Below are 72,089 nucleotides of genomic sequence, written 5' to 3' on the forward strand. Positions count from 1 at the left end.
GATAAATTCATGTGGAGGTACCTTCTGCTTTAGATAAGATGACTCTACCAGGAACATACAGGGAGTGACACGGATAAATTCATGTGGAGCTACCTTCTGGTTTAGATAAGATGACTCTACCAGGAACAAACAGGGAGTGACACAGATAAATTCATGTGGAGGTACCTTCTGCTTTAGATAAGATGACTCTACCAGGAACATACAGGGAGTGACATGGATAAATTCATGTGGAGCTACCTTCTGCTTTAGATAAGATGACTCTACCAGGAACATACAGGGAGTGACACAGATAAATTCATGTGGAGGTACCTTCTGCTTTAGCTAAGATGAGTCTACCAGGAACAATAAGATCTCTGGTCAGCTATGTGACTGGGACATTTCTTCATATCAGTTATGCGATCAGATACATTAACGTCTTCTCTTCTAATGACATTTTTATTATTCCTAGATGTTTAACTTCAGACTCAACTCTAACTGAAGCATTTTGGGAATCTGTGCATGGATGAATGGGAAGAAACACACATTTTTTTAATATTAGGGATGATCCTGATGCCTTAGAGAATAATGACACTGTGATTTGTACGGCACAAATAAAACAACAAATAATCCAAAGTGTAACACCAGCCTATGACGTCTGAGTATGTTAGTGTACTGTGTATCTGTGTACTGTTTATTGTGCCATGTAATTTTAATGGTAAGCATCAGTGTGAAGTTGGGACGTTGTGTAAAACGTAAATAAAAACAGAATACAATGATTCGCAAATCCTTTTCGACCTATATTCAATTGAGTACACTACAAAGACAAGATATTTAATGTTCAAACTGATAAACTTTATTGGTTTTTTTGCAAATATTCACTCATTCTGAATTTGATGCCTGCAACACGTTCCAAAGAAGCTGGGACAGGGGCATGTTCACCACTGTTCACCACATCACCTTTCCTTTTAACAACACTCAATAAGCGTCTGGGAACTGAGGACACTACTTGTTGAAGCTTTGTAGGTGGAATTCTTTCCCATTCTTGCTTGATGTACGACTTCAGTTGCTCAGCAGTCCGGGGTCTCCGTTGTCGTATTGTGCGCTTCATGATGCACCACACATGTTCAATGGGAGACAGGTCTGGACTGCAGGCAGGCCAGTCTACTACCCGCACTCTTTTACTACGAAGCCCCGCTGTTGTAACACGTGCAGAATGTGGCTTGGCATTGTCTTGCTGAAATAAGCTGGGACGTCCCTGAAAAAGACGTCGCTTGGATGGCAGCATATGTTGCTCCAAAACCTGTATGTACCTTTCAGCATTAATGGTACCTTCACAGATGTGCAAGTTACCCATGATGCCATGGGCCCTAACACACCCCCATACCATCACAGATGCTGGCTTTTGGACTCTGCGCTGATAACAGTCTGGATGGTCCTTTTCCTCTTTAGCCCGGAGGACACCACGTCCATGATTTCCAAAAACAATTTGTAATGTGGACTCGTCAGACCACAGCACACTTGTCCACTTTGCGTCAGTCCATCTCAGATGAGGTCGGGCCAGAGAAGCCGGCGGTGTTTCTGGGTGGTGTTGATATCTGGCTTTGGCTTTGCATGGTAGTTTTAACTTGCACTTGTAGATGTAGCGACCAACTGTGTTAACTGACGATGGTTTTCCCAAGTGCTCCTCAGCCCACGTGGTCATATCCTTTACAGAATGATGTCGGTTTTTAATGCAGTGCCACCTGAGGGGTCGAAGGTCACGGGCATTCAGTGTTGGTTTTGGGCCTTGCCGCTTACGTGCAGAGATTTCTCCGGATTCTCTGAATCTTGTGATGATATTATGGACTGGAGATGATGAAATCCCTAAATTCCTTGCAGTTGTATGTTGAGAAACGTTGTTCTTAAACTGTTGGGACTATTTGCTCACACAGTTGTTCACAAAGTGGTGAACCTCGCCCCATCCTTGCTTGTGAACGACTGAGCCTTTCGGGGATGCTCCTTTTATACCCAATCATGACACTCACCTGTTCCCAGTTAACCTGTTCACCTGTGGAACGTTCCAGACAGGTGTTTTTAGAGCATTCCTCAACTTTCCCAGTCTTTTGTTGCCCCTGTCCCAGCTTCTTTGGAACGTGTTGCAGGCATCACATTCACAATGAGTGAATATTTGCAAAAAACAATGAAGTTTATCAGTTTGAACATTAAATATCTTGTCTTTGTAGTGTATTCAACTGAATATAGGTGGAGAAGTATCTGCAAATCACTGTGTTCTGTTTGTCTTCACCTTTTACACAACGTCCCAACTTCCCTGGGACTGGGGTGTGTAGCCCGTTAGAAGACACTGTAATAACTCTGATTTCTAGTTTGTACTTTACACTTTATTACTTATAACAACAACAGCCATTATTATAGTACGTGAGTTTCAGTTTTGACCTCCGAGTTAATATAATGACAAAAGAGCCAGTCGTAACAAATATAAATGATAGTATTTCTTGTGTACCTTGGGGTTGAAGAAGGGCCGTCAGGGTCCTCCGCTGCCGGACGTTCTCCTCCCGCAGACGACACACGTCCTCCTCGTACTCCGCTATCGTTCTTTCAAACGCACCGAATATCTCCTCCACCGCCTCCGCCAGTCGCTGGCTGACGAACGCTCTCAGGGTCCGTCCTCTGGACGCGCTCGGGGTCCGTCCTCTGGACATTCTCACATCTTCTTTCAGCCACTTACGAGGAGAGCTCATTCGCTCGCGCTGCGGCTGAAAGGCACCTTGTTTACTTCCGGGTTACCCGGAAGTAAACAAAGCATTTGCCGCCCTCTGCTGGTTCCCGATATTCTTCTTTAAAACTCAACATTTATATACTCTCGACTAGGAACGTCCCAGAATAGGAGGACAGTACCGTCAGTACAGTGAGGCTGACTGGTTCAGGACTGTTGAGGTTCCAGGTAGAACTGGTTTAGTCTCATTCAAAACCAAACTCAATTACGACTCCGCTGGACTTCACAGAGTCCCAGGGTCCTTACAGAACTCAGCTCATGGAGTACCGCGCATCTTGGTGGTAGGATTTTCCAGTCAGGTGGAGTCCATGTATGAAAGAATTATCACTGAAAACAGAGCAGCAACTGAACAAGCTTTGTGGGGTTCTTTGTGGGCTATTCAACAAGAAAACAACATGCTAATTAACATATAGTAAGGAAACATGGAATATAATGTTCAGTCAGCATACCTGCAGAAATCATGATGGGGAAGAGAGTCTGAATTTCTCTCATTGCAGAGGTCATGTGGTGGCTTGGCCATGGTTTAGCAAGTGACCGACGCAACAAGACATTAATGAGAAATGAAGCACTGCTGCATCATCCAGGGCTCAGTACTTGGCCCTCTACTTTTCTCTCTTTACATTACACCTCTTGGCCTTGGTGGTACGTTTGATCCCAGCCTTTCCTTTGATAAGCACATTAAAGAAATCACCAAGACTGCCTTTTTTCACTTACATAACAGCTAAAATTCGGTCTATGCATTTGTTTCATCCAGACTTGATTATGGAAAGATACTTCCAAGTGAAACACATTAGCTTGAAAGTCATGCTGTGCGTCGAAAGAAAAATGGAAAATGTGTCCATGTACACGACTCCATAGATGAAATTTCGTGACTATTTCATGAACTGATGTGATATTGTGTGTGTGTGTGTGTGTGTGTGTCTGTGGTGTGTTTTAGAAGTAACAGAAGAGATTGTGTGATGTTTAAATCCATCTTTATTTATGACAGTCAAATCTGTTTAGGCATACAACATCAAATCTCATATTAACAGACATAACTTTAAAAGCTTCCTTTGATGAAAATGAAAAAGGTTTTTCACAGTCCAACTCCCTTCAGCAGTCATTCTTCTTCTCATCATCTTTCCATCCCTTATTCTTTCAGTCTTTGTCAGCCATGTATAGTTCTGTCAGCAGGTCAAAGTGACTCAGCGAAGACTAGTTCAGTATTTCTCAAGAGATTCAATTCAAAATCAGAAGTCTACCATTTGAGTTACACAGACTTCCCCTTTGCTTCAAGTGAAGATTCAGGCTACCTGATTGAGATCCTACAGGATGATCAGAGATCTTAAGATAGAGCCGTGTGTGCTGCTGAAATACTGACGTTATAGTGGGCTTCTCCTTGTTGTGAAACAGCTCATATGATCTATTCAGGAAAGTCAATCATTCAATAGGCGTAAAACCAGTGAGTCCATGTTGTAAATCTTCTCATTTCAGTGGTGTTTACGTTGTACTCTCAGTCATTTAGAAGAAGGAGCCAGGGCATTTCCAGACTAATGACATTTCAGTTTGGATCCAAACTGCATGTGATCGGAACACAAAACAGGAAGTGACGTGAGCAGAGGGGAGTGAAGCCATTTACTTCTCATGCCTCTTGACTCACCAAACCAGCTAACAAGATAAATCTTGTACTGTTGATTTACAAACAAACAATCTACGTATACAGGTGATCGGTATGATGCCTGTTTAGAGGACATCATCAACATTTCACAGTTGAAATGTTTCTTCAAAACAGAAAAAAATCTGTCTCTGGGCAAATGTTTCTTACTTTAAAAAGATGTCGCCTTCAAATGCTGTTTTGATGAATGGATTCTACACAGACTTTTCAACAGTGTTTTGAAGGATGTAATCCTAAATCTTTGACGTTAACATTTACTTTAATAAGCTGAATACTTTTCCCCTTGATGAATTAAGACTTGTTATCTTCACATACCTGTGGAGGCATGGAGGTGTTTAGGAGAGATGGCAGTGGGGTTTTTAACTAGATTGTTTAACACAATCCTGGAAAGTGAGAGGATGCCTGAGGAGTGGAGAAGAAGCATACTGGTACCGACTTTCAAGAACAAGGGTGATGTGCAGAACTGTAGCAACTACAGAGGTATAAAGTTGATCAGCCACAGCATGAAGATATGGGAAAGAGCAATAGAAGCTGGGTTAAGAGGAGAGGTGACGATCAGCGAGCAGCAGTATGGTTTCATGCCAGGAAAGAGCACCACAGATGTGATGTTTGCTTTGAGAATGTTGATTGAGAAGTATAGAGAAGGCCAGAAGGAGTTACATTGTGTCTTTGTAGATTTAGAGAAAGCTTATGACAGGGTGCTGAGAGAGGAGGTGTGGTATTGTATGAGGAAGTCAGGAGTAGCAGAGAAGTATGTAGGAGTGGTGCAGGATATGTATGAGGGCAGTGTGACAGTGGTGATATGTGTGGTAGGAATGACAGATGGGTTCAAGGTGGAGGTCGGATTACATCAAGGATCGGCTCTGAGCCCTTTCTTGTTTGCAATGGTGATGGACAGGTTGACAGACGAGATCAGGCAGGAGTCTCTGTGGACTATGATGTTTGTGGATGACATTGTGATGTGTAGTGAGAGTAGGGTGCAGGTGGAGGAGAGCCTGGAGAGGTGGAGGTATGCACTGCAGAGAAGAGGAATGAAAGTCAGTAGGAGCAAGATGGAATACCTATGTGTGAATGAGAGGGAGGACAGTGGAATGGTGAGGATGCAAGGAGTGGAGGTGATGGAGGCGTATGAGTTTAAATACTTGGGGTCAACTGTCCAAAGTAACGGGGAGTGCAGAAGAGAGGTGAAGAAGAGAGTGTAGGCAGGGTGGAGTGGGTGGAGAAGAGTGTCAGGAGTGATGTGTGACAGAAGGGTACCAGCAAGAGTTAAAGGGAAGGTTTACAAGATGGTAGTGAGACCAGCTATGTTGTATGGTTTGGAGACAGTGGCACTGATGAAAAGACAGGAGGTGGAGCTGGAGGTGGCAGAGATGAAGATGATAAGATTTTCATTGGGAGTGATGAAGAAGGACAGGATTAGGAACGAGTATATTAGAGGGACAGCTCAGGTTGGACGGTGTGGAGACAAAGCAAGAGAGACAAGACTGAGATGGCTTGGACATGTGTGGAGGAGAGATGCTGGGTATATTGGGAGAAGGATGCTGAATATGGAGCTGCCAGGGAAGAGGAGAAGAGGAAGGCCAAAGAGGAGGTTTATGGAGGTGGTGAGGGAGGACATACAGGTGGCTGGTGTGACAGAGGAAGATGCAGAGGACAGGAAGAGATGGAAACGGATGATCCACTGTTGTGACCCCTAACGGGAACAACCGAAAGTAGTAGTAGTAGTAGTAGTAGTGGTAGTATCTTTAAAAATCAGCCACCACAAAGAAAAAGAAAAAAAAATGAACACAAACAGCAATTTGCTGACTTTCTGTTTCCCTTGCCATTGTTATTTACATCTTTAGCCCTGATACAAACCTGTTTGAAATGAGGAAACCACATTTTAGAGTCTTCAAGAAAATAAGACATATCTCCTCCTGAACAGCAGGCCATCATAATATATATTGCTCCATTAACAGGGATTTTGCGAGTGCAAGCAGCTGTTTTGACTGCAGAAATTGGATTTCCACAGCTGGACATTTCCTCACCTCTTCCAGGTGAACTCCAATAACACGTTGCTCATGAATAAAAAGCTTATGGTTTGATTCTCCATTAGAAACTGCCGGTGAAGTGAGCGCCCTCTAAAGGAGGCTGACAGTCAAACTCTAGACCAATGGATGAGACACCGTTCTGTTCTGTCAGCTATTCTCCAGCTAATCAGCAGAGGGATCTTCAGTCAGCTGTCATTCAATCCAGCTGTCCCACAATCACATAAAATTTTTTTTAAGTGTCTGCATTTCTGCCATGGCTTTTTCTTTTCCGGCTGATCTGAGGACAGTTTCAGCTCTTGCCAACCCTCAGGTCTCGCTAACATGCAGTGGCAAACTGATCTGATGTCAGTTTAGCAGTCTCCTGGGCTATAGAAGAAACACAACCGGTTTCATTTGTACTGATCCAGGAGTAACCGAGAAACGTTCTCATAGACCAGGAAGGTGATGCAGCAGGCTGGGAGGACTCGCAACAAGTTAGGAACCATGCCCTTGTAGAAGCCTGTGGCTCCCTCATTACTGAGAGTGAGAGAGAGAGAGAGAGAGATTGATTTTTATTTTTACAAGTAATCATTCAACAAGCCATTTGAAGAAAAATACAACCATCTTCAAGACACAAATAAATAAATACTCAAAAATAAATCACATCAACTCCACAGAAAAAACAAGTTGGTTTCCTTCTACAGAGCACAACACATCACCATGAGCCCAGATGATGCTGAACTGATCTACGTCCTTTATTTCTTGGTAATAATGAAAATCAATCATTATCCTGGCTTTCCCCATCCTAGTAAACAACAAGTTTACATCAGTGTCTACTGAGTCATCACTCTTCCTCTTTCTGCTTACATAAATAGCCATTTTTGCTTGTCTCAAGATAAAATCAGATGCCCAAACCACTTCAACTGGCTCCTTTCGACACGAAGGAGCAGCAGCTCTACTCCGAGCTCCCTCCGAATGCCCGAGCCCCTCGCCCCATCTCTAAGGCTGAGCCCAGCACCCTACAGAGGAAACTAATTTCAGCTGCTTGTGTGTACTGTGCGATCTCACCCTTTCGGTCACTACCCAAAGCTCATGACCCTAGGTGAGGGTTGGAACGAAGATTGACTGCTAAATTGAGAGCTTTGCCTTCCGGCATCTGATTAGTTGATCAGATTGATTCAGGCATCTGATTAGGATGCCTCCTGGGTGCCTTCCTTTGGAGGTTTTCCGGGCACGGCCAACTGGGAGGAGACTCTGGGGTAGACCCAGAACTCACTGGAGGGACTACATGTCCAATCTGGCCTGGGAACGCCTTGGGATCCCCCAGGAGGAGGAGCTGGAGGGCGTTGCTGGGGAGAGGTACGTCTGGAGTGCCCTACTTAGCTTGCTGCCACCGCGACCCTACCCCAGAAAAGCGGCTGAGGATGAATGAATGGATGAATCAAGATAAAATTCACGAGTTCATATTTGTCTCTTTCAGACTGTATTTAAACCCAAGAAGGAACATCTGCTTGGAGAACACCTCCCTTACCTTTCATCACAGAAAGGTGAACCAGTTAAACTGGATAGTGTTTACTGACAAACGTTTCATCGCTACCATGATGTGTGCTGACACCACAGCTTCCACACCTCCTGTGGCTAGCAGGTGGCTTGCCGCTTTACTGCAAAGCCACATCATCGGCCCTCATCCCAGTCAATTACTTCCCGTCGTAGGACTCTGAGAGAGGCCGTGCTCAGAAATGGAAGTCTTCCTTTCCCGAGTCAGCAGGGTATCCCTCTCGCAGATCTGTTGTTGCTGTCTCGTCACCGTAGTTGCCAGCCCAGACACCCCTTCAGCCAGTGACATGAACACAGCCTGCAGAAACAGATGATACGCTCTCCAGCCCTGAGAACCCACAGCCATCAGCTCCTCGTCCCGCGCTTCTCTCCAACTACATTAATAGTGGGTGACTCCATAATAGGGGAACATCCGTTTCTTTAACGCAGCTACACACCGTTTCCCTGGAGCCACGATCCCCGTCATCCTGGCTAAGCTCCTGGGGCTTCTTAGCTCACTCCCATCCTCTACCAACCAAGTGATAGTGCATGTGGGGACTAATGATGCAGCTTGTCAGCAGTCTGAACTAAAAAAAGTCTAACCAAAAATTACTTTAACAACCTTTTAACCTTTTTAAGTTCTTCTGGAAAATTTTTGTAGGGTGCTTCAGCAGAATCCTCAGCCTCCACACTTGGCTCCAGTCCGCCTGCAGAGCTCATAATTTGGGCATTACTGATATTGATCCTTCTTTAGAAGAGGCGGTACCCACTCCAACAAGCTGGGTAGCTGCATGTTAGCAGCCAATTTTGATTACGCTGTTTGGTCCGGTATTCGTGAAAGACTATTTACCCTCCACACAGTCCCCCCAGGTTAGTTCCATAGATATAGATATAAAATACCTTTGTTACATAAAACATGTCGTCTCCAGTTCATTATCACCTGTTGCCCTGTGTAATCCTGCTCTTCTAAAGGTGGGTCCTCTCTCATCCCATGGCTCTTAACAATATTCCTGTTAGGATTAGGCCACGATGTAATACCCACTACCCTTTGCACTATGTGTCTCCAACTGTCAGGCCAGATCATTTGATAAGTCTGCTGTAGTGATTCCAGTCCAACTAAGCCCCTTGTTCCAATTGTTTTTGCTCTTTATAAGTGCCCAGTCCATGTCAAATAAGTCTGTTATTCTCAATGATTTAATTACTTCCCTCAACCTTGACTTTCTATTTCTTACTGAGACGTGGCTTAAACCTGGGGAGTGCTGCCCTCTAGTGGAGCTCTGCCCAACCAGCTATAATGTTCTGAAAGCATCCGGGTTAACAGGTCGTGGTGGGGGTATAGTTAGCTGCCTTTAAGAACCATTACACTTGTGTTACTTTTACTTCTGATTTTTCTATTGTTTTGAAGTATTAACTTTTAAAATTGTGTGCGACAACCCAATTTGCTGTATAATTATTTATCGACCCCCCAATTCATCTACAGGTTTTCTTAATGAATTCTCTGAGCTATTGTCGTCTCTTGTTCTTACATTTGATAGGGCCATTATAGTTGGTGATTTTAACATCTATATTGATAATCCTTTTAACTCATTTGTCATCGATTTTTTAAACATTTCTAAATCTTTTAATCTTGTGCAGCATGCCACTGGTCCCACACAGAACCGTGGGCACAGCCTTGATTTAGTTTTCACCCTGAACATGTCTCTTAATTCCCTGAATAAGATCGATTTTGTCTCTGTCCATAAATGTATTACCTTTGATGCTTCTTTACCACCTACGACACTACCCCAGAAATGTATACTTAACTCTCGCGTCATTAATAAGCAGTCAGCAGCCATGTTTTCTAGTTATTTTTCCAGTCTGGCTAGCTGCCCTCCTCTCTTTGCCAACATTAATAACCAGGTTAGTTGGTTTAATGATTTGTGTACATCTGCCCTTGATTTTTTTGGCTCCATATACTTCCAGGGATGTCCCAGTTATTAATACAACCCCTTGGATCAATGAAAACATCCGTCAAAAAAGAAGGGAATATAGGAAGGCCAAACGCAGAGGGAAAAAAATCTGCTCTTGAAGTTCATCAACTCCATATGAAGGAGTTATTATCCAAATTGAATCAAACTATTAAAGATTCGAGAGCTGCTTACTTCTCTGACTTGATTGAGAGAAATAAACATAACCCTAGGATGGAATCCATATTGTTCCTCCTGGATCCGAGGTTCGACAATTTGTCAGAGCCTCCTTTCCAGCACCGTAAAGTAGACTTTCCTAGGGAGGCTGAGCAGTGTGATGCCCCGATAATTGGAGCACACCCTCCAGTCCCCCTTTTTTAAATATGGGAACCACCACCCCAGTCTGCCACTCCACAGGTACTGTTCCCAACCTCCAAGTGACACTGAAGAGGCATGTCAGCCAAGACAGCCCAACGATGTCCACAGCCTTCGGCATCTCAGGGCGAGTCTCATCCAAACCCGGCACCTTGCCATCGAGGAGCTTCTTAACTACCTCAGAAACCTCTGCCAGGGATATGGGTGGGGCTTCCCCCAAGTCTTCAGGCTCCCCCACTGAGGATGTGTTAGCCGGGTTCGGGAGCACCTCAAAGGGTTCTTTCCACCGCCCGACAACATCCCAAGTCCGGGTCAACAGTTCCCTTCCCGGCTGAACACAGCCTGAGTCAAGCCCTGCTTCCCCTTCTTGAGTCGCCAGATGGTTTGCCAGAACTTCCTTGAGGCCAACCGAAAGTCCTCCTCCATAACCTCACTGAACTCCTCCCACACCCGAGTTTTTGCTTCCACGACCGCTGACGTTGCAGCCCTTCTGGCCTCCCGGTACCTGTCTGCTGCTTCAGGAGCTGGGCCAACCATACCCCAAAGGCCTCCTTCTTCAGCCCTGACGGCTTCCCTCCCCTGGTTCTTAGGGTGCCACCTCGACAGGCACCGATGACTTTATGACCACAGCTCCTACCGGCCGCATCTGCAATAGAGGCTTTGAACATGGCCCACTCAGACTCCATGTCCCCAGCCTCCCTCAGGATACATGAGAACTTCTTCCGGAGGTGGAAGTTGAAGACCTCACGGACAGGGGCTGCCGCCAGACGTTCCCAGTTCACCCTCACTACACGTTTGGGTTTGCCAGGTTTGTCCGGCAGCCTTCCCCGCCATCTGATCCAACTCACCACCAGGTGGTGATCAGTTGACATCTTTGTTCCTCTCTTCACCTGAGTGTCCAAAACATACAGCCACAGATCTGATGATACGACCACAAAGTCTATCATCGATCTTCGGCATAAGGTGTTCTGGTACCAAGTACACTTATGAACTACCTTGTTTGAACATGGTGTTTGTTATGGCCAATCCATGACTCACAAAGAAGTCCAATAACAAGGCACCGCTCGGGTTCAGACCGGGGAGGCTGTTCCTCTCAATCACGCCCCTCCAGGTTTCTTCATCATTGCCCACGTGAGCGTTGAAGTCCCCCAGCAAAACTATAGAGTCCCCAGGTGAAACCCTATCCAGGGCACCACCCAGAGACTCCAAGAAGTCCGGATACTCCAAACTGCTATTCGGTACATAAGTACACACAACAGTCAGAGCCTTCCCCCCAGCAACTCACAGTCATGTAGAGGTGACCCTCTACATCCCTGGGGACAACTCCAACACAGCGGCGCTCGAACGGGGACTTGTGAGTATCCCACACCCGCCCGGCTCCTGTCACCTTGGCCAACTCCAGAAAAGTGAAGAGTCAAGGCCCTCTCCAGGTGTTTGGTACCAGAGCCCATGCTATGTGTGGAGGTGAGCCCAACTATATCTAGTTGGTACCGCTCCACCTCCCACACCAGCTCAGGCTCCTTCCCTGCCAGAGAGGTGACATTCCATGTCCCGAGGACCGGTCTGTGATGCCAGCAGTCAGCATGCCCTGGTCCCCGCCTTTGCCTGCCACCTAGCCTGCATTGCACCCTACGCCAATGCTCATCCCTGTGTGTGGTGGGTCCACGGGGTGGTGGCTCCATGTTGTTTTTTTTGGGCTGGCTCCAACTGGGCCCCATGGGCTAAGGGCCGGGCACCAGATGCTCGCCGGTGAGCTCCCGCCCCAGGTCTGGCTCCAGGAATAGGCCCTGGTTTCCCTTTTCCTGGAGAGGTGCTTTAGCTCTGCTGTTGTAATTTTGCTGGGTTTCTTGGGAATCGCTCTTAGTCTGGCCACTCCCCTTGGACCAATTTGCTTTGGGAGACCCTACCAGGAGCTACTGCCCCCAACAACAAATCTCCCAGGATCACTGGGACACCAAAACCCCTCCGCCACGTTAAGGTGGCCATTCTTGGAGGAGACAGCTGCCTAATTATTGAAATTTTAGATTAGGAAGCTAGAAAAGACACACACACACCTCCATGTTCGTGTGACAACGTCCATCAATCCACTGTAGTTGTTGTGCTGGTCTTGCAGACGTGTGCGTACCACCTGATAGGGATATGTTGCTGCCACGGCACACATCTTAGACATGGCTGCCATGGTGATGTACTCCCACGGACACTGAGAGAGACGATACAGACACATCTTCACCTCAATATCACTATCATCACCCTTCCTGTTATAACTACTGTCACGTTTGTGTGTGCGTGTGTGTGTGTGTGTGCGTGCGTGTGTGTGCATTACCAGTAGAGTGTCGGATGGATTGTGTTTGTAGGAGTTAAATTCTCTCTTCAGTGCCTCGTAGGTCGTAAACTGCAGCGCAGCCTGAGATGTTCCCAAAAGCCCAGGCAAAAAACCCTGACAGTTTTTTTCAAATTAAAACACACACACGTGCGCGCGCACACACACACACACACACACACACACACACACACACACACACACACACACACACACACACACAGAAAAATCGTTTGTTGTGCTGCAAAGTGACATTAAAATACATTCAAATAGGCCATTTCTTTTTCTGTGAAAGTATTTATCTACATTGTTTTTTTTGGGGGGGGGTTCCCTCTTTTTTCTTCCAATTGTATCCTCGCAATTACGCAATTACCCCACTCTTCCGAGCCGTCCCGGTCTCTGCTCCACCCACTCTGCTGCTCCACCCCCTCTGCTGATCCGGGGAGGGCTGCAGACTACCACATGCCTCCTCCCATACATGTGGAGTCACCAGCTGCTTCTTTTCACCTGACAGTGAGGAGTTTCACCAGGGGGACGTAGCACGTGGGAGGATCACGCTATTCCCCCCAGTCCCCCCTCCCCCTGAACAGGTGCCCCAACCGACCAGAGGAGGCGCTAGTGCAGCAACCAGGACACATACCCACATCTGTCTTCCCAGCCACAGACACGGCCAATTGTGTCTGTAGGGACGCTCAACCAAGCCAAAGGTAACACGGGGATTCAAACCAGCGATCCCCATGTTGGTAGGCAACGGAATAGACCGCTACGCTACCCGGACGCCAATTATCTACAATTTCCAACTGAACTAAAGAATTTGGAGGTCTTCAGAGCTAAAAGAGAAATAAAACCTGGGAATGATGTGATTGTTAAGTTCCCCCGTGAATGAACAAGTTAAACTGGACAGATGTGTGGTACTCTGTTGAGGTGTCGTTAATAAGGGTCTGAGACCTCACCAGTAAAGTAGACCAGACCACGTCAAACCCTGACTGAGACCTCACCAGTAAAGTAGACCAGACCACGTCAAACCCTGACTGAGACCTCACCAGTAAAGTAGACCAGACCACATCAAACCCTGACTGAGACCTCACCATTAAAGTAGACCAGACCACATCAAACCCTGACTGAGACCTCACCAGTAAAGTAGAACAGACCACATCAAACCCTGACTGAGACCTCACCAGTAAAGTAGACCAGACCACATCAAACCCTGACTGAGACCTCACCAGTAAAGTAGACCAGACCACATCAAACCCTAACTGAGACCTCACCAGTAAAGTAGACCAGACCACATCAAACCCTGACTGAGACCTCACCAGTAAAGTAGACCAGACCACATCAAACCCTGACTGAGACCTCACCATTAAAGTAGACCAGACCACGTCAAACCCTGACTGAGACCTCACCATTAAAGTAGACCAGACCACATCAAACCCTGACTGAGACCTCACCAGTAAAGTAGACCAGACCACATCAAACCCTGACTGAGACCTCACCAGTAAAGTAGACCAGACCACATCAAACCCTGACTGAGACCTCACCAGTAAAGTAGACCAGACCACATCAAACCCTGACTGAGACCTCACCAGTAAAGTAGACCAGACCACATCAAACCCTGACTGAGACCTCACCATTAAAGTAGACCAGACCACATCAATCCCTGACTGAGACCTCACCATTAAAGTAGACCAGACCACATCAAACCCTGACTGAGACCTCACCAGTAAAGTAGACCAGACCACATCAAACTCTGACTGAGACCTCACCAATACAGTAGACCAGATCACATCAAACTCTGACTGAGACCTCACCAGTAAAGTAGATCAGACCACATCAAACCCTGACTGAGACCTCACCAGTAAAGTAGACCAGACCACATCAAACCCTGACTGAGACCTCACCAGTAACGTAGACCAGACCACATCAAACTCTGACTGAGACCTCACCAATACAGTAGACCAGATCACATCAAACTCTGACTGAGACCTCACCAGTAAAGTAGACCAGATCACATCAAACTCTGACTGAGACCTCACCAGTAACGTAGACCAGACCACATCAAACCCTGACTGAGACCTCACCAGTAAAGTAGACCAGACCACATCAAACCAGACCTGTTGTTTGGAGGAACGTCCTAACTTGAGAACCCCATAAAAAGAGCTGCCGATCTCTGAAGCTGACCACGTGCACTGTAACGTACTAGATGCTCCAGTGATCAGGAGGGCACCACAGTCCCGTTTCAGAGAATACAATCACATGAACCAAATCACACAGTCACACATATCCTTTCCTGTGTCTACAGCTGGTCACCTATTCATTTCTACTCTTCAAGGTCGACAAATCGAGTTTGCACATACGCACGTGTGCACATGCATGTGTGTGTGTGTGTGTGTGTGTGTGTGTGTGTGTGTGTGTGTGTGTGTGTGTGTGTGTGTGTGTGTGTGTGTGTGTGTGTTTGTGTGTTTACCCTGTAGAGTCCTGGTAGGCCTTCAGACTGATAGATCTTGATCAGGGCGTCCATCATGCCTTTATACTGCTTCCTGTCTGGATCTGTGTTGTACTGAAGAACCAAGCGGGTCTTTGTCACCCACAACGGGTTAGTCAAACACAATGTCAGGATACCTAACACATACACACACACACACACACACACAAAGACACACAAACAGACACAGAAAAAGACACAAACACACACACACACACACGCACACGCACACACAGTATGTGGAGAAACCAGCAGGAGGTGTAGAAGCAGTCGGAGCTTCAGACTGTGGGAAGACTACTATCTGGTCTTTAAGACTGTGGGAAGACTATCTGGTCTTTCAGAGTGTGGGAAGACTATATCTGATCTTTCGGACTGTGGGAAGACTATCTGGTCTTTCAGACTGTGGGAAGCCTATATCTGGTCTTTCAGACTGTGGGAAGCCTATATCTGGTCTTTCAGACAGTGGGAAGACTATTTCTGGTCTTTCAGACTGTGGGAAGCCTATATCTGGTCTTTCGGACTGTGGGAAGACTATCTGGTCTTTCAGACTGTGGTAAGACTATCTGGTCTGTCAGACTATGGGGAAGCCTATCTGGACGTTCAGACAGTGGGAAGACTATATCTGGTCTTTCAGACTGTGGGAAGACTATCTGGTCTTTAAGACTGTGGGAAGCCTATCTGGTCTTTCAGACTGTGGGAAGCCTATCTGGTCTTTCAGACTGTGGGAAGCCTATATCTGGTCTTTCAGACAGTGGGAAGACTATTTCTGGTCTTTCAGACTGTGGGAAGCCTATATCTGGTCTTTCGGACTGTGGGAAGACTATCTGGTCTTTAAGACTGTGGGAAGACTATCTGGTCTTTCAGAGTGTGGGAAGACTATATCTGATCTTTCGGACTGTGGGAAGACTATCTGGTCTTTCAGACTGTGGGAAGCCTATATCTGGTCTTTCGGACTGTGGGAAGCCTATCTGGTCTTTCAGACTGTGGGAAGCCTATCTGGTCTTTCAGACTGTGGGAAGCCTATATCTGGTCTTTCAGACAGTGGGAAGACTATTTCTGGTCTTTCAGACTGTGGGAAGCCTATATCTGGTCTTTCGGACTGTGGGAAGACTATCTGGTCTTTCAGACTGTGGTAAGACTATCTGGTCTGTCAGACTATGGGGAAGCCTATCTGGACGTTCAGACAGTGGGAAGACTATATCTGGTCTTTCAGACTGTGGGAAGACTATCTGGTCTTTAAGACTGTGGGAAGCCTATCTGGTCTTTCAGACTGTGGGAAGCCTATCTGGTCTTTCAGACTGTGGGAAGCCTATATCTGGTCTTTCAGACAGTGGGAAGACTATATCTGGTCTTTCAGACTGTGGGAAGCCTATATCTGGTCTTTCGGACTGTGGGAAGACTATCTGGTCTTTAAGACTGTGGAAAGACTATCTGGTCTTTCAGAGTGTGGGAAGACTATATCTGATCTTTCGGACTGTGGGAAGACTATCTGGTCTTTCAGACTGTGGGAAGCCTATATCTGGTCTTTCGGACTGTGGGAAGCCTATATCTGGTCTTTCGGACTGTGGGAAGCCCATCTGGTCTTTCAGACTGTGGGACGACTATCTGGTCATTCATACTGTGGTGAGACTATCTGGTTTTTCAAAATGTGGGAAGACTCTAGCTGGTCTTTGAGACTGTAGGAAGACATTCTCTGGTCTCTCAGGCTTTGTGAACACTATCTGGTATTTCAGACTGTGGGAAGTCTCTATATGGTCGTTCATACTGTGGGGAATACTATCTGGTATTTCAGACTGTGTGAAGACTGTATGTGGTCTGTCAGACTGTGGAAAGACTCTAGGTGGTCTTTCAGACTGTGGGAAGACTATCTGGTCTTTAAGACTGTGGGAATACTCTATCTGGTCGTTCAGACTGTGGGGAAGACCATCTGGTCTTTCAGACTGTTGGAAGACTATCTGGTCTTTCAGGCTGTCTGGTCTTTAAGACTGTGGGAAGACTATCTGCTATTTCAGACCGTGGGAAGACTCTACCTGGTCTTTCAAACTGTGGGAAGACTATCTGGTATTTCAGACCGTGGGAAGACTATCTGGTATTTCAGACATTGGGAAGACTATCTGCTTTTTCAGACTGTGAGAAGACTATCTGGTATTTCAGACTGTGGGAAGACTCTGTCTGGTCTTTCAGACTGTAGGATGACTATCTGGTCTTTCAGACTGTTGGAAGCCTATCTGATCTTTCTGATTGTGGTAAGACAATCTGGTCTTTCAGACTGTGCGACGAATAGCTGGTCTTTGAGACTGTGGGAAGACTCTATCTGGTCTTTCAGGCTGTGGGAAGACAATCTGGTCTTTCAGACCGTGGGAAGAGTCTATCTGGTCTTTCAAACTGTGGGAGGACTGTAGCTGGTCTTTGAGATTGTAGGAAGAACCTATCTGGTTTTTCAGACTGTGGGACGACTATCTGGTCTTTCAGACTGTGAAGACACTATATGGTCTGTAAGAGTATGGGAAGACTATCTGGTCTGTCAGACTGCGGGAGGACTGTTTGGTCTTTCAGATTGTGGGAAGACTCTAGCTGGTCTTTCAGATTGTGGGAAGACTATTTGGTCTTTCAGATTGACAGAAGACTCTATCTGGTCTTTCACACTGTGAGAAGAATCTATCTGGTCTTCCAGACTGCGGGAACAACCTATCTGGTCTTCCAGACTGCGGGAACAACCTATCTGGTCTTTCAGACTGTGGGACGACTATCTGGTCTTTCAGACTGTTCGGACACTATATGGTCTGTAAGACTGTGGGAAGACTATCTGGTCTGTAAGACTGTGGGATGACTATATGGTCTGTAAGACTGTGGGAAGACTATCTGGTCTGTAAGACTGTGGGAAGACTATCTGCTCTTTCAGTCTATGGGGATACTCTATCTGGTCTTTCAGACTGTGGGGAAGACTATCTGGTCTGTCAGACTATGGGAAGACTATCTGCTCTTTCAGACTGCAGGAAGACTCTAGCTGGTCTTTCAGACTGTGGGAAGAATCTATCTGGTCTTTCAGACTGTGGGAAGACTCTATCTGGTCTTTCAGATGGTGGGGCGACTCTAGCTGGTCTTTCAGGCAGTGGGAAGACTATCTGGTCTTTTAGACTGTGGGAAGAATCTATTTGGTCTTTCAGACTGTGGGAAGACTATCTGCTCTTTCAGACAGTGGGAAGACTCTATCTGGTCTTTCAGACAGTGGGAAGACTATATGATCTTTCACTGTTGGAAGACTATCTGGTCTTTCAGACTGTGGGAAGAGTATCTGCTCTTTTGGACTGTGGGAAGACTCTATCTGGTCTTTCAGACTTTGGGAAGACTATCTGCTCTTTCAGACTGTGGGAATACTCCATCTGGTCTTTCAGACTGTGGGGAAGACTATCTGGTCTTTCAGACTGTGGGAAGACTATCTGGTCTGTCAGACTATGGGAAGACTATCTGCTCTTTCAGACTGCAGGAAGACTCTAGCTGGTCTTTCAGACTGTGGGAAGAATCTATCTGGTCTTTCAGACTGTGGGAACACTATCTGGTCTTTCAGACTGTGGGAAGACTGTATGGTGTTTCACTGTGGGAAGACTATCTGGTCTTTCAGACTGTGGGAAGAATGTCTGCTCTTTCAGACTGTGGGAAGACTTTCTTTTCTTTTAGGCTGTGGGAAGAATATATGGTCTTTCAGACTGTGGGACGACTATCTGGTCATTCAGACTGTGGTGAGACTATCTGGTTTTTCAAAATGTGGGAAGACTCTAGCTGGTCTTTGAGACTGTAGGAAGACATTCTCTGGTCTCTCAGGCTTTGTGAACACTATCTGGTATTTCAGACTGTGTGAAGACTGTATGTGGTCTGTCAGACTGTGGAAAGACTCTAGGTGGTCTTTCAGACTGTGGGAAGACTATTTGTTCTTTCAGGCTGTGGGAAGACTGTCTGGTATTTCAGACTGTGGGAAGTCTCTAGGTGGTCTTTCAGACTGTGGGAGGACTATCTGGTCTTTAAGACTGTGGGAATACTCTATCTGGTCGATCAGACTGTGGGGAAGACTATCTGGTCTTTCAGACTGTCTGGTCTTTCAGACTGTGGTACGACTATGTGGTCTTTAAGACTGTGGGAAGACTATCTGCTATTTCAGACTGTGGGAAGACTCTACCTGGTCTTTCAAACTGTGGGAAGACTATCTGGTATTTCAGACATTGGGAAAGCTATCTGCTTTTTCAGACTGTGGGAAGACTATCTGGTATTTCAGACTGTGGGAAGACTCTGTCTGGACTTTCAGACTGTAGGACGACTGTCTGGTCTTTCAGACTGTTGGAAGCCTATCTGATCTTTCAGATTGTGGAAAGACTATCTGGTCTTTCAGATTGTGGGAAGACTCTATCTGGTCTTTAAAAGTGTGGAAAGACAATCTGGTCTTTCAAACTGTGCGATGAATAGCTGGTCTTTGAGACTGTGGGAAGACTCTATCTGGTCTTTCAGGCTGTGGGAAGACAATCTGGTCTTTCAGACCGTGGGAAGAGTCTATCTGGTCTTTCAAACTGTGGGAGGACTGTAGCTGGTCTTTGAGATTGTAGGAAGAACCTATCTGGTTTTTCAGACTGTGGGACGACTATCTGGCCTTTCAGACTGTGAAGACACTATATGGTCTGTAAGACTATGGGAAGACTATCTGGTCTGTCAGACTGCGGGAGGACTATCTGGTCTTTCAGACTGTGGGAAGACTCTATCTAGTGTTTCAGGCTGTGGGAAGAAAATCTTGTCTTTCAGATTGTGGGAAGACTCTAGCTGGTCTTTCAGATTGTGGAAAGACTATTTGGTCTTTCAGATTGACAGAAGACTCTATCTGGTCTTTCACACTGTGAGAAGAACCTATCCGGTCTTCCAGACTGTGGCAACAACCTATCTGGTCTTTCAGACTGTGGGACGACTATCTGGTCTTTCAGACTGTTCGGACACTATACTGTCTGTAAGACTGTGGGAAGACTACCTGCTCTTTCAGATTGTGGGAAGACTATCTGGTCTTCCAGATGGTGGGAAGACTATAGCTGGTCTTTCAGACTGTGGGAAGCCTCTATCTGGTCTTTCAGATGGTGGGACGACTCTAGCTGGTCTTTCAGGCAGTGGGAAGACTATCTGGTCTTTTAGTTTGTGGGAAGACTCTATTTGGTCTTTCAGACAGTGGGAAGACTACCTGCTCTTTCAGACCGTGGGAAGACTCTATCTGGTCTTTCAGACTTTGGGAAGACTATCTGCTCTTTCAGACTGTGGGAAGACTCTGTCTGGTCTTTCAGACTGTGGTAAGACTATCTGGTCTTTCAGACTGTCTGGTGAGACTATTTTGTCTTTCAGAGTGTGGGACGATTATCTGGTCTTTCACACTGTGGGAAGACTATCTGGTCTTTCAGATGGTGGGATGACTCTAGCTGGTCTTTCAGGCAGTGGGAAGACTATCTGGTCTTTCAGACTGTAGGAAGACTCTATTTGGTCTTTCAGACTGTGAGAAGACTATCTGCTCTTTCAGACAGTGGGAATACTATCTGCTCTTTCAGACTGGGGAAGACTAGCTGATCTTTCAGATTGTGGGAAGACTGTCTTGTCTTTTAGACCGTGGGAAGACTCTATTTGGTCTTTCAGACTGTGGGAAGACTATCTGGTCTTTCAGACTGTGGGAAGACTATCTGCTCTTTCAGACAGTGGGAAGACTCTATCTGGTGTTTCAGACTGTGGGGGGACTATCTGCTCTTTCACACTGTGGGAAGACACTGTCTGGTCTTTCAGACTGTGGTATGACTATCTGGTCTTTCAGACTGTGGTGAGACCATTTGGTATTTCAGACTGTGGGACGACTATCTGGTCTTTCAGACTGTGGGACGACTATCTGGTCTTTCAGACTGTGGGAAGACTATCTGGTCTTTCAGATGGTGGGATGACTCTAGCTGGTCTTTCAGGCAGTGAGAAGACTATCTGGTATTTCAGACTGTGGGTAGACTATCTGGTCTGTCAGACTATGGGAAGACTATCTGGTCTTTCAGACTGTGGGACGACTATCTGGTCTTTCAGACTGTGGGAAGACTCTATTTGGTCTTTCAGACTGTGGGAAGACTATCTGCTCTTTCAGACTGTGGGAAGACTATCTGGTCTTTCAGACTGTGGGAAGACTATTCGGTCTTTCAGACTGTCTGGTAGATACAGTCTGTGGGAAGACTGTATCTGGTCTTTCAGACTGTGGGAAGACTCTATCTGGTCTTTCATTAGACACACAACTTTGGTTCTTTATCAATTTTGAGCCAAACCAGGGTCAGGGTCCTCGTTTCTATGACCTGCTAAAGGTTTGATGACTTCTAAATGTTTCCTACATGTTACTGTGCTGTTGTTTCAAATTTTTTGTTTTTACCAACTGAACAGCTAATAAGACTGTGTTTAATATTTAAGCTACATAGATCGTGTGCATCTATGTTGGTGGTACCATGTAAAGCTCTATATCTGTATTTTTTTGTAAAGTTCGACAGTGTTTTTATGTTGCCACTGTTACATTGCAATTTCCCTCAGGAGATCAAGAAAGCGGTTATCTATCCATCTACTATATCAATAACTGAATCCATGCAGTTCATTTTGACAGACAAATCAATGTTCTCCTGCCAAAAGAGCTTCTTCTACACTGCCCACATGTACCAACATGCATTACAGGACAGCTTCTCTTTGGTGGAGATTAAAAAAACCAATCAGCCAATCAGATTTATGGTTCATCCATCATCCACTGACATCAGCGGATGACTGAAGTAATCCAGTTCTCTGTAGTAAGATACAGTAACACACAATGCTGACAAGTATTGTGTGTTTTATAGAGATGAAATAAGGTTGAGAATTTCCCTTTAACAAACTTAGATTGTTGGGAAGTTGCTGACTGGTGTTATGGATCTGAGCTCATCAAGCTACAGCTAAAGCTAGCTAATGTAGCTAACGCTAGCTAACATAGCTCATGCTAGCTAAAGCCCTCCTGTTTAGCTGCAGCTGCGCTGAACTAATGATTGAACTGCAGAAAAATTACTGTTTCCACCTTTTTAAAAACGAAATCTGTTAGCAGGCTCTTCTTTCTATTGCTATCATTTATCCATCAGCTATCATAAATCTATCTGTCAGTCACTCTATAATGGCTGACCATTTCTCTTTTTTATTTTTTAGCATTAAGAATTAGGTAAAGGACTGCAAAATGTAAAATGACATGTAACATGACAATGAACAGTCACATTTGCATTAAACGCAAATGGATGATGTTGACTATAGCCTCCATTTAAAGCTTTCTTCTGCTGTCCTGCTGGGTGTGGGTATCTGACCAGTTAACTGAGGAGAAGGTCCAGAGGTCCAAATAGAGAAACCAGGGCAGCACTTCATCCTGGTTTGGCTCAGTATTAAAATGAAAGTAAGCCGTGTGCCAGGAGGATCAAGTTACTGTGTCCTTACTGTGAAACATGTTCCTGGATCTGGAAAGCCTGCTGGTGGCTTTACTGCTGTGTCCAACCTCCTAGACAGAGGCCACGCTTTTATCAGTCTGTTCCTGAATGACTGGAGAAGAGCCCACAAACAGTCTGAATGCTCCCTGTGAATGTCTGCCTGCCTGCCTGCCTGCCTGCCTGCCTGCCTGTCTGTCTGCCTGCCTGCCTGTCTGTCTGTCTGTCTGTCTGTGGTTAAACACACACCCGTCAAATCTAATAGGTTATAGGTTTCATAATAAGCCTATACCATTAAAGTACAAGCAAAAGGAGCAAGACATGTTCTTGCACCTCCCACACAGAGAGGGGGTGGGGGGGGCAAATTTACATATGCATCTATAATAATAACAATTATAATAATAGTTACTATATATAATATAGCTCGATAGACATGTATTACAAATGACAGCTGTAGGTATAGTGTTAATATATCATGTTGTATTGTAGTTGTACTGGCGGTTTCTATATGAAGGAACAGCAAGTTGACATACTGGCTTCAGCAGCAGACATCAGATGTTCCAGAGCACCGAGTTCTGTCGCTCTGCCCTCCTGAGTGTAGGCCTTGATGGCATTGTAACTACAGAGAGAGAGAGCAAGCAATCCCAAATTCATGAGACGTTGACTAAACTGGCGCTAGCTATAAAAGACAATTAGAATCCATTAGACTCCCCGGTTATGAGCAGGAACTCCTTAAGAGACTGCAGGCTCTCAAATCTAAAAAAGTTTGTGGACCTGATGGCATCTTGAATAAAATGTTAAAAAATATGAACAAGAAATTCCAATTGGCTATATTAAAACTATTCAATTTGGTTCTGAGTGTAGGCTATTTTCCTTACATCTAGAATCATGGACTTATAACCCCAATCTATAAAAGCGGAGACAAATTCGACCCTAATAATTACCGAGGCATCTGTGTGAACAGTGATCTGGGGGAGGTTTTCTGTAGTATTATAAATGCCAGACTTCTGAACTTCCTTACCAAGCACCATGTCCTGAGCAAAAGCTAAACTTAATTTATACCAAAACACCGCACAACTGATCATATTTACACCCTACATACCCTAATTGATAAACATATAACACAAAATAAAACAAAAATGTATGTCTGTTTTACTGACTTCCAAAAAGCTTTTGATTGCATTTGGCATGCAGAACTGTTCTACAAAGTTAGAGAGTGGTGTAGAGGTAAAACATATGATAGTATTAAATCAGTGTATTCTGGCAATATGTGCAGCATAAAAATTGGCAAAAAAAAAAAGAAAAAGAGAACAGAATTCTTTACCTAAGGGTGAGGTGTCCCTCAGGGCTGTAACCTCAGCCCTGCACTCTTCAATATCTACATCAATGAACTGGCTATTATACCAGAAAAGTCCTCTGTCCCCGGGGTCAGTCTCCACAACCAGGAGGTGAAATGCCTACTCTTTGCAGATGATCTGGTTCTGATGTCCCCCACAGCAGATGGCCTACAGTAGAGCTTGGATCTGCTACAACATTACTGCCAGACCTGGGCCCTGACAGTAAACCCCAAAAAGACCAAAATAATGATGTTCCAAAGATCCAGATCTCAGGACGCTCTACCTAAATTCTCAACTGGTACAAAACGTAGAGTACTGCACACACTACACCTGTCTAGGATTAAAACTAAGTTCAACTGGACATTTTCATGAAGCAGTTCATGAGATGAGAGGGACAGCATGCCGAGTTTTCTACGCCATAAAAAAATATATACAAACAGAAATACCAGTTAGAATTTGGTTAAAAACAATTGAGTGTGTTACTGAACCAATTGCACTCTATGGCAGTGAGGTGTGGGGTCCATTTATAACACAAGACTTTACTCAGTGGGATAAACACCCTACTGAGACCCCGCATGCAGATTTCTGTAAGATCCTCCTACATGTCCAGAGGAAAACTACAAACAATGCATGCAGGGCAGAATGAGGCCAATACCCACTAACACTAAACATACAAACAAGAGCAATGAACTTTTGGACACATGTAAATCTAAGTGACCCGCTCTTGTACCATCACCAAGTTCTGCAATGCCAAGAGCTGAATACTAATAGGAACCCCCTTACTCAACTGGCCCTGAGGCTGAGAGCACAAACCTGCTCTATTAACACACCTCAGCGACACAACACATCACCAACCAGACCCAATCACATTAGCAAACAGTTAAAACAAAACTACATCAAACATTGTAAACACAAACACAGAGCAACATGCAGTGCTGACTGGCTCTAAATGGACAGTCCAACATAGCCGATTATTTGAGCATGGTGACTGATCAACAACTGCAAAGAACCGTGACTGTGTGCAGACTGAGTGAGCACAGCCTTGCTATTGAAAAGGGAGACACAGAAAAACCTGCCCCCTGCAGGGCAAAGGCTGTGCTGTCACTGCAGCCTCAGTGACCCTGAAAAAGAGCTACACTTCCTCACCACATATGAACATATAAACATGTTAGGGAAACACATTTTAAACAATTCCAACTAATAACAAAAAGGTTTTCTGCCCCTGAGATGGGACAACCCTGCCTTCACAGTCAGCATTGTAAGATGGTGACAGATCTGTCACCATCTTACAATGCTGTGACTGCAACATTCCCCAATCCTCTGTGAGTAGCACACATGGCCATTGTAACTCTAGTTAATGGTCACACCAATATTTGCATATGAAACTGGTCGTTGATTTGGGTCGTTATGCCACTGTATTGTTTATAAGGGCAGCATACCTGCAGTCAGTTGAGACTGAAGAGCTCACTTAGATGATGATGAAACGTTTCTGTCAATAAATATTGTGTCCACATGAACTGATTCAACCTTGTGTGGTTGGAATGAAGGGTTCTCAGGTATGGTTTAGGTTGAATGAAGGGTTCTCAGGTATGGTTTAAGTTGAATGAAGGGTTCTCAGGTATGGTTTAGGTTGAATGAAGGGTTCTCGGGTATGGTTTAGGTTGAATGAAGGGTTCTCAGGTGTGGTTTAGGTTGAATGAAGGGTTCTCGGGTATGGTTTAGGTTGAATGAAGGGTTCTCAGGTGTGGTTTAGGTTGAATGAAGGGTTCTCAGGTATGGTTTAGGTTGAATGAAGGGTTCTCAGGTGTGGTTCTGGTTGAATGAAGGGTTCTCAGGTGTGGTTCAGGTTGAATGAAGGGTTCTCAGGTATGGTTTAGGTTGAATGAAGGGTTCTCAGGTGTGGTTTTGGTTGAATGAAGGGTTCTCAGGTGTGGTTCAGGTTGAATGAAGGGTTCTGAGGTGTGGTTCAGGTTGAATGAAGGGTTCTCGGGTATGGTTTAGGTTGAATGAAGGGTTCTCAGGTATGGTTTAGGTTGAATGAAGGGTTCTCAGGTATGGTTTAGGTTGAATGAAGGGTTCTCAGGTGTGGTTTAGGTTGAATGAAGGGTTCTCAGGTGTGGTTTAGGTTGAATGAAGGGTTCTCAGGTATGGTTTAGGTTGAATGAAGGGTTCTCAGGTGTGGTTTAGGTTGAATGAAGGGTTCTCAGGTATGGTTTAGGTTGAATGAAGGGTTCTCAGGTGTGGTTCTGGTTGAATGAAGGGTTCTCAGGTGTGGTTCAGGTTGAATGAAGGGTTCTCAGGTGTGGTTCAGGTTGAATGAAGGGTTCTCAGGTATGGTTTAGGTTGAATGAAGGGTTCTCAGGTGTGGTTCTGGTTGAATGAAGGGTTCTCAGGTGTGGTTCAGGTTGAATGAAGGGTTCTGAGGTGTGGTTCAGGTTGAATGAAGGGTTCTCGGGTATGGTTTAGGTTGAATGAAGGGTTCTCAGGTATGGTTTAGGTTGAATGAAGGGTTCTCAGGTGTGGTTTAGGTTGAATGAAGGGTTCTCAGGTATGGTTTAGGTTGAATGAAGGGTTCTCAGGTATGGTTTAGGTTGAATGAAGGGTTCTCAGGTGTGGTTTAGGTTGAATGAAGGGTTCTCAGGTGTGGTTTAGGTTGAATGAAGGGTTCTCAGGTATGGTTTAGGTTGAATGAAGGGTTCTCAGGTATGGTTTAGGTTGAATGAAGGGTTCTCAGGTGTGGTTCTGGTTGAATGAAGGGTTCTCAGGTGTGATTCAGGTTGAATGAAGGGTTCTCAGGTATGGTTTAGGTTGAATGAAGGGTTCTCAGGTGTGGTTTTGGTTGAATGAAGGGTTCTCAGGTGTGGTTCAGGTTGAATGAAGGGTTCTCAGGTATGGTTTAGGTTGAATGAAGGGTTCTCAGGTGTGGTTTAGGTTGAATGAAGGGTTCTCAGGTATGGTTTAGGTTGAATGAAGGGTTCTCAGGTATGGTTTAGGTTGAATGAAGGGTTCTCAGGTATGGTTTAGGTTGAATGAAGGGTTCTCAGGTATGGTTTAGGGTGAGTTTGTTGAAACATCTTAAACAGTTTCTCCTGTTCACTCCTCACCGTTTCTCAGGCATAATGGAAAGCAATTGAACTCACAACAGGAAGTAGAGTCCCCAAGAGGTTCCTGCTCCCCACATGTTTGGCGTGACGCCTTGATAGAGTCCCCGCATGCCCTCCAGCCGCCAGATAGACCGCATGCAGTCCACCAAGCCGTCATACTGAGGACGCATGTGAAGACCGTCACTCACTGAGGACACACACGCGTACACACACACACACACACACACACACACACACACACACAGAGGATGTAAACCAGAGACAGACAGGATGGGTTCATGTGCATCATGACATATCTACTGTAGAAGTTCCTTCAACAGATGCCCACCTGTCAGCTGGAGGTCCAATTCTATTCTGAACATCTAGCTGGCTGTGAAATAATTACAGTGATTGGTGCAATGTTCACACACACACACACACACACACACACACACACACACACACACACACACACACACAGAAGATCCAGCTGACGCTGACTATGCCCCCCCCCCCATGGTAATGACAGATATATTCTGTTCTGTGTGTGTGTGTGTGTGTGTGTGTGTGTGTGTTATCTGTTCCACTGCCCTGAGCCATGCCAACATAAAACCTCAGCCTTTAACATGTCCTCTATGTTCTGAACCTCACCATGCAGTTAAATCTACGTTACAGTACCCAATTTCCCCCTGGGGATGAATAAAGCATTCTGATTCTGATTCTGATCAAACATGTAGAAACATACAACAGCACAATAAATCCTAAACTAGCAGTACAAAGTATTAATGAAAGATACAAGCTGGCGGTGAATGGTGAGACTTGAGTTTACTTCATGTGACATGTGTCATCAGCAGGAGCACCACACAATGTCACATTGCTGGAATCGTTCGTTTGTCCTTCATGTCCGTCTCCTCAGCACCATGTCTTCCCTCATGTCCATCAGTTCCCTGTCCTATATGAGAAGCTGCCCTGCCCTGCATCTGACCAGGACCTGAACCTGACAAGGACCTGAACCTGACCAGGACCTGAACCCTGACCAGGACCTGCATCTGACCAGGACCTGAACCTGACAAGGACCTGAACCTGACCAGGACCTGAACCCTGACCAGGACCTGCATCTGACCAGGACCTGAACCTGACCAGGACCTGAACCTGACAAGGACCTGAACCTGACCAGGACCTGCATCTGACCAGGACCTGAACCTGACAAGGACCTGAACCTGACCAGGACCTGCATCTGAGCAGGACCTGAACCTGACCAGGACCTGCATCTGAGCAGGAGCTGAACCTGACCAGGACCTGCATCTGACCAGGACCTGAACCTGACCAGGACCTGCATCTGAGCAGGACCTGAACCTGACCAGGACCTGCATCTGAGCAGGAGCTGAACCTGACAAGGACCTGCATCTGACCAGGACCTGAACCTGACCAGGACCTGCATCTGAGCAGGAGCTGAACCTGACCAGGACCTGCATCTGACCAGGACCTGAACCTGACCAGGACCTGCATCTGACCAGGACCTGAACCTGACCAGGACCTGCATCTGACCAGGACCTAAAGCTGACAAGGACCTGAACCTGACCAGGACCTGAACCTGACCAGGACCTGAACCTGACAAGGACCCGCATCTGAGCAGGAGCTGAACCTGACCAGGACCTGCATCTGACCAGGACCTGAACCTGTCCAGGTCCTGCATCTGAACAGGACCGGACCCTCCTCTGACTGGAACCTGGTTCCTGCTGGATTAGGGGACTCTGACGTGACACAGTTGAGTTGGATGGAAACAGTTGTTGAAGGAAATTGGGTCAAAATATTTCAGCCTGACTCAGCCTGCAGGGACTCACGCACGCGCTGGCGCACTAGGGGCGTGCACACGCACCACAGCACCGCTGCTGAGGCGCTGTAATGACGACGTACCTGCGAAGCGGATCCGGAGCAAGTCCAGCGGGTGCAGGACTAGAGTGGAGATGACTCCTCCGCTCAGGCCGGCCGCCAGGTCCTGGTACCGGACGTGACCCAGTAGACACCTGAGCTTGTCCGCCGTCCTCCAGCCTGCAGCGAACTCCGTTACCGACAGCTGCTGCTTGGCGGCTCCTCCGGCCATGATGGCGTCCCTGTACGGAGCTGGTGTCGCGGACGGCGGCGTGTTTCCGAACCAGCACCGCTGAAGCAGCAGGTCAGCCTGACGCGGCACGTCTTCAGTTCTGCAGGCCTGACAGCGACATGACCTCCACGACGCACGAACACGGATCTGCTGCGCGTCAAGCTGCTGATAAACACGCTGCAGCACCCCTGCGCATGCGCATCGAGTACAACTCAGACTGGCAAAAGATGCGTGCAGTAAAACAAACAGGAGCACACGATCTAGATCAGCTCTAGATCACATGCAAACAGAAGCACATGAAGTGGACTCACAAGAGTTAAAAGCAGCCACACAACCAGCGCAGCACTGCCAGTGAGCATCGCTGTTCCAGTCGGTGGCTTTCATGACGGAAGCGACAGACGTGTTTAACCTGTAGCCCGCGTGGCGCTTCATATGTGCTAGCGGACTATCCGGGCGGGACCACACGCGCAACCCCCGACATGACACGCGAGTCGTGGCCACGTGAGCATGGACGGTGGACCACTCCTCATGTTGGCAGAACGCAGCCATGAAAGATGCGGGTGGGTGAAGCAGCAGAGAATTCAGTGTATATAGTACACAGCACCAAGCATTCAGTCCTGAATCTGCTGCACCAGTCCTGTGTAGCTGGTACCGGACCAATGTGTGACCTGTGTAGGTGGTACTGGACCAGTGTGTGTCTGTGTAACTGGTACCGGACCAGTGTGTGTCCTGTGTAGGTGGTACTGGACCAGTGTGTGTCTGTGTAACTGGTACCGGACCAATGTGTGTCCTGTGTAGGTGGTACTGGACCAGTGTGTGTCTGTGTAACTGGTACCGGACCAGTGTGTGTCCTGTGTAGGTGGTATTGGACCAATGTGTGTCCTGTGTAGGTGGTACCGGACCAGTGTGTGTCCTGTGTAGGTGTTACTGGACCAGTGTGTGTCCTGTGTAGGTGGTACTGGACCAGTGTGTGTCCTGTGTAGGTGTTACTGGACCAGTGTGTGTCTATGTTGGCGATACTGGACCAGTGTGTGTCTATGTAGGTGATACTGGATCAGTATGTGTCCTGTGTAGGCGATACTGGACCAGTGTGTGTCTATGTTGGCGATACTGGACCAGTGTGTGTCTGTGTAACTGGTACCGGACCAGTGTGTGTCCTGTGTAGGTGGTATTGGACCAATGTGTGTCCTGTGTAGGTGGTACCGGACCAGTGTGTGTCCTGTGTAGGTGTTACTGGACCAGTGTGTGTCCTGTGTAGGTGGTACTGGACCAGTGTGTGTCCTGTGTAGGTGTTACTGGACCAGTGTGTGTCTATGTAGGCGATACTGGACCAGTGTGTGTCTATGTTGTCGATACTGGATCAGTATGTGTCCTGTGTAGGCGATACTGGACCAGTGTGTGTCTGTGTAGGCGATACTGGACCAGTGTGTGTCTATGTAGGCGATACTGGATCAGTGTGTGTCCTGTGTAGGTGTTACTGGACCAGCGTGTAGGTGTTGGTGGACCGGTGTGTGTCTGTGTAGGTGGTGGTGAGGTGAGTGCTGAGCTCCATTCAGAGTGAATGAGAATCAGTGGGGCTATTGGGTCAGAACCCACCATAAGACCTGGTAGAACCCGAGTTGTACTTATTGATGTAGGACTCTGTGTTGGTGAAGGTCTTCTACCAGCTGGTTCTGTCATGTCTGATGTGACACAACACCTTCACTCCTTCAAACTCATCACTACCTGCCGCCTTCTTCTTCTTCTTCCTCCTCCTCTTCTTCCTCATTAGACACACGAGGGCAACTTCCGCACAATTCCGCCTCCACCCGCGACCAGCTGATCTGTTGGCCGTAACAGGCGCTCTGGCCCCGCCCTCTGTAGCCTATGGAGGATTTCTCTCTTATTGGGTCCGTTTCTGTGCGTTCAGGGTGTAAGCGGGAGCGGAGCCCGTCAGCCCGCCGGGGGCAGCACGATGGGAGACGGCGTGAGAAGCTGCGGCACCGGCAGCACCGGCGGCTCAGCCTGACAAGCGGACATGGCTGCGGTATAAGAGGCAAGAAGTTGCTCCGGCTTGTGTGCATGCAAGGTGCATGATGTTGGGTGTGGAGATGGATGGATGGATGGATGGAGGAAGACGAGGAGTGCTGTGTAGGGGAGCAGGAGTTGAACATGGAGCAGAGCTCCCATGATAGCGTCGCAGCTCCTCCGCTTCCTCCGTCCAGGGGGGCTCAGAGGGACGCCGCTCATATGAATGGTTGCGTTCGTGTCGGTGAGAACCTGGTGGTGTTGTGTGGTGTGTGTGTGTGTGTGTGTGTGTGTGTGGATGTGGTGGCGGCGGCGGGCGGAGTGTGTGCAGACATGGTGCAGTTGCGCTGCAGCGAGAGCGCCGTATGAACCGCTGGTCTGAACACATGGTCAGGCAACAGCGCTGCAGGCGCAGCGGAGCAGCCGGGCTCCGTATCGTGTGCAGCGGCTTTGCTCATGCTCCTTGTAGCCTGATATTACAGCCCACCCAACGTGGCCTCGCGTTGGCTTGCACATCATGTGTGGTGACAGACAGACAGGCGGACAGACAGGCAGGCAGGCAGGCAGGCAGACAGACAGGCGGACAGACAGGCAGACGGACAGACAGGCAGGCAGACAGACAGGCAGACAGACAGACAGGCAGGCAGGCGGACAGACAGGCAGACAGACAGGCAGGCAGACAGACAGACAGGCAGACAGGCGGACAGACAGGCAGACAGACAGGCAGGCAGACAGACAGACAGGCAGACAGACAGGCAGGCAGACAGACAGGCAGGCAGGCAGGCAGGCAGGCAGACAGGCAGGCCCACAAGCCGCTCGTCACCCCGGCGAGAGAAAACTGAAACCGCCCTTTCTTGTTTTCGACTTTGTATCGACCCAGACTTCCCCCGTGTGTCCCCCAGATTGGATTTCGCGACCCGGTGTGAAGATGTCAGGACCGGGCGGGCCTGCTCCGGGCCCCGGTCGCGGCCAGATGGACCTGCCGGACCTGAGCCACCTCACCGAGGAGGAACGGGAGATCATCCTGTCCGTCATGCAGCGCCAGAAGAGGGAGGAGGAGAAGGAGCAGACTATGCTGAGGTAAGCGGCAGCCGGTGGGAGGTGAGTGTGGTACAGTCCGCCAGCATGGCTTGCTGGGAACACGTCTCTCCGGGGCAGACCGCCACCACCACCACGCAGGCTGGTGGATTGGGACGTCAGATTAAGGCTGGACATGGGCGGAGTTTGACACTCGAGCCGGGGGGGGGGGGGGGACAAAAAAAACCAAAACCTCATTGTAACAGCTGAGACCTGGCCTACCACCCTGGGAACGCAGCACGAGCATATATGGACAAAACAAACATGTTAAATAAACATATACTATGTTTATTTTTAAAGCAGATTTGAAAAGACATCGTAACAATTTAACAATTCGCCTTTATGAAATCCAGTCACGGCGCGGCTGTCTTGCAACGCGATAGACACAAGGTGGCGGAATGCCCCGACACTGAGACTTAAACTAAACGCAGCAGCCCCAACGTAACTCAAGTCCTAAACCAAGGGGGCGTCTCTAGCAACTAAGGAAGTGTTCGACTTAAGTGGAAAACGATCGTTTTGTACTTCCAAAACATTTTGAGGGGAATTGGGGCAGAGTGGGTTGCTTAGGACGGCCGTGTTTTCTCCAGGATCATCTGTGGTACCTAGTTGGGCTAGCTAGTGCAGCTGCGGTACCTAGTTGGGCTAGCTAGTGCATCTGTGGTACCTAGTTGGGCTAGCTAGTGCAGCTGCGGTACCTAGTTGGGCTAGCTAGTGCATCTGTGGTACCTAGTTGGGCTAGCTAGTGCATCTGTGGTACCTAGTTGGGCTAGCTAGTGCAGCTGCAGTACCTAGTTGGGCTAGCTAGTGCATCTGTGGTACCTAGTTGGGCTAGCTAGTGCATCTGCGGTACCTAGTTGGGCTAGCTAGTAGCAGCTGCGGCACCTAGTTGGGCTAGCTAGTGCATCTGTGGTACCTGGTTGGGCTAGCTAGTGCAGCTGCGGTACCTAGTTGTGCTAGCTAGTGCATCTGCGGTACCTAGTTGGGCTAGCTAGTGCAGCTGCGGTACCTAGTTGGGCTAGCTAGTGCATCTGTGTTAGTTGGCTAGCTAGTGCATCTGCGGTACCTAGTTGGGCTAGCTAGTGCATCTGTGTTACCTAGTTGGGCTAGCTAGTGCATCTGTGGTACCTAGTTGGGCTAGCTAGTGCATCTGCGGTACCTAGTTGGGCTAGCTAGTGCAGCTGCGGTACCAAGTTGCTGCTAATCCAGAGCTGCTCCAAGTTTCCTCCAAGTTCACAGCAGCATCGTTTTGCCCATCGTCTTCATCGGTTATTGATGTTTGTGTTGTATCCTTGTTAGATCCCGATGGCTGACCATGTGTGTCGTCTGGAGCTCGACGTTTTAAAAATCTCCTCATGTCCATATTTTCGTGCCGACTAGATAACTACAACGTTATTACCCATGTATGCTAGCTGAGAATCGCTGGTTCGATTTACGTTAGCGTACGTGTCACTCGTCACATGACCCAGAGCCCTGAACATTTTTTTTTTACTAAAGCAGTATATTGTAGCGAATTCGGGGGGCAGTCCGAGATACCGTCGCCACAGCCGGGACGCGAACCCGTATCTCCTGCACCGCAAGCGACAACGTTAACCAGTCGACTAAAGGGTCCGACCCGTTAGTCAAGGACCAACGTGTCTACTTATCCATGCACGTTACAATATGAACTCAGATGTATTACCTAGTACCATTTAGTTGTTTTGTGTTATTGAAAATATTGATAAAATATCTGGTCATGCCAAACGTAATTATTCCACTCTTTTTTGAAACAATGCAATTACCCGTTTCAGCCACCAGGGGGAGCAGTCCTGCCCCCCCCCACCCGCCCCCGCAAACTCCGCGCACGAGGCTGGATAGAACGTTTTTTATATAAACAGGACGGCCGGCGTGCTCACGCAGCCGCGCCGCGCCGTTGTGGGCGGAGCCAGCAAGGCGCCGTCTGCGCACCGCCAGAAGGCCTTTTTACGCATGACATGACTTTCAGACGGGCGCACTGATGGTGCTGGTGTGTGAAATAGTTCCTAAACGTTTCTAATGACGCTTTCCCCGTTAGATCCTGCTTCGTTTGTCGGTTCGTTTGAGGTTTCGGCACCGAGAGCTGTTCCGCTCGGAAGGCACGAGCACAACAACACAAACAAACAAGCAAATCCCATCGCATTCGCTGTCTTCCGAAGAATGTAGGATTTGGGCACAGTAACGGGATGTATAATGAGGTGTTGGGCCCATCTCTTTGCTACACGGTTCTTTTCTCTGCTCAGGCAGCCTACTGCAGCATCCTACTGGACCTGTCTGAATGACGGCACTTTGATGTCACCACATCACATATCACCACAATATAATCACAGTCAGACCACATAACATTCACACCAAGATGTCACCACATCACATTTCACCACAATATAATCACAGTCACACCACATAACAGTCACACCAAGATGTCACCACAATATAATCACAGTCAGACCACATAAGTCAGACCAAGATGTCACCACATCACATGTCACCACAATATAATCAGTCACACCACATAACAGTCACACCAAGATGTCACTACATCACATGTCATCACAATATAATCACAGTCAGACGACCTAACAGTCAGACCAAGATGTCACCACATCACATGTCATCACAATATAATCACAGTCAGACCACATAACATTCACACCAAGATGTCACCACATCACATGTCACCACAGTATAATCACAGTCAGACCACATAAGTCAGACCAAGATGTCACCACATCACATGTCACCACAATACAACCACAGTTGCATCACATATCACCACAATATAATCACAGTCAGACCACATAACAGTCACACCAAGATGTCACCACAGTATAATCACAGCCAGACCACATAAGTCAGACCAAGATGTCACCACATCACGTCACCACAATCACAGTCACATCACATATCACCACAGTATAATCACAGTCAGACCACATAGCAGTCACACCAACATGTCACCAAATCACATCACCACAGTATAATCACTGTCAGACCACATAACATCTTTAGGCGTCTTTAGAAGGCATCTGTTGGAGCAATATAATGGCAGGAATGGAAAAAGAACACAGAAGTTTTTGGTGAAATTGTTATGAATATAACAAAGAAATACCTTGTGGAGGTGTGTGACAGACAGACGGGCAGATGGACGGACAGACAGAAACGCAAAATGACAAATGGATGGACAGCCAGAAACACAGACAGACAGATGGGCAGACAGACGACAGACAGAAACAGATAGACGGACAGACAGAAACACAAAATGACAGACGGATGGACAGACAGAAACACAAGACAGACAGATGGACAGACAGACAGATGGGCGGACAGACAGAAACAGATAGACGGACAGACAGAAACACAGACGAACATATGGACAGACAGACCGATGCCAGTGAAGAGCCGGATGTTTCACCTCATATCAGTGATTGTTTAAGATGGCCCATGAAGAGCCAGATGTTTCACCTCATATCAGTGATTGTTTAAGATGGCCAGTGAAGAGCCAGATGTTTCATATCAGTGATTGTTTAAGATGGCCAGTGAAGAGCCAGATGTTTCACCTCATATCAGTGATTGTTTAAGATGGCCAGTGAAGAGCCAGATGTTTCACCTCATATCAGTGATTGTTTAAGATGGCCAGTGAAGAGCCAGATGTTTCACCTCATATCAGTGATTAAGATGGCCCATGAAGAGCCAGATGTTTCACCTCATCAGTGATGGTTTAAGATGGCCAGTGAAGAGCCAGATGTTTCACCTCATATCAGTGATTGTTTAAGATGGCCAGTGAAGAGCCAGATGTTTCACCTCATATCAGTGATTGTTTAAGATGGCCAGTGAAGAGCCAGATGTTTCACCTCATATCAGTGATTGTTTAAGATGGCCAGTGAAGAGCCAGATGTTTCACCTCATATCAGTGATTGTTTAAGATGGCCAGTGAAGAGCCAGATGTTTCACCTCATATCAGTGATTGTTTAAGATGGCCAGTGAAGAGCCAGATGTTGCACTTCATATCAGTGATTGTTTAAGATGGCCAGTGAAGAGCCAGATGTTTCACCTCATATCAGTGATTGTTTAAGATGGTGAAGAGCCAGATGTTTCACCTCATATCAGTGACTGATTAAGATGGTTAGTGAAGACCCAGATGTTTCACCTCATATCAGTGATTGTTTAAGATGGCCAGTGAAGAGCCAGATGTTTCACCTCATATCAGTGATTGTTTAAGATGGGCAGTGAATAGCCAGATGTTGCACCTCATATCAGTGATTAAGATGGCCAGTGAAGAGCCAGATGTTTCACCTCATATCAGTGATTAAGATGGCCAGTGAAGAGCCAGATGTTTCACCTCATATCAGTGATTGTTTAAGATGGCCAGTGAAGAGCCAGATGTTTCACCTCATATCAGCGATTAAGATTGCCAGTGAAGAGCCAGATGTTTCACCTCATAGCAGTGATTAATATGGCAGTGAAGAGCCAGAAGTTTCACCTCATATCAGTGATTGTTTAAGATGGCCAGTGAAGAGTCAGATGTTGCACTTCATATCAGTGATTGTTTAAGATGGCCAGTGAAGAGCCAGATGTTTCACCTTATATCAGTGATTGTTTAAGATGGTGAAGAGCCAGATGTTTCACCTCATATCAGTGATTGTTTAAGATGGCCAGTGAAGAGCCAGATGTTTCACCTCATATCAGTGATTGTTTAAGATGGCCAGTGAAGAGCCAGATGTTTCACCTCATATCAGTGATTGTTTAAGATGGCCAGTGAAGAGCCAGATGTTTCACCTCATATCAGCGATTGTTTAAGATGGCCAGTGAAGAGCCAGATGTTGCACTTCATATCAGTGATTGTTTAAGATGGCCAGTGAAGAGCCAGATGTTTCACCTCATATCAGTGATTGTTTAAGATGGTGAAGAGCCAGATGTTTCACCTCATATCAGTGACTGATTAAGATGGTTAGTGAAGACCCAGATGTTTCACCTCATATCAGTGATTGTTTAAGATGGCCAGTGAAGAGCCAGATGTTTCACCTCATATCAGTGATTGTTTAATATGGGCAGTGAATAGTCAGATGTTGCACCTCATATCAGTGATTAAGATTGCCAGTGAAGAGCCAGATGTTTCACCTCATAGCAGTGATTAATATGGCAGTGAAGAGCCAGAAGTTTCACCTCATATCAGTGATTGTTTAAGATGGCCAGTGAAGAGTCAGATGTTGCACTTCATATCAGTGATTGTTTAAGATGGCCAGTGAAGAGCCAGATGTTTCACCTTATATCAGTGATTGTTTAAGATGGTGAAGAGCCAGATGTTTCACCTCATATCAGTGATTGTTTAAGATGGCCAGTGAAGAGCCAGAAGTTTCACCTCATATCAGTGATTATTTAAGATAGTTAGTGAAGAGCCAGATGTTTCACCTCATATCAGTGATTGTTTAAGATGGCCAGTGAAGAGCCAGATGTTTCACCTCATATCAGTGATTGTTTAAGATGGTGAAGAGCCAGATGTTTCACCTCATATCAGTGATTAAGATGGCCCATGAAGAGCCAGAAGTTTCACCTCATATCAGTGATTGTTTAAGATGGCCAGTGAAGAGCTAGAAGTTTCACCTCATATCAGTGATTATTTAAGATAGTTAGTGGAGAGCCAGATGTTTCACCTCATATCAGTGATTAATTAAGATGGCCAGTGAAGAGCCAGATGTTTCACCTCATATCAGTGATTGTTTAAGATGGCCAGTGAAGAGCCAGATGTTTACCTCATATCAGTGATTGTTTAAGATGAAGAGCCAGATGTTTCACCTCATATCAGTGATTAAGATGGCCCATGAAGAGCCAGAAGTTTCACCTCATATCAGTGATTGTTTAAGATAGCCAGTGAAGAGTCAGATGTTTCACCTCATATCAGTGATTAAGATGGCCAGTGAAGAGCCAGATGTTTCACCTCATATCAGTGATTGTTTAAGATGGCCAGTGAAGAGTCAGATGTTTCACATCATATCAGTGATTAAGATTGCCAGTGAAGAGCCAGATGTTTCACCTCATATCAGTGATTAAGATGGCCCATGAAGAGCCAGATGTTTCACCTCATATCAGTGATTGTTTAAGATGGGCAGTGAAGAGCCAGATGTTTCACCTCATATCAGTGATTAAGATGGCCAGTGAAGAGCCAGATGTTTCACCTCATATCAGTGATTGTTTAAGATGGGCAGTGAAGAGCCAAATGTTTCACATCATATCAGTGATTAAGATTGCCAGTGAAGAGCCAGATGTTTCACCTCATATCAGTGATTAAGATGGTCAGTGAAGAGCCAGATGTTTCACCTCATAGCATTGATTAATATGGCCAGTGAAGAGCCAGAAGTTTCACCTCATATCAGTGATTGTTTAAGATAGCCAGTGAAGAGTCAGATGTTGCACTTCATATCAGTGATTGTTTAAGATGGCCAGTGAAGAGCCAGATGTTTCACCTCATATCAGTGATTGTTTAAGATGGTGAAGAGCCAGATGTTTCACCTCATATCAGTGATTGATTAAGATGGTTAGTGAAGACCCAGATGTTTCACCTCATATCAGTGATTGTTTAAGATGGCCAGTGAAGAGCCAGAAGTTTCACCTCACAGTGATTATTTAAGATGGTTAGTGAAGAGCCAGATGTTTCACCTCATATCAGTGATTATTTAAGATAGTTAGTGGAGAGCCAGATGTTTCACCTCATATCAGTGATTAATTAAGATGGCCAGTGAAGAGCCAGATGTTTCACCTCATATCAGTGATTGTTTAAGATGGCCAGTGAAGAGCCAGATGTTTACCTCATATCAGTGATTGTTTAAGATGGTGAAGAGCCAGATGTTTCACCTCATATCAGTGATTCTTTAAGATGGCCAGTGAAGAGCCAGATGTTTACCTCATATCAGTGATTGTTTAAGATGGTGAGGAGCCAGATGTTTACCTCATATCAGTGACTGTTTAAGATGGCCAGTGAAGAGCCAGACGTTTCACCTCATATCAGTGATTGTTTAAGATGGCCAGTAAAGAGCCAGATGTTTCACCTCATATCAGTGATTAAGATGGCCAGTGAAGAGCCAGAAGTTTCACCTCATATCAGTGATTGTTTAAGATAGCCAGTGAAGAGTCAGATGTTGCACTTCATATCAGTGATTGTTTAAGATGGCCAGTGAAGAGCCAGAAGTTTCACCTCATATCAGTGATTATTTAAGATAGTTAGTGGAGAGCCAGATGTTTCACCTCATATCAGTGACTAATTAAGATGGCCAGTGAAGAGCCAGATGTTTCACCTCATATCAGTGATTGTTTAAGATGGCCAGTGAAGAGCCAGATGTTTACCTCATATCAGTGATTGTTTAAGATGAAGAGCCAGATATTTCACCTCATATCAGTGATTAAGATGGCCCATGAAGAGCCAGAAGTTTCACCTCATATCAGTGATTGATTAAGATGGCCAGTGAAGAGCCAGATGTTTCACCTCATATCAGTGATTATTTAAGATAGTTAGTGGAGAGCCAGATGTTTCACCTCATATCAGTGACTAATTAAGATGGCCAGTGAAGAGCCAGATGTTTCACCTCATATCAGTGATTGTTTAAGATGGCCAGTGAAGAGCCAGATGTTTACCTCATATCAGTGATTGTTTAAGATGGCCAGTGAAGAGCCAGATGTTTACCTCATATCAGTGATTGTTTAAGATGAAGAGCCAGATGTTTCACGTCATATCAGTGATTAAGATGGCCCATGAAGAGCCAGAAGTTTCACCTCATATCAGTGATTGTTTAAGATAGCCAGTGAAGAGTCAGATGTTTCACCTCATATCAGTGATTAAGATGGCCAGTGAAGAGCCAGATGTTTCACCTCATATCAGTGATTGTTTAAGATGGCCAGTGAAGAGCCAGATGTTTACCTCATATCAGTGATGGTTTAAGATGAAGAGCCAGATGTTTCACCTCATATCAGTGATTAAGATGGCCCATGAAGAGCCAGATGTTTCACCTCATATCAGTGATTGTTTAAGATGGGCAGTGAAGAGCCAGATGTTTCACCTCATATCAGTGATTAAGATGGCCAGTGAAGAGCCAGATGTTTCACCTCATATCAGTGATTGTTTAAGATGGGCAGTGAAGAGCCAGATGTTTCACCTCATATCAGTGATTAAGATTGCCAGTGAAGAGCCAGATGTTTCACCTCATATCAGTGATTAAGATGGTCAGTGAAGAGCCAGATGTTTCACCTCATAGCATTGATTAATATCGCCAGTGAAGAGCCAGAAGTTTCACCTCATATCAGTGATTGTTTAAGATAGCCAGTGAAGAGTCAGATGTTGCACTTCATATCAGTGATTGTTTAAGATGGCCAGTGAAGAGCCAGATGTTTCACCTCATATCAGTGATTGTTTAAGATGGTGAAGAGCCAGATGTTTCACCTCATCTCAGTGATTGATTAAGATGGTTAGTGAAGACCCAGATGTTTCACCTCATATCAGTGATTGTTTAAGATGGCCAGTGAAGAGCCAGAAGTTTCACCTCACAGTGATTATTTAAGATGGTTAGTGAAGAGCCAGATGTTTCACCTCATATCAGTGATTATTTAAGATAGTTAGTGGAGAGCCAGATGTTTCACCTCATATCAGTGACTAATTAAGATGGCCAGTGAAGAGCCAGATGTTTCACCTCATATCAGTGATTGTTTAAGATGGCCAGTGAAGAGCCAGATGTTTACCTCATATCAGTGATTGTTTAAGATGGTGAAGAGCCAGATGTTTCACCTCATATCAGTGATTCTTTAAGATGGCCAGTGAAGAGCCAGATGTTTACCTCATATCAGTGATTGTTTAAGATGGTGAAGAGCCAGATGTTTACCTCATATCAGTGACTGTTTAAGATGGCCAGTGAAGAGCCAGACGTTTCACCTCATATCAGTGATTGTTTAAGATGGCCAGTAAAGAGCCAGATGTTTCACCTCATATCAGTGATTAAGATGGCCAGTGAAGAGCCAGAAGTTTCACCTCATATCAGTGATTGTTTAAGATGGCCAGTGAAGAGCCAGATGTTGCACTTCATATCAGTGATTGTTTAAGATGGCCAGTGAAGAGCCAGATGTTTCACCTCATATCAGTGATTGTTTAAGATGGTGAAGAGCCAGATGTTTCACCTCATATCAGTGACTGATTAAGATGGTTAGTGAAGACCCAGATGTTTCACCTCATATCAGTGATTGTTTAAGATGGCCAGTGAAGAGCCAGATGTTTCACCTCATATCAGTGATTGTTTAAGATGGGCAGCGAATAGCCAGATGTTGCACCTCATATCAGTGATTAAGATGGCCAGTGAAGAGCCAGATGTTTCACCTCATATCAGTGATTAAGATGGCCAGTGAAGAGCCAGATGTTTCACCTCATATCAGTGATTGTTTAAGATGGCCAGTGAAGAGCCAGATGTTTCACCTCATATCAGCGATTAAGATTGCCAGTGAAGAGCCAGATGTTTCACCTCATAGCAGTGATTAATATGGCAGTGAAGAGCCAGAAGTTTCACCTCATATCAGTGATTGTTTAAGATGGCCAGTGAAGAGTCAGATGTTGCACTTCATATCAGTGATTGTTTAAGATGGCCAGTGAAGAGCCAGATGTTTCACCTTATATCAGTGATTGTTTAAGATGGTGAAGAGCCAGATGTTTCACCTCATATCAGTGATTGTTTAAGATGGCCAGTGAAGAGCCAGATGTTTCACCTCATATCAGTGATTGTTTAAGATGGCCAGTGAAGAGCCAGATGTTTCACCTCATATCAGTGATTGTTTAAGATGGCCAGTGAAGAGCCAGATGTTTCACCTCATATCAGCGATTGTTTAAGATGGCCAGTGAAGAGCCAGATGTTGCACTTCATATCAGTGATTGTTTAAGATGGCCAGTGAATAGCCAGATGTTTCACCTCATATCAGTGATTGTTTAAGATGGTGAAGAGCCAGATGTTTCACCTCATATCAGTGACTGATTAAGATGGTTAGTGAAGACCCAGATGTTTCACCTCATATCAGTGATTGTTTAAGATGGCCAGTGAAGAGCCAGATGTTTCACCTCATATCAGTGATTGTTTAATATGGGCAGTGAATAGTCAGATGTTGCACCTCATATCAGTGATTAAGATTGCCAGTGAAGAGCCAGATGTTTCACCTCATAGCAGTGATTAATATGGCAGTGAAGAGCCAGAAGTTTCACCTCATATCAGTGATTGTTTAAGATGGCCAGTGAAGAGTCAGATGTTGCACTTCATATCAGTGATTGTTTAAGATGGCCAGTGAAGAGCCAGATGTTTCACCTTATATCAGTGATTGTTTAAGATGGTGAAGAGCCAGATGTTTCACCTCATATCAGTGATTGTTTAAGATGGCCAGTGAAGAGCCAGAAGTTTCACCTCATATCAGTGATTATTTAAGATAGTTAGTGAAGAGCCAGATGTTTCACCTCATATCAGTGATTGTTTAAGATGGCCAGTGAAGAGCCAGATGTTTCACCTCATATCAGTGATTGTTTAAGATGGTGAAGAGCCAGATGTTTCACCTCATATCAGTGATTAAGATGGCCCATGAAGAGCCAGAAGTTTCACCTCATATCAGTGATTGTTTAAGATGGCCAGTGAAGAGCTAGAAGTTTCACCTCATATCAGTGATTATTTAAGATAGTTAGTGGAGAGCCAGATGTTTCACCTCATATCAGTGATTAATTAAGATGGCCAGTGAAGAGCCAGATGTTTCACCTCATATCAGTGATTGTTTAAGATGGCCAGTGAAGAGCCAGATGTTTACCTCATATCAGTGATTGTTTAAGATGAAGAGCCAGATGTTTCACCTCATATCAGTGATTAAGATGGCCCATGAAGAGCCAGAAGTTTCACCTCATATCAGTGATTGTTTAAGATAGCCAGTGAAGAGTCAGATGTTTCACCTCATATCAGTGATTAAGATGGCCAGTGAAGAGCCAGATGTTTCACCTCATATCAGTGATTGATTAAGATGGGCAGTGAAGAGCCAGATGTTTCACCTCATATCAGTGATCGTTTAAGATTGCCAGTGAAGAGCCAGATGTTTCACCTCATATCAGTGATTAAGATGGCCCATGAAGAGCCAGATGTTTCACCTCATATCAGTGATTGTTTAAGATGGGCAGTGAAGAGCCAGATGTTTCACCTCATATCAGTGATTAAGATGGCCAGTGAAGAGCCAGATGTTTCACCTCATATCAGTGATTGTTTAAGATGGGCAGTGAAGAGCCAAATGTTTCACATCATATCAGTGATTAATATCGCCAGTGAAGAGCCAGAAGTTTCACCTCATATCAGTGATTGTTTAAGATAGCCAGTGAAGAGTCAGATGTTGCACTTCATATCAGTGATTGTTTAAGATGGCCAGTGAAGAGCCAGAAGTTTCACCTCATATCAGTGATTGTTTAAGATAGCCAGTGAAGAGTCAGATGTTGCACTTCATATCAGTGATTGTTTAAGATGGCCAGTGAAGAGCCAGATGTTTCACCTCATATCAGTGATTGTTTAAGATGGTGAAGAGCCAGATGTTTCACCTCATATCAGTGATTGATTAAGATGGTTAGTGAAGACCCAGATGTTTCACCTCATATCAGTGATTGTTTAAGATGGCCAGTGAAGAGCCAGAAGTTTCACCTCACAGTGATTATTTAAGATGGTTAGTGAAGAGCCAGATGTTTCACCTCATATCAGTGATTATTTAAGATAGTTAGTGGAGAGCCAGATGTTTCACCTCATATCAGTGATTAATTAAGATGGCCAGTGAAGAGCCAGATGTTTCACCTCATATCAGTGATTGTTTAAGATGGCCAGTGAAGAGCCAGATGTTTACCTCATATCAGTGATTGTTTAAGATGGTGAAGAGCCAGATGTTTCACCTCATATCAGTGATTCTTTAAGATGGCCAGTGAAGAGCCAGATGTTTACCTCATATCAGTGATTGTTTAAGATGGTGAAGAGCCAGATGTTTACCTCATATCAGTGACTGTTTAAGATGGCCAGTGAAGAGCCAGACGTTTCACCTCATATCAGTGATTGTTTAAGATGGCCAGTAAAGAGCCAGATGTTTCACCTCATATCAGTGATTAAGATGGCCAGTGAAGAGCCAGAAGTTTCACCTCATATCAGTGATTGTTTAAGATAGCCAGTGAAGAGTCAGATGTTGCACTTCATATCAGTGATTGTTTAAGATGGCCAGTGAAGAGCCAGAAGTTTCACCTCATATCAGTGATTATTTAAGATAGTTAGTGGAGAGCCAGATGTTTCACCTCATATCAGTGACTAATTAAGATGGCCAGTGAAGAGCCAGATGTTTCACCTCATATCAGTGATTGTTTAAGATGGCCAGTGAAGAGCCAGATGTTTACCTCATATCAGTGATTGTTTAAGATGAAGAGCCAGATGTTTCACCTCATATCAGTGATTAAGATGGCCCATGAAGAGCCAGAAGTTTCACCTCATATCAGTGATTGATTAAGATGGCCAGTGAAGAGCCAGATGTTTCACCTCATATCAGTGATTATTTAAGATAGTTAGTGGAGAGCCAGATGTTTCACCTCATATCAGTGACTAATTAAGATGGCCAGTGAAGAGCCAGATGTTTCACCTCATATCAGTGATTGTTTAAGATGGCCAGTGAAGAGCCAGATGTTTACCTCATATCAGTGATTGTTTAAGATGGCCAGTGAAGAGCCAGATGTTTACCTCATATCAGTGATTGTTTAAGATGAAGAGCCAGATGTTTCACCTCATATCAGTGATTAAGATGGCCCATGAAGAGCCAGAAGTTTCACCTCATATCAGTGATTGTTTAAGATAGCCAGTGAAGAGTCAGATGTTTCACCTCATATCAGTGATTAAGATGGCCAGTGAAGAGCCAGATGTTTCACCTCATATCAGTGATTGTTTAAGATGGCCAGTGAAGAGCCAGATGTTTACCTCATATCAGTGATGGTTTAAGATGAAGAGCCAGATGTTTCACCTCATATCAGTGATTAAGATGGCCCATGAAGAGCCAGATGTTTCACCTCATATCAGTGATTGTTTAAGATGGGCAGTGAAGAGCCAGATGTTTCACCTCATATCAGTGATTAAGATGGCCAGTGAAGAGCCAGATGTTTCACCTCATATCAGTGATTGTTTAAGATGGGCAGTGAAGAGCCAGATGTTTCACCTCATATCAGTGATTAAGATTGCCAGTGAAGAGCCAGATGTTTCACCTCATCAGTGATTAAGATGGTCAGTGAAGAGCCAGATGTTTCACCTCATAGCATTGATTAATATCGCCAGTGAAGAGCCAGAAGTTTCACCTCATATCAGTGATTGTTTAAGATAGCCAGTGAAGAGTCAGATGTTGCACTTCATATCAGTGATTGTTTAAGATGGCCAGTGAAGAGCCAGATGTTTCACCTCATATCAGTGATTGTTTAAGATGGTGAAGAGCCAGATGTTTCACCTCATCTCAGTGATTGATTAAGATGGTTAGTGAAGACCCAGATGTTTCACCTCATATCAGTGATTGTTTAAGATGGCCAGTGAAGAGCCAGAAGTTTCACCTCACAGTGATTATTTAAGATGGTTAGTGAAGAGCCAGATGTTTCACCTCATATCAGTGATTATTTAAGATAGTTAGTGGAGAGCCAGATGTTTCACCTCATATCAGTGACTAATTAAGATGGCCAGTGAAGAGCCAGATGTTTCACCTCATATCAGTGATTGTTTAAGATGGCCAGTGAAGAGCCAGATGTTTACCTCATATCAGTGATTGTTTAAGATGGTGAAGAGCCAGATGTTTCACCTCATATCAGTGATTCTTTAAGATGGCCAGTGAAGAGCCAGATGTTTACCTCATATCAGTGATTGTTTAAGATGGTGAAGAGCCAGATGTTTACCTCATATCAGTGACTGTTTAAGATGGCCAGTGAAGAGCCAGACGTTTCACCTCATATCAGTGATTGTTTAAGATGGCCAGTAAAGAGCCAGATGTTTCACCTCATATCAGTGATTAAGATGGCCAGTGAAGAGCCAGAAGTTTCACCTCATATCAGTGATTGTTTAAGATAGCCAGTGAAGAGTCAGATGTTGCACTTCATATCAGTGATTGTTTAAGATGGCCAGTGAAGAGCCAGAAGTTTCACCTCATATCAGTGATTGTTTAAGATAGCCAGTGAAGAGTCAGATGTTGCACTTCATATCAGTGATTGTTTAAGATGGCCAGTGAAGAGCCAGAAGTTTCACCTCATATCAGTGATTGTTTAAGATGGTGAAGAGCCAGATGTTTCACCTCATATCAGTGATTATTTAAGATAGTTAGTGGCGAGCCAGATGTTTCACCTCATATCAGTGACTAATTAAGATGGCCAGTGAAGAGCCAGATGTTTCACCTCATATCAGTGATTGTTTAAGATGGCCAGTGAAGAGCCAGATGTTTACCTCATATCAGTGATTGTTTAAGATGAAGAGCCAGATGTTTCACCTCATATCAGTGATTAAGATGGCCCATGAAGAGCCAGAAGTTTCACCTCATATCAGTGATTGTTTAAGATAGCCAGTGAAGAGTCAGATGTTTCACCTCATATCAGTGATTAAGATGGCCAGTGAAGAGCCAGATGTTTCACCTCATATCAGTGATTGTTTAAGATGGCCAGTGAAGAGCCAGATGTTTACCTCATATCAGTGATGGTTTAAGATGAAGAGCCAGATGTTTCACCTCATATCAGTGATTAAGATGGCCCATGAAGAGCCAGATGTTTCACCTCATATCAGTGATTGTTTAAGATGGGCAGTGAAGAGCCAGATGTTTCACCTCATATCAGTGATTAAGATGGCCAGTGAAGAGCCAGATGTTTCACCTCATATCAGTGATTGTTTAAGATGGGCAGTGAAGAGCCAGATGTTTCACCTCATATCAGTGATTAAGATTGCCAGTGAAGAGCCAGATGTTTCACCTCATCAGTGATTAAGATGGTCAGTGAAGAGCCAGATGTTTCACCTCATAGCATTGATTAATATCGCCAGTGAAGAGCCAGAAGTTTCACCTCATATCAGTGATTGTTTAAGATAGCCAGTGAAGAGTCAGATGTTGCACTTCATATCAGTGATTGTTTAAGATGGCCAGTGAAGAGCCAGATGTTTCACCTCATCTCAGTGATTGATTAAGATGGTTAGTGAAGACCCAGATGTTTCACCTCATATCAGTGATTGTTTAAGATGGCCAGTGAAGAGCCAGAAGTTTCACCTCACAGTGATTATTTAAGATGGTTAGTGAAGAGCCAGATGTTTCACCTCATATCAGTGATTATTTAAGATAGTTAGTGGAGAGCCAGATGTTTCACCTCATATCAGTGACTAATTAAGATGGCCAGTGAAGAGCCAGATGTTTCACCTCATATCAGTGATTGTTTAAGATGGCCAGTGAAGAGCCAGATGTTTACCTCATATCAGTGATTGTTTAAGATGGTGAAGAGCCAGATGTTTACCTCATATCAGTGACTGTTTAAGATGGCCAGTGAAGAGCCAGACGTTTCACCTCATATCAGTGATTGTTTAAGATGGCCAGTAAAGAGCCAGATGTTTCACCTCATATCAGTGATTAAGATGGCCAGTGAAGAGCCAGAAGTTTCACCTCATGTCAGTGATTGTTTAAGATAGCCAGTGAAGAGTCAGATGTTGCACTTCATATCAGTGATTGTTTAAGATGGCCAGTGAAGAGCCAGAAGTTTCACCTCATATCAGTGATTGTTTAAGATAGCCAGTGAAGAGTCAGATGTTGCACTTCATATCAGTGATTGTTTAAGATGGCCAGTGAAGAGCCAGAAGTTTCACCTCATATCAGTGATTGTTTAAGATGGTGAAGAGCCAGATGTTTCACCTCATATCAGTGATTATTTAAGATAGTTAGTGGCGAGCCAGATGTTTCACCTCATATCAGTGACTAATTAAGATGGCCAGTGAAGAGCCAGATGTTTCACCTCATATCAGTGATTGTTTAAGATGGCCAGTGAAGAGCCAGATGTTTACCTCATATCAGTGATTGTTTAAGATGAAGAGCCAGATGTTTCACCTCATATCAGTGATTAAGATGGCCCATGAAGAGCCAGAAGTTTCACCTCATATCAGTGATTGATTAAGATGGCCAGTGAAGAGCCAGATGTTTCACCTCATATCAGTGATTATTTAAGATAGTTAGTGGAGAGCCAGATGTTTCACCTCATATCAGTGACTAATTAAGATGACCAGTGAAGAGCCAGATGTTTCACCTCATATCAGTGATTGTTTAAGATGGCCAGTGAAGAGCCAGATGTTTACCTCATATCAGTGATTGTTTAAGATGGTGAAGAGCCAGATGTTTCACCTCATATCAGTGATTAAGATGGCCCATGAAGAGCCAGAAGTTTCACCTCATATCAGTGATTATTTAAGATAGTTAGTGGAGAGCCAGATGTTTCACCTCATATCAGTGACTAATTAAGATGGCCAGTGAAGAGCCAGATGTTTCACCTCATATCAGTGATTGATTAAGATGGGCAGTGAAGAGCCAGATGTTTCACCTCATATCAGTGATCGTTTAAGATGGGCAGTGAATAGCCAGATGTTTCACCTCATATCAGTGATTATTTAAGATAGTTAGTGAAGAGCCAGACGTTTCACCTCATATCAGTGATTATTTCAGATGGCCAGTGAAGAGCCAGATGAAGAGCCAGTGATTGGTTTAGAAATAAATAGAGATAGGGTTGACAAGAAAACGCTCTTTTTATTTCATTTTTATTTTTACCACTGAGGCTAAATTAACTCCTAAATCTACTAAATTCTGCACCCTTGAAAGGATGAAGTGACAGGACAAATGATATAAGAGCAGACTGTACAGCTTGTGGCTGACATGAGCAGAGCTGCAGCTCCTGGTCGCTTTACTTCAGAGCTGCAGCTCCTGGTCACTGGCCTCCTGGTTGCTTTACTTCAGAGCTGTAGCTCTCGGTCGCTTTACTTCAGAGCTGCAGCTCCTGGTTGCTTTACTTCATAGCTGCAACTCCTGGTCACTGGCCTCCTGGTCGCTTTAATTCAGAGCTGTAGCTCTCAGTCGCTTGACTTCAGAGCTGCAGCTCCTGGTTGCTTTACTTCATAGCTGCAACTCCTGGTCACTGGCCTTCTGGTCGCTTTAATTCAGAGCTGTAGCTCTCAGTCGCTTGACTTCAGAGCTGCAGCTCCTGGTCGCTTTACTTCAGAGCTGCAACTCCTGGTCACTGGCCTCCTGGTTGCTTTACTTCAGAGCTGTAGCTCTTGGTCGCTTTACTTCAGAGCTGCGGCTCCTGATCGCTTTACTTCAGAGCTGTGGCTCTTGGTCGCTTTACTTCATAGCTGCAGCTCCTGGTCGTTTTACTTAAGGGCTGCGGCTCCTGGTTGCTTTGCTTCAGAGCTGCGGCTCCTGGTCGCTGGCCTCCTGATCGCTTTACTTCAGAGCTGCAGCTCCTGGTCGCTTTACTTCAGAGCTGCAGCTCCTGGTCGCTTTACTTCAGAGCTGCAGCTCCTGGTCACTGGCCTCCTGGTTGCTTTACTTCAGAGCTGTAGCTCCTGGTCGCTTTACTTCATAGCTGCAACTCCTGGTCACTGGCCTCCTGGTCGCTTTAATTCAGAGCTGTAGCTCTCGGTCGCTTTACTTCAGAGCTGCGGCTCCTGGTCGCTTGACTTCAGAGCTGCAGCTCCTGGTCACTGGCCTCCTGTTTGCTTTACTTCAGAGCTGTAGCTCTTGGTCGCTTTACTTCAGAGCTGCGGCTCTTGGTCGCTTTACTTCAGGGCTGCAGCTCCTGGTCGTTTTACTTCAGGGCTGCGGCTCCTGGTTGCTTTGCTTCAGAGCTGCGGCTCCTGGTCGCTGGCCTCCTGATCGCTTTACTTCAGAGCTGTGGCTCTTGGTCGCTTTACTTCATAGCTGCAGCTCCTGGTCGTTTTACTTCAGGGCTGCGGCTCCTGGTTGCTTTGCTTCAGAGCTGCGGCTCCTGGTTGCTTTGCTTCAGAGCCAGATGTTTCACCTCATATCAGTGATTGTTTAAGATGGCCAGTGAAGAGCCAGATGTTTCACCTCATATCAGTGATTGTTTAAGATGGCCAGTGAAGAGCCAGATGTTTCACCTTATATCAGTGATTAAGATGGCCAGTGAAGAGCCAGATGTTTCACCTCATATCAGTGATTGTTTAAGATGGCCAGTGAAGAGCCAGATGTTTCACCTCATATCAGTGATTGTTTAAGATGGCCAGTGAAGAGCCAGACGTTGCACTTCATATCAGTGATTGTTTAAGATGGCCAGTGAAGAGCCAGATGTTTCACCTCATATCAGTGACTGATTAAGATGGTTAGTGAAGACCCAGATGTTTCACCTCATATCAGTGATTGTTTAAGATGGCCAGTGAAGAGTCAGATGTTTCACCTCATATCAGTGATTTTTTAAGATGGCCAGTGAAGAGCCAGATGTTTCACCTCATATCAGTGATTAAGATGGCCAGTGAAGAGCCAGATGTTTCACCTCATATCGGTGATTAAGATGGCCAGTGAAGAGCCAGAAGTTTCACCTCATATCAGTGATTATTTAAGATAGTTAGTGGGGAGCCAGATGTTTCACCTCATATCAGTGACTAATTAAGATGGTTAGTGAAGACCCAGATGTTTCACCTCATATCAGTGATTGTTTAAGATGGCCAGTGAAGAGCCAGATGTTTCACCTCATATCAGTGACTGATTAAGATGGTTAGTGAAGACCCAGATGTTTCACCTCATATCAGTGATTGTTTAAGATGGCCAGTGAAGAGTCAGATGTTTCACCTCATATCAGTGATTTTTTAAGATGGCCAGTGAAGAGCCAGATGTTTCACCTCATATCAGTGATTAAGATGGCCAGTGAAGAGCCAGATGTTTCACCTCATATCGGTGATTAAGATGGCCAGTGAAGAGCCAGAAGTTTCACCTCATATCAGTGATTATTTAAGATAGTTAGTGGGGAGCCAGATGTTTCACCTCATATCAGTGACTAATTAAGATGGCCAGTGAAGAGCCAGACGTTTCACCTCATATCAGTGATTGTTTAAGATGGCCAGTAAAGAGCCAGATGTTTCACCTCATATCAGTGATTAAGATGGCCAGTGAAGAGCCAGAAGTTTCACCTCATATCAGTGATTGTTTAAGATAGCCAGTGAAGAGTCAGATGTTGCACTTCATATCAGTGATTGTTTAAGATGGCCAGTGAAGAGCCAGAAGTTTCACCTCATGTCAGTGATTGTTTAAGATAGCCAGTGAAGAGCCAGATGTTTACCTCATATCAGTGACTGTTTAAGATGGCCAGTGAAGAGCCAGACGTTTCACCTCATATCAGTGATTGTTTAAGATGGCCAGTGAAGAGCCAGATGTTGCACTTCATATCAGTGATTGTTTAAGATGGCCAGTGAAGAGCCAGATGTTTCACCTCATATCAGTGATTGTTTAAGATGGTGAAGAGCCAGATGTTTCACCTCATATCAGTGACTGATTAAGATGGTTAGTGAAGACCCAGATGTTTCACCTCATATCAGTGATTGTTTAAGATGGCCAGTGAAGAGCCAGATGTTTCACCTCATATCAGTGATTGTTTAAGATGGGCAGTGAATAGCCAGATGTTGCACCTCATATCAGTGATTAAGATGGCCAGTGAAGAGCCAGATGTTTCACCTCATATCAGTGATTAAGATGGCCAGTGAAGAGCCAGATGTTTCACCTCATATCAGTGATTGTTTAAGATGGCCAGTGAAGAGCCAGATGTTTCACCTCATATCAGCGATTAAGATTGCCAGTGAAGAGCCAGATGTTTCACCTCATAGCAGTGATTAATATGGCAGTGAAGAGCCAGAAGTTTCACCTCATATCAGTGATTGTTTAAGATGGCCAGTGAAGAGTCAGATGTTGCACTTCATATCAGTGATTGTTTAAGATGGCCAGTGAAGAGCCAGATGTTTCACCTTATATCAGTGATTGTTTAAGATGGTGAAGAGCCAGATGTTTCACCTCATATCAGTGATTGTTTAAGATGGCCAGTGAAGAGCCAGATGTTTCACCTCATATCAGTGATTGTTTAAGATGGCCAGTGAAGAGCCAGATGTTTCACCTCATATCAGTGATTGTTTAAGATGGCCAGTGAAGAGCCAGATGTTTCACCTCATATCAGCGATTGTTTAAGATGGCCAGTGAAGAGCCAGATGTTGCACTTCATATCAGTGATTGTTTAAGATGGCCAGTGAATAGCCAGATGTTTCACCTCATATCAGTGATTGTTTAAGATGGTGAAGAGCCAGATGTTTCACCTCATATCAGTGACTGATTAAGATGGTTAGTGAAGACCCAGATGTTTCACCTCATATCAGTGATTGTTTAAGATGGCCAGTGAAGAGCCAGATGTTTCACCTCATATCAGTGATTGTTTAATATGGGCAGTGAATAGTCAGATGTTGCACCTCATATCAGTGATTAAGATTGCCAGTGAAGAGCCAGATGTTTCACCTCATAGCAGTGATTAATATGGCAGTGAAGAGCCAGAAGTTTCACCTCATATCAGTGATTGTTTAAGATGGCCAGTGAAGAGTCAGATGTTGCACTTCATATCAGTGATTGTTTAAGATGGCCAGTGAAGAGCCAGATGTTTCACCTTATATCAGTGATTGTTTAAGATGGTGAAGAGCCAGATGTTTCACCTCATATCAGTGATTGTTTAAGATGGCCAGTGAAGAGCCAGAAGTTTCACCTCATATCAGTGATTATTTAAGATAGTTAGTGAAGAGCCAGATGTTTCACCTCATATCAGTGATTGTTTAAGATGGCCAGTGAAGAGCCAGATGTTTCACCTCATATCAGTGATTGTTTAAGATGGTGAAGAGCCAGATGTTTCACCTCATATCAGTGATTAAGATGGCCCATGAAGAGCCAGAAGTTTCACCTCATATCAGTGATTGTTTAAGATGGCCAGTGAAGAGCTAGAAGTTTCACCTCATATCAGTGATTATTTAAGATAGTTAGTGGAGAGCCAGATGTTTCACCTCATATCAGTGATTAATTAAGATGGCCAGTGAAGAGCCAGATGTTTCACCTCATATCAGTGATTGTTTAAGATGGCCAGTGAAGAGCCAGATGTTTACCTCATATCAGTGATTGTTTAAGATGAAGAGCCAGATGTTTCACCTCATATCAGTGATTAAGATGGCCCATGAAGAGCCAGAAGTTTCACCTCATATCAGTGATTGTTTAAGATAGCCAGTGAAGAGTCAGATGTTTCACCTCATATCAGTGATTAAGATGGCCAGTGAAGAGCCAGATGTTTCACCTCATATCAGTGATTGATTAAGATGGGCAGTGAAGAGCCAGATGTTTCACCTCATATCAGTGATCGTTTAAGATTGCCAGTGAAGAGCCAGATTTTTCACCTCATATCAGTGATTAAGATGGCCCATGAAGAGCCAGATGTTTCACCTCATATCAGTGATTGTTTAAGATGGGCAGTGAAGAGCCAGATGTTTCACCTCATATCAGTGATTAAGATGGCCAGTGAAGAGCCAGATGTTTCACCTCATATCAGTGATTGTTTAAGATGGGCAGTGAAGAGCCAAATGTTTCACATCATATCAGTGATTAATATCGCCAGTGAAGAGCCAGAAGTTTCACCTCATATCAGTGATTGTTTAAGATAGCCAGTGAAGAGTCAGATGTTGCACTTCATATCAGTGATTGTTTAAGATGGCCAGTGAAGAGCCAGAAGTTTCACCTCATATCAGTGATTGTTTAAGATAGCCAGTGAAGAGTCAGATGTTGCACTTCATATCAGTGATTGTTTAAGATGGCCAGTGAAGAGCCAGATGTTTCACCTCATATCAGTGATTGTTTAAGATGGTGAAGAGCCAGATGTTTCACCTCATATCAGTGATTGATTAAGATGGTTAGTGAAGACCCAGATGTTTCACCTCATATCAGTGATTGTTTAAGATGGCCAGTGAAGAGCCAGAAGTTTCACCTCACAGTGATTATTTAAGATGGTTAGTGAAGAGCCAGATGTTTCACCTCATATCAGTGATTATTTAAGATAGTTAGTGGAGAGCCAGATGTTTCACCTCATATCAGTGATTAATTAAGATGGCCAGTGAAGAGCCAGATGTTTCACCTCATATCAGTGATTGTTTAAGATGGCCAGTGAAGAGCCAGATGTTTACCTCATATCAGTGATTGTTTAAGATGGTGAAGAGCCAGATGTTTCACCTCATATCAGTGATTCTTTAAGATGGCCAGTGAAGAGCCAGATGTTTACCTCATATCAGTGATTGTTTAAGATGGTGAAGAGCCAGATGTTTACCTCATATCAGTGACTGTTTAAGATGGCCAGTGAAGAGCCAGACGTTTCACCTCATATCAGTGATTGTTTAAGATGGCCAGTAAAGAGCCAGATGTTTCACCTCATATCAGTGATTAAGATGGCCAGTGAAGAGCCAGAAGTTTCACCTCATATCAGTGATTGTTTAAGATAGCCAGTGAAGAGTCAGATGTTGCACTTCATATCAGTGATTGTTTAAGATGGCCAGTGAAGAGCCAGAAGTTTCACCTCATATCAGTGATTATTTAAGATAGTTAGTGGAGAGCCAGATGTTTCACCTCATATCAGTGACTAATTAAGATGGCCAGTGAAGAGCCAGATGTTTCACCTCATATCAGTGATTGTTTAAGATGGCCAGTGAAGAGCCAGATGTTTACCTCATATCAGTGATTGTTTAAGATGAAGAGCCAGATGTTTCACCTCATATCAGTGATTAAGATGGCCCATGAAGAGCCAGAAGTTTCACCTCATATCAGTGATTGATTAAGATGGCCAGTGAAGAGCCAGATGTTTCACCTCATATCAGTGATTATTTAAGATAGTTAGTGGAGAGCCAGATGTTTCACCTCATATCAGTGACTAATTAAGATGGCCAGTGAAGAGCCAGATGTTTCACCTCATATCAGTGATTGTTTAAGATGGCCAGTGAAGAGCCAGATGTTTACCTCATATCAGTGATTGTTTAAGATGGCCAGTGAAGAGCCAGATGTTTACCTCATATCAGTGATTGTTTAAGATGAAGAGCCAGATGTTTCACCTCATATCAGTGATTAAGATGGCCCATGAAGAGCCAGAAGTTTCACCTCATATCAGTGATTGTTTAAGATAGCCAGTGAAGAGTCAGATGTTTCACCTCATATCAGTGATTAAGATGGCCAGTGAAGAGCCAGATGTTTCACCTCATATCAGTGATTGTTTAAGATGGCCAGTGAAGAGCCAGATGTTTACCTCATATCAGTGATGGTTTAAGATGAAGAGCCAGATGTTTCACCTCATATCAGTGATTAAGATGGCCCATGAAGAGCCAGATGTTTCACCTCATATCAGTGATTGTTTAAGATGGGCAGTGAAGAGCCAGATGTTTCACCTCATATCAGTGATTAAGATGGCCAGTGAAGAGCCAGATGTTTCACCTCATATCAGTGATTGTTTAAGATGGGCAGTGAAGAGCCAGATGTTTCACCTCATATCAGTGATTAAGATTGCCAGTGAAGAGCCAGATGTTTCACCTCATATCAGTGATTAAGATGGTCAGTGAAGAGCCAGATGTTTCACCTCATAGCATTGATTAATATCGCCAGTGAAGAGCCAGAAGTTTCACCTCATATCAGTGATTGTTTAAGATAGCCAGTGAAGAGTCAGATGTTGCACTTCATATCAGTGATTGTTTAAGATGGCCAGTGAAGAGCCAGATGTTTCACCTCATATCAGTGATTGTTTAAGATGGTGAAGAGCCAGATGTTTCACCTCATCTCAGTGATTGATTAAGATGGTTAGTGAAGACCCAGATGTTTCACCTCATATCAGTGATTGTTTAAGATGGCCAGTGAAGAGCCAGAAGTTTCACCTCACAGTGATTATTTAAGATGGTTAGTGAAGAGCCAGATGTTTCACCTCATATCAGTGATTATTTAAGATAGTTAGTGGAGAGCCAGATGTTTCACCTCATATCAGTGACTAATTAAGATGGCCAGTGAAGAGCCAGATGTTTCACCTCATATCAGTGATTGTTTAAGATGGCCAGTGAAGAGCCAGATGTTTACCTCATATCAGTGATTGTTTAAGATGGTGAAGAGCCAGATGTTTCACCTCATATCAGTGATTCTTTAAGATGGCCAGTGAAGAGCCAGATGTTTACCTCATATCAGTGATTGTTTAAGATGGTGAAGAGCCAGATGTTTACCTCATATCAGTGACTGTTTAAGATGGCCAGTGAAGAGCCAGACGTTTCACCTCATATCAGTGATTGTTTAAGATGGCCAGTAAAGAGCCAGATGTTTCACCTCATATCAGTGATTAAGATGGCCAGTGAAGAGCCAGAAGTTTCACCTCATATCAGTGATTGTTTAAGATAGCCAGTGAAGAGTCAGATGTTGCACTTCATATCAGTGATTGTTTAAGATGGCCAGTGAAGAGCCAGAAGTTTCACCTCATATCAGTGATTGTTTAAGATAGCCAGTGAAGAGTCAGATGTTGCACTTCATATCAGTGATTGTTTAAGATGGCCAGTGAAGAGCCAGAAGTTTCACCTCATATCAGTGATTGTTTAAGATGGTGAAGAGCCAGATGTTTCACCTCATATCAGTGATTATTTAAGATAGTTAGTGGCGAGCCAGATGTTTCACCTCATATCAGTGACTAATTAAGATGGCCAGTGAAGAGCCAGATGTTTCACCTCATATCAGTGATTGTTTAAGATGGCCAGTGAAGAGCCAGATGTTTACCTCATATCAGTGATTGTTTAAGATGAAGAGCCAGATGTTTCACCTCATATCAGTGATTAAGATGGCCCATGAAGAGCCAGAAGTTTCACCTCATATCAGTGATTGATTAAGATGGCCAGTGAAGAGCCAGATGTTTCACCTCATATCAGTGATTATTTAAGATAGTTAGTGGAGAGCCAGATGTTTCACCTCATATCAGTGACTAATTAAGATGGCCAGTGAAGAGCCAGATGTTTCACCTCATATCAGTGATTGTTTAAGATGGCCAGTGAAGAGCCAGATGTTTACCTCATATCAGTGATTGTTTAAGATGGTGAAGAGCCAGATGTTTCACCTCATATCAGTGATTAAGATGGCCCATGAAGAGCCAGAAGTTTCACCTCATATCAGTGATTATTTAAGATAGTTAGTGGAGAGCCAGATGTTTCACCTCATATCAGTGACTAATTAAGATGGCCAGTGAAGAGCCAGATGTTTCACCTCATATCAGTGATTGATTAAGATGGGCAGTGAAGAGCCAGATGTTTCACCTCATATCAGTGATCGTTTAAGATGGGCAGTGAATAGCCAGATGTTTCACCTCATATCAGTGATTATTTAAGATAGTTAGTGAAGAGCCAGACGTTTCACCTCATATCAGTGATTACTTCAGATGGCCAGTGAAGAGCCAGATGAAGAGCCAGTGATTGGTTTAGAAATAAATAGAGATAGGGTTGACAAGAAAACGCTCTTTTTATTTCATTTTTATTTTTACCACTGAGGCTAAATTAACTCCTAAATCTACTAAATTCTGCACCCTTGAAAGGATGAAGTGACAGGAAGAATGATATAAGAGCAGACTGTACAGCTTGTGGCTGACATGAGCAGAGCTGCAGCTCCTGGTCGCTTTACTTCAGAGCTGCAGCTCCTGGTCACTGGCCTCCTGGTTGCTTTACTTCAGAGCTGTAGCTCTCGGTCGCTTTACTTCAGAGCTGCAGCTCCTGGTTGCTTTACTTCATAGCTGCAACTCCTGGTCACTGGCCTCCTGGTCGCTTTAATTCAGAGCTGTAGCTCTCAGTCGCTTGACTTCAGAGCTGCAGCTCCTGGTTGCTTTACTTCATAGCTGCAACTCCTGGTCACTGGCCTTCTGGTCGCTTTAATTCAGAGCTGTAGCTCTCAGTCGCTTGACTTCAGAGCTGCAGCTCCTGGTCGCTTTACTTCAGAGCTGCAACTCCTGGTCACTGGCCTCCTGGTTGCTTTACTTCAGAGCTGTAGCTCTTGGTCGCTTTACTTCAGAGCTGCGGCTCCTGATCGCTTTACTTCAGAGCTGTGGCTCTTGGTCGCTTTACTTCATAGCTGCAGCTCCTGGTCGTTTTACTTAAGGGCTGCGGCTCCTGGTTGCTTTGCTTCAGAGCTGCGGCTCCTGGTCGCTGGCCTCCTGATCGCTTTACTTCAGAGCTGCAGCTCCTGGTCGCTTTACTTCAGAGCTGCAGCTCCTGGTCGCTTTACTTCAGAGCTGCAGCTCCTGGTCACTGGCCTCCTGGTTGCTTTACTTCAGAGCTGTAGCTCCTGGTCGCTTTACTTCATAGCTGCAACTCCTGGTCACTGGCCTCCTGGTCGCTTTAATTCAGAGCTGTAGCTCTCGGTCGCTTTACTTCAGAGCTGCGGCTCCTGGTCGCTTGACTTCAGAGCTGCAGCTCCTGGTCACTGGCCTCCTGTTTGCTTTACTTCAGAGCTGTAGCTCGTGGTCGCTTTACTTCAGAGCTGCGGCTCTTGGTCGCTTTACTTCAGGGCTGCAGCTCCTGGTCGTTTTACTTCAGGGCTGCGGCTCCTGGTTGCTTTGCTTCAGAGCTGCGGCTCCTGGTCGCTGGCCTCCTGATCGCTTTACTTCAGAGCTGTGGCTCTTGGTCGCTTTACTTCATAGCTGCAGCTCCTGGTCGTTTTACTTCAGGGCTGCGGCTCCTGGTTGCTTTGCTTCAGAGCTGCGGCTCCTGGTTGCTTTGCTTCAGAGCCAGATGTTTCACCTCATATCAGTGATTGTTTAAGATGGCCAGTGAAGAGCCAGATGTTTCACCTCATATCAGTGATTGTTTAAGATGGCCAGTGAAGAGCCAGATGTTTCACCTTATATCAGTGATTAAGATGGCCAGTGAAGAGCCAGATGTTTCACCTCATATCAGTGATTGTTTAAGATGGCCAGTGAAGAGCCAGATGTTTCACCTCATATCAGTGATTGTTTAAGATGGCCAGTGAAGAGCCAGACGTTGCACTTCATATCAGTGATTGTTTAAGATGGCCAGTGAAGAGCCAGATGTTTCACCTCATATCAGTGACTGATTAAGATGGTTAGTGAAGACCCAGATGTTTCACCTCATATCAGTGATTGTTTAAGATGGCCAGTGAAGAGTCAGATGTTTCACCTCATATCAGTGATTTTTTAAGATGGCCAGTGAAGAGCCAGATGTTTCACCTCATATCAGTGATTAAGATGGCCAGTGAAGAGCCAGATGTTTCACCTCATATCGGTGATTAAGATGGCCAGTGAAGAGCCAGAAGTTTCACCTCATATCAGTGATTATTTAAGATAGTTAGTGGGGAGCCAGATGTTTCACCTCATATCAGTGACTAATTAAGATGGCCAGTGAAGAGCCAGATGTTTCACCTAATATCAGTGATTGTTTAAGATGGCCAGTGAAGAGCCAGATGTTTACCTCATATCAGTGATTGTTTAAGATGGTGAAGAGCCAGATGTTTCACCTCATATCAGTGATTAAGATGGCCCATGAAGAGCCAGAAGTTTCACCTCATATCAGTGATTGATTAAGATGGCCAGTGAAGAGCCAGATGTTTCACCTCATATCAGTGATTGATTAAGATGGCCAGTGAAGAGCCAGATGTTTCACCTCATATCAGTGATTGATTAAGATGGCCAGTGAAGAGCCAGATGTTTCACCTCATATCAGTGATTGTTTAAGATGGGCAGTGAATAGCCAGATGTTTCACCTCATATCAGTGATTATTTAAGATAGTTAGTGAAGAGCCAGATGTTTCACCTCATATCAGTGATTGTTTAAGATGGCCAGTGAATAGCCAGATGTTTCACCTCATATCAGTGATTATTTAAGATAGTTAGTGAAGAGCCAGATGTTTCACCTCATATCAGTGATTGTTTAAGATGGCCAGTGAAGAGCCAGATGTTTACCTCATATCAGTGACTGTTTAAGATGGCCAGTGAAGAGCCAGACGTTTCACCTCATATCAGTGATTGTTTAAGATGGCCAGTAAAGAGCCAGATGTTTCACCTCATATCAGTGATTAAGATGGCCAGTGAAGAGCCAGAAGTTTCAACTCGTATCAGTGATTGTTTAAGATAGCCAGTGAAGAGTCAGATGTTGCACTTCATATCAGTGATTGTTTAAGATGGCCAGTGAAGAGCCAGAAGTTTCACCTCATATCAGTGATTTTTTAAGATAGCCAGTGAAGAGTCAGATGTTGCACTTCATATCAGTGATTGTTTAAGATGGCCAGTGAAGAGCCAGATGTTTCACCTCATATCAGTGATTGTTTAAGATGGTGAAGAGCCAGATGTTTCACCTCATATCAGTGATTAAGATGGCCCATGAAGAGCCAGAAGTTTCACCTCATATCAGTGATTGTTTAAGATGGGCAGTGAATAGCCAGATGTTTCACCTCATATCAGTGATTATTTAAGATAGTTAGTGAAGAGCCAGATGTTTCACCTCATATCAGTGATTAAGATGGCCAGTGAAGAGCCAGATGTTTACCTCATATCAGGGATTGTTTAAGATGGCCAGTGAAGAGCCAGAAGTTTCACCTCATATCAGTGACTGTTTAAGATGGCCAGTGAAGAGCCAGACGTTTCACCTCATATCAGTGATTGTTTAAGATGGCCAGTAAAGAGCCAGATGTTTCACCTCATATCAGTGATTAAGATGGCCCATGAAGAGCCAGAAGTTTCACCTCATATCAGTGATTGTTTAAGATGGCCAGTGAAGAGCCAGAAGTTTCACCTCATATCAGTGATTATTTAAGATAGTTAGTGGAGAGCCAGATGTTTCAGCTCATATCAGTGACTAATTAAGATGGCCAGTGAAGAGCCAGATGTTTCAGCTCATATCAGTGATTGTTTAAGATGGCCAGTGAAGAGCCAGATGTTTACCTCATATCAGTGATTGTTTAAGATGGTGAGGAGCCAGATGTTTCACCTCATATCAGTGATTAAGATGGCCCATGAAGAGCCAGAAGTTTCACCTCATATCAGTGATTATTTAAGATAGTTAGTGGAGAGCCAGATGTTTCACCTCATATCAGTGACTAATTAAGATGGCCAGTGAAGAGCCAGATGTTTCACCTCATATCAGTGATTGTTTAAGATGGGCAGTGAATAGCCAGATGTTTCACCTCATATCAGTGATTGTTTAAGATGGGCAGTGAATAGCCAGATGTTTCACCTCATATCAGTGATTATTTAAGATAGTTAGTGAAGAGCCAGATGTTTCACCTCATATCAGTGATTGTTTAAGATGGCCAGTGAAGAGCCAGATGTTTACCTCATATCAGTGACTGTTTAAGATGGCCAGTGAAGAGCCAGACGTTTCACCTCGTATCAGTGATTGTTTAAGATGGCCAGTAAAGAGCCAGATGTTTCACCTCATATCAGTGATTAAGATGGCCAGTGAAGAGCCAGAAGTTTCAACTCGTATCAGTGATTGTTTAAGATAGCCAGTGAAGAGTCAGATGTTGCACTTCATATCAGTGATTGTTTAAGATGGCCAGTGAAGAGCCAGAAGTTTCACCTCATATCAGTGATTTTTTAAGATAGCCAGTGAAGAGTCAGATGTTGCACTTCATATCAGTGATTGTTTAAGATGGCCAGTGAAGAGCCAGATGTTTCACCTCATATCAGTGATTGTTTAAGATGGTGAAGAGCCAGATGTTTCACCTCATATCAGTGATTAAGATGGCCCATGAAGAGCCAGAAGTTTCACCTCATATCAGTGATTGTTTAAGATGGGCAGTGAATAGCCAGATGTTTCACCTCATATCAGTGATTATTTAAGATAGTTAGTGAAGAGCCAGATGTTTCACCTCATATCAGTGATTAAGATGGCCAGTGAAGAGCCAGATGTTTACCTCATATCAGGGATTGTTTAAGATGGCCAGTGAAGAGCCAGAAGTTTCACCTCATATCAGTGACTGTTTAAGATGGCCAGTGAAGAGCCAGACGTTTCACCTCATATCAGTGATTGTTTAAGATGGCCAGTAAAGAGCCAGATATTTCACCTCATATCAGTGATTAAGATGGCCCATGAACAGCCAGAAGTTTCACCTCATATCAGTGATTGTTTAAGATGGCCAGTGAAGAGCCAGAAGTTTCACCTCATATCAGTGATTATTTAAGATAGTTAGTGGAGAGCCAGATGTTTCAGCTCATATCAGTGACTAATTAAGATGGCCAGTGAAGAGCCAGATGTTTCAGCTCATATCAGTGATTGTTTAAGATGGCCAGTGAAGAGCCAGATGTTTACCTCATATCAGTGATTGTTTAAGATGGTGAGGAGCCAGATGTTTCACCTCATATCAGTGATTAAGATGGCCCATGAAGAGCCAGAAGTTTCACCTCATATCAGTGATTATTTAAGATAGTTAGTGGAGAGCCAGATGTTTCACCTCATATCAGTGACTAATTAAGATGGCCAGTGAAGAGCCAGATGTTTCACCTCATATCAGTGATTGTTTAAGATGGGCAGTGAATAGCCAGATGTTTCACCTCATATCAGTGATTGTTTAAGATGGGCAGTGAATAGCCAGATGTTTCACCTCATATCAGTGATTATTTAAGATAGTTAGTGAAGAGCCAGATGTTTCACCTCATATCAGTGATTGTTTAAGATGGCCAGTGAAGAGCCAGATGTTTACCTCATATCAGTGATTGTTCAAGATGGCCAGTGAAGAGCCAGAAGTTTCACCTCATATCAGTGACTGTTTAAGATAGCCAGTGAAGAGCCAGATGTTCACCTCATATCAGTGATTGTTTAAGATGGCCAGTAAAGAGCCAGAAGTTTCACCTCATATCAGTGATTAAGATGGCCAGTGAAGAGCCAGAAGTTTCACCTCATATCAGTGATTAAGATGGCCCATGAAGAGCCAGAAGTTTCACCTCATATCAGTGATTGATTAAGATGGCCAGTGAAGAGCCAGATGTTTCACCTCATATCAGTGATTATTTCAGATGGCCAGTGAAGAGCCAGATGAAGAGCCAGTGATTGGTTTAGAAATAAATAGAGATAGGGTTGACAAGAAAACGCTCTTTTTATTTCATTTTTATTTTTACTACTGTGGCTAAATTAACTCCTAAATCTACTAAATTCTGCACCCTCTAAAGGATGAAGTGACAGGACAAATGATATAAGAGCAGACTGTACAGCTTGTGGCTGACATGAGCAGAGCTGCAGCTCCTGGTCGCTTTACTTCAGAGCTGCAGCTCCTGGTCACTGGCCTCCTGGTTGCTTTACTTCAGAGCTGTAGCTCTCGGTCGCTTTACTTCAGAGCTGCAGCTCCTGGTCGCTTTACTTCATAGCTGCAACTCCTGGTCACTGGCCTCCTGGTCGCTTTAATTCAGAGCTGTAGCTCTCGGTCGCTTTACTTCAGAGCTGCAGCTCCTGGTCGCTTTACTTCAGAGCTGCAGCTCCTGGTCGCTTTACTTCAGAGCTGCAGCTCCTGGTCACTGGCCTCCTGGTTGCTTTACTTCAGACCTGTAGCTCTCGGTCGCTTTACTTCAGAGCTGCAGCTCCTGGTCGCTTTACTTCAGAGCTGCAGCTCCTGGTCACTGGCCTCCTGGTTGCTTTGCTTCAGAGCTGCGGCTCCTGGTCGCTGGCCTCCTGGTCGCTTTACTTCAGAGCTGTGGCTCTTGGTCGCTTTACTTCATAGCTGCAGCTCCTGGTCGTTTTACTTCAGGGCTGCGGCTCCTGGTCGTTTTACTTCAGGGCTGCGGCTCCTGGTTGCTTTGCTTCAGAGCTGCGGCTCCTGGTCGCTGGCCTCCTGGTCGCTTTACTTCAGAGCTGCGGCTCCTGGTTGCTTTACTTCAGGGCTGCGGCTCCTGGTTGCTTTGCTTCAGAGCTGCGGCTCCTGGTTGCTTTACTTCAGGGCTGCGGCTCCTGGTTGCTTTGCTTCAGAGCTGCGGCTCCTGGTCGCTGGCCTCCTGGTTGCTTTACTTCAGGGCTGCGGCTCCTGGTTGCTTTGCTTCAGAGCTGCGGCTCCTGGTTGCTTTGCTTCAGAGCTGCGGCTCCTGGTCGCTGGCCTCCTGGTTGCTTTACTTCAGAGCTGCAGCTCCTGGTTGCTGGCCTCCTGGTCACTTTACTTCAGCCACTGTTCAGAGCCTAGCAGGAGGCTGCACAGTGGGTTCCATGATATGATCTCTATCTACTGCTCTAACATGTCTGTAGCTTTACAGACAATGTGCTAATGTGCTGGCTCTCTTGTCATGCCAGGGACTCGGAGGAGGTCTGGGCCCAAGACGTGCGGTATGCGGGCCCGCCTGTGTGTGGATATTCCTTGATGCCCACGAACCACCCCCAGCTCTGGGTTAAATAGTGCCACTGCCTAGTGGATACCCTCGGGAGAGGAATAGGCTGCGGGAGTAAACCCCTACACAACATCAACGTCCAAAGTGCTGTTGTTTTGTGTTTTTCTTGCCCTCTTGTATCTGTCCAAGTGGGAGAGTCCTGCTGGCGTCCTGTGTGGCTGCCGCTTCTCCCTCTTGTAGCCCCCCTTCCCATCCACCCTGTATGTCTGCCCCCCTTCCCATCCACCCCCGTGTGTCTGCCCCCCTTCCCATCCACCCCCGTGTGTCTGCCCCCCTTCCCATCCACCCTGTATGTCTGCCCCCCTTCCCATCCACCCTGTATGTCTGCCCCCCTTCCCATCCACCCCCGTGTGTCTGCCCCCCTTCCAATCCACCCTGTATGTCTGCCCCCCTTCCCATCCACCCTGTATGTCTGCCCCCCCTTCCCATCCACCCTGTATGTCTGCCCCCCTTCCCATCCACCCTGTGTGTCTGCCCCCCTTCCCATCCACCCCTGTATGTCTGCCCCCCCTTCCCATCCACCCCCGTGTGTCTGCCCCCCTTCCCATCCACCCTGTATGTCTGCCCCCCCTTCCCATCCACCCTGTATGTCTGCCCCCCTTCCCATCCACCCTGTATGTCTGCCCCCCCTTCCCATCCACCCCCGTGTGTCTGCCCCCCTTCCCATCCACCCTGTATGTCTGCCCCCCCCTTCCCATCCACCCTGTATGTCTGCCCCCCCCTTCCCATCCACCCTGTATGTCTGCCCCCCTTCCCATGCACCCCCGTGTGTCTGCCCCCCTTCCCATCCACCCCCGTGTGTCTGCCCCCCTTCCCATCCACCCTGTATGTCTGCCCCCCTTCCCATCCACCCTGTATGTCTGCCCCCCTTCCCATCCACCCTGTATGTCTGCCCCCCCTTCCCATCCACCCTGTATGTCTGCCCCCCCTTCCCATCCACCCTGTATGCCTGCCCCCCCCTTCCCATCCACCCTGTGTGTCTGCCCCCCTTCCCATCCACCCTGTATGTCTGCCCCCCCCTTCCCATCCACCCTTCCACCCTGTATGTCTGCCCCCCCCTTCCCATCCACCCTGTATGTCTGCCCCCCCCTTCCCATCCACCCTGTATGTCTGCCCCCCTTCCCATCCACCCCCGTGTGTCTGTGTTGTGTTTATCTGTTGTCTTGTTTCGCCCCATTTATGTAAAGCCACTTTGAGTGTTAGAAAAGCGCTATATAAGATTGATTTATTATTATTATTTTGCATTAAAAGTCTGTTAAAATAGAATTTGTAAAATGTAAATGCAAAAAAATGTTATAGTTTCACAGCTGCTGAGTCTAACATGTCCTCCTTCTCCTCTTTTATCTCTGGTAATCCACATCAGTGGCTAATGAAAAGTCTTATATGAGATGTTCATGCTCCCAAACTCCTTACAAGGCCTCCTCCCCTCTGGCAGCACACCTGTCTGTTGGCGCCCTCTAGCGGCGGTAGTTTGTCCGTGCCGCCCTGCTGTTTCTCTTCACACCTTTCCAAGTGTAATGAACAGTCTTCATCCAAAACACACACACACAGACACAGATACACACACAGACACACACACACACACACACACACACACACACACATGTGCGGCTTTGCTGTATTTGAACAGGTGGAATCGTTTCTGTGGTATCAGTGAGTTGGTCACTAATGTGACCAGTAACCTGACCAGTAACATGACCAGTAATGTGACCAGTAACATGACCAGTAACGTGACCAGTAATAGTAATGTGACCAGTAACATGACCAGTAATAGTAATGTGACCAGTAACATGACCAGTAACGTGACCAGTAATAGTAATGTGACCAGTAACATGACGAGTAATAGTAATGTGACCAGTAACATGACCAGTAACGTGACCAGTAATAGTAATGTGACCAGTAACATGACGAGTAATAGTAATGTGACCAGTAACATGACCAGTAATGTGACCAGTAACGTGACCAGTAATAGTAATGTGACCAGTAACATGACCAGTAATAGTAATGTGACCAGTAACATGACCAGTAACATGACCAGTAACGTGACCAGTAATAGTAATGTGACCAGTAACATGACGAGTAATAGTAATGTGACCAGTAACATGACCAGTAACGTGACCAGTAATAGTAATGTGACCAGTAACATGACGAGTAATAGTAATGTGACCAGTAACATGACCAGTAATGTGACCAGTAACGTGACCAGTAATAGTAATGTGACCAGTAACATGACCAGTAATAGTAATGTGACCAGTAACATGACCAGTAACATGACCAGTAATAGTAATGTGACCAGTAACATGACGAGTAATAGTAATGTGACCAGTAACATGACCAGTAACATGACGAGTAATAGTAATGTGACCAGTAACATGACCAGTAATATGACCAGTAACATGACCAGTAATATGACCAGTAATAGTAATGTGACCAGTAACGTGACTCAGTAAAGTGACCAGTAACGTGACCAGTAATGTGACAAGTAACGTGATCAGTAACATGACCAATAACGTGACTCAGTAACGTGACTCAGTAACGTGACCAGTAACGTGACCAGTAATAGTAATGTGACCAGTAACATGACCAGTAACATGACTCAGTAATGTGACCAGTAACGTGACCAGTAATAGTAATGTGACCAGTAACAAGACCAGTAACGTGACCAGGGCCCTGCAGCCCTGCTTGTCTCGGTCCCCGACAGACAATGAAGCAAAGATGTGAGTAACGTGGACCCCTGAACCACCAAATATCAAGTGCTTACTTTTTCCATAAAGCGACAGTAAATAGCAAGTAAATACTGGGGGGTGTTGAGTAGTACTTGTAGTGCCCAACCCCCTACTCTGTGTCTATAGACGCCGTGAAAGGGAATAAACTAGGAAGGTGGGGCTATGGGTTCGTATACAAATACTGTTCCGAATAAGAGTTAACTATACCCAGCAAAGTTATGCTTAATGAACTCAACTCATTATTCAGAATGAAATACCTGGACCAGACAACCTCCTTATATAAACAGGTAATGTATTGAATTTAGGAATGTGAATAAAGTTGTGACAGCGGCAATGCAAACAGCGCACAATTCTCAATTATGTTAAATGCCACAAAAAATAAATTGCAAATAAAGAATAAAGTGACTCCAGTCAATAGTTGCACGACCAATACCTTTGTGCGTCCCAAGTATACCTGTGCTTTTGAGATAGGAAAATTATCTAATACATGTATAAATCTAAATGTAACAGAATAGAGTGGGCAAGAATTTGTATAAAGCGAGACCAGGATTATGATAATAGTATTATATCTATTTAGTGGACAATATGACACTAGCTGTGAGTATACCTCCAATAAAACTAACTATCTATAGCTTTTAAATAGATTGGGCCTAATTACGTTGACTGTAAGCAGTACTATAGCAGATACTCTGCTTTAAATGGACCCCTGGGAATGTATTGGCTGTACCGCAACAGAGCAATTCAGCTTGTGCTTTAAAACAAGTGCACGTACCTTGGCAGTGCAATAATATACCCCCAAGTAAGAGCAAAACACAAAACACCTGTTGCTCAATATCACAAATGTGACAATAGTGGTGGGCCCACACACTTTAGAACACAAATAAAATAACCCCAAAAGCCGCATAAACTGATAAACGTTGTGGGCCTGGTCGCTGCTTGGGTGCGTGGTGACACACACTACTTACAATGGGCCCCTTCACTCAACAGAGCCGAATGAGACGGGACTCATGAGTGTCCGCGGGTGGTCATGTGGGACAAGTAGTGCCGCCTTGTGGCCAGGAGAGCGGGAACGATGATGGCAGGGGAACTCTGTTCGAGTCCAGGAGAGCTCTGTACTTTCCCACATAGCACAGAGCGGGAACGATGATGGCAGGAGAACTCTGTTGGAGTCCAGGAGAGCTCTGTACGCACCCACGTAGCACAGAGCGGGAACGATGATGCCAGGGAGACTCTGTTCGAGTCCAGGAGAGCTCTGTACTTTCCCACATAGCACAGAGCGGGAACGATGATGCCAGGAGAACTCTGTTGGAGTCCAGGAGAGCTCTGTACTTTCCCACGTAGCACAGAGCGGGAACGATGATGCCAGGGAGACTCTGTTCGAGTCCAGGAGAGCTCTGTACTTTCCCACATAGCACAGAGCGGGAAGGATGATGGCAGGGGAACTCTGTTGGAGTCCAGAAGAGCTCTGTACTTTCCCACGTAGCACAGAGCGGGAACGATGATGCCAGGGAGACTCTGTTCGAGTCCAGGAGAGCTCTGTACTTTCCCACATAGCACAGAGCGGGAACGATGATGCCAGGGGAACTCTGTTGGAGTCCAGGAAAGCTCTGTACTTTCCCACATAGCACAGAGCGGGAACGATGATGGCAGGGGAACTCTGTTGGAGTCCAGGAGAGCTCTGTACGCACCCACGTAGCACAGAGCGGGAACGATGATGCCAGGGAGACTCTGTTGGAGTCCAGGAGAGCTCTATACGCACCCACGTAGCACAGAGCGGGAACGATGATGCCAGGGGAACTCTGTTCGAGTCCAGGAAAGCTCTGTACGCACCCACGTAGCACAGAGCGGGAACGATGATGCCAGGGGAACTCTGTTGGAGTCCAGGAGAGCTCTGTAGCACAGAGCGGGAACGATGATGCCAGGGGAACTCTGTTCGAGTCCAGGAAAGCTCTGTACGCACCCACGTAGCACAGAGCGGGAACGATGATGCCAGGGGAACTCTGTTCGAGTCCAGGAGAGCTCTGTACTTTCCCACGTAGCACAGAGCGGGAACGATGATGCCAGGGGAACTCTGTTCGAGTCCAGGGAAGCTCTGTACGCACCCACGTTGCACAGAGCGGGAACGATGATGCCAGGGGAACTCTGTTCGAGTCCAGGAGAGCTCTGTACGCACCCACGTAGCACAGAGCGGGAACGATGATGCCAGGGAGACTCTGTTCGAGTCCAGGAGAGCTCTGTACGCACCCACGTAGCACAGAGCGGGAACGATGATGCCAGGGAAACTCTGTTCGAGTCCAGGAGAGCTCTGTACGCACCCACATAGCACAGAGCGGGAAGGATGATGCCAGGGAAACTCTGTTCGAGTCCAGGAGAGCTCTGTACTTTCCCACGTAGCACAGAGCGGGAACGATGATGCCAGGGAGACTCTGTTCGAGTCCAGGAGAGCTCTGTACTTTCCCACATAGCACAGAGCGGGAACGATGATGCCAGGGGAACTCTGTTCGAGTCCAGGAGAGCTCTGTACGCACCCACATAGCACAGAGCGGGAACGATGATGCCAGGGAGACTCTGTTCGATTCCAGGAGAGCTCTGTACGCACCCACGTAGCACAGAGCGGGAACGATGATGCAAGGGAAACTCTGTTCGAGTCCAGGAGAGCTCTGTACGCACCCACGTAGCACAGAGCGGGAACGATGATGCCAGGGAAACTCTGTTCGAGTCCAGGAAAGCTCTGTATGCACCCATGTAGCACAGAGCGGGAACGATGATGCCAGGGAGACTCTGTTCGAGTCCAGGAGAGCTCTGTACGCACCCACGTAGCACAGAGCGGGAACGATGATGCCAGGGGAACTCTGTTCGAGTCCAGGAAAGCTCTGTACGCACCCACGTTGCACAGAGCGGGAACGATGATGCCAGGGGAACTCTGTTCGAGCACAGGAGAGCTCTGTACGCACCCACGTAGCACAGAGCGGGAACGATGATGCCAGGGAGACTCTGTTCGAGTCCAGGAGAGCTCTGTACGCACCCACGTAGCACAGAGCGGGAACGATGATGCCAGGGAAACTCTGTTCGAGTCCAGGAGAGCTCTGTACGCACCCACATAGCACAGAGCGGGAAGGATGATGCCAGGGAAACTCTGTTCGAGTCCAGGAGAGCTCTATACGCACCCACGTAGCACAGAGCGGGAACGATGATGCCAGGGAGACTCTGTTCGAGTCCAGGAGAGCTCTGTACTTTCCCACGTAGCACAGAGCGGGAACGATGATGCCAGGGAGACTCTGTTCGAGTCCAGGAGAGCTCTGTACTTTCCCACATAGCACAGAGCGGGAACGATGATGCCAGGGGAACTCTGTTCGAGTCCAGGAGAGCTCTGTACGCACCCACATAGCACAGAGCGGGAACGATGATGCCAGGGAGACTCTGTTCGATTCCAGGAGAGCTTTGTACGCACCCACGTAGCACAGAGCGGGAACGATGATGCAAGGGAAACTCTGTTCGAGTCCAGGAGAGCTCTGTACGCACCCACGTAGCACAGAGCGGGAACGATGATGCCAGGGAAACTCTGTTCGAGTCCAGGAAAGCTCTGTATGCACCCACGTAGCACAGAGCGGGAACGATGATGCCAGGGAGACTCTGTTCGAGTCCAGGAGAGCTCTGTACGCACCCACGTAGCACAGAGCGGGAACGATGATGCCAGGGAGACTCTGTTCGAGTCCAGGAGAGCTCTGTACTTTCCCACATAGCACAGAGCGGGAACGATGATGCCAGGGGAACTCTGTTCGAGTCCAGGAGACCTCTGTACGCACCCACATAGCACAGAGCGGGAACGATGATGCCAGGGGAACTCTGTTCGAGTCCAGGAGAGCTCTGTACTTTCCCACGTAGCACAGAGCGGGAACGATGATGCGAGGGAAACTCTGTTCGAGTCCAGGAGAGCTCTGTACGCACCCACATAGCACAGAGCGGGAAGGATGATGCCAGGGAAACTCTGTTCGAGTCCAGGAGAGCTCTATACGCACCCACGTAGCACAGAGCGGGAACGATGATGCCAGGGAGACTCTGTTCGAGTCCAGGAGAGCTCTGTACGCACCCACGTAGAACAGAGCGGGAACGATGATGCCAGGGAAACTCTGTTCGAGTCCAGGAAAGCTCTGTATGCACCCACGTAGCACAGAGCGGGAACGATGATGCCAGGGAGACTCTGTTCGAGTCCAGGAGAGCTCTGTACGCACCCACGTAGCACAGAGCGGGAACGATGATGCCAGGGGAACTCTGTTCGAGTCCAGGGAAGCTCTGTACGCACCCACGTTGCACAGAGCGGGAACGATGATGCCAGGGGAACTCTGTTCGAGTCCAGGAGAGCTCTGTACGCACCCACGTAGCACAGAGCGGGAACGATGATGCCAGGGAGACTCTGTTCGAGTCCAGGAGAGCTCTGTACGCACCCACGTAGCACAGAGCGGGAACGATGATGCCAGGGAAACTCTGTTCGAGTCCAGGAGAGCTCTGTACGCACCCACATAGCACAGAGCGGGAAGGATGATGCCAGGGAAACTCTGTTCGAGTCCAGGAGAGCTCTGTACTTTCCCACGTAGCACAGAGCGGGAACGATGATGCCAGGGAGACTCTGTTCGAGTCCAGGAGAGCTCTGTACTTTCCCACATAGCACAGAGCGGGAACGATGATGCCAGGGGAACTCTGTTCGAGTCCAGGAGAGCTCTGTACGCACCCACATAGCACAGAGCGGGAACGATGATGCC

The 72,089-nt window shown here is 45.7% G+C and overlaps 2 protein-coding genes across 2 annotated transcripts in view; both read right to left on the reverse strand.

Annotated features, from left to right (window-relative positions):
- LOC130128242 (zinc finger protein 354A-like) overlaps nt 1–2,729 on the reverse strand; it is a 20,962-nt gene extending 18,233 nt beyond the window's left edge. Inside the window, exon 1 of the mRNA XM_056297873.1 lies at nt 2,480–2,729. Within this exon, the coding sequence (XP_056153848.1) occupies nt 2,480–2,717 (238 nt within the window). The 5' untranslated portion in view covers nt 2,718–2,729. The remainder of the gene's footprint in view (nt 1–2,479) is intronic.
- A 4,096-nt stretch (nt 2,730–6,825) lies between these two features.
- slc25a32a (solute carrier family 25 member 32a) lies at nt 6,826–29,226 on the reverse strand. Its single transcript, XM_056298889.1, has 7 exons — nt 28,881–29,226; nt 27,021–27,171; nt 23,077–23,162; nt 15,057–15,211; nt 12,596–12,709; nt 12,327–12,472; nt 6,826–6,952 (listed from the first exon to the last, which is right to left on the reverse strand). The coding sequence occupies exons 1-7, from the start codon at nt 29,065–29,067 to the stop codon at nt 6,826–6,828; spliced, it is 966 nt and encodes a 321-aa protein (XP_056154864.1). The 5' UTR covers nt 29,068–29,226.
- Nucleotides 29,227–72,089: the final 42,863 nt, after the last annotated feature.

Source organism: Lampris incognitus, chromosome 18, assembly GCF_029633865.1.
Source record: "Lampris incognitus isolate fLamInc1 chromosome 18, fLamInc1.hap2, whole genome shotgun sequence".
Lineage (NCBI taxonomy): Eukaryota > Metazoa > Chordata > Actinopteri > Lampriformes > Lampridae > Lampris > Lampris incognitus.

Excerpts from the sequence above, each read along its gene's own strand:
- slc25a32a (XM_056298889.1), bottom strand. The coding sequence starts at position 29,067 with ATGGCCGGAGGAGCCGCCAAGCAGCAGCTGTCGGTAACGGAGTTCGCT. Across the intron at positions 12,710-15,056 it reads GCCTACCAGGACTCTACAGG|GGTTTTTTGCCTGGGCTTTT; the intron begins GTAAACACACAA and ends AAAAACTGTCAG. Across the intron at positions 6,953-12,326 it reads GTTGTCACACGAACATGGAG|TAATGAGGGAGCCACAGGCT; the intron begins GTGTGTGTGTGT and ends TCTCACTCTCAG.